A 72,089-nucleotide genomic window follows, 5' to 3' on the forward strand; every position below is an offset into this window, starting at 1 on the left:
CACTATGCAACACTTGTTAGTATTTATTAAGTTCAAGTAGGCTCAACACAAGACTTTCTAGCGAAGAGATTCACCAATTTACTATCGTGTTGTAGACATATGTATTTTCAAAATAAAAAATAAATTGTTATTATTTGATCCATAAAAATTTGTGGAGTAAATTTGAGGACACTTCCTAGTGCTCTATACCATGTCCATCTCAATCTCCATCTGAATGAATGATGTTTAGGAACTGCAGGCCAAACAATGCCATTAATTTCATCCGTACGAAATGTGAAAATGTTTGTGCACATGAATTAGGGCTTGGCTGGACTCGTGGTCTCAACATTCCCATCTAATTTATTGAAAAAGACGTGAATAAAAGAGTATTGTGTGAAGTGTGAACGTACAAAATCCAAACCTAGTGAAGCTAAAACAAAGTCGACAAATACAATGCTAAAAATATTTTATATATTTACATTGATGTCAACGCCTATGCAATGATGGCGTCGTTGGACATCCTTCCAAATAAGGTACTATTCGGAAATCTTTATGAGTATTAAATTAGGAAAATTAAAAAGGTTTCCTTATCAAAGTTAATTTAATAATGTTTATATAAACTAATCTACACCAATTGATGGGCCGGCTAGATAAGGACACTATATATTATTTTGAAAAGTGAATAAGATGTATGGGGGATTCAATGTGTAGGCTAGTGATGAATAATGCAATGCTATTTTTTTTTGGGGTTTGGTATTGAAAATTTGATATTTTGTTTGAAAATGTTTTTTCTAATAATTGTCAAGATTCTTTATGGAGATTGATCTCATAAATAATGAATTAAAAATAAAAGTAATTTGTAATGTATATACAAGTTTATTGATAGTGGATATATGTGACTTATTTTGTTTCAATAATGATTTTTCTTGATTATTAAGATTAGCAATATTAAAAGTTACATTGGATATATTGTTGTATAGAAGGACCAATTTTTAAAAGGCGACTCTCTTGGTTAGACTAATTTTACTTTTGAAGAAATTAGTTCAACAAATTTTGTATAAAATTATTTACCACTTTCTAATTATTAAGATCTCACGAGAGTAGTCAGAGCATATAGTGAGTAAATATGATTATGCAATGCTTTTTGAATGCCAAGATCTTGTGGGGGGTAATGTGAGAATATGAAATAAATGAACAATGGTATAATCTTATTCAAATAATGAACAATGTTGAACATGTAGCAATATATTGCAGAAATAATGCAAATATGTTGAGTAACAAATAAATTAGTTGATAAAATATTATCAAATAAACAACATGAGTATGTGTGTGGTTACAATATGCCAATGCTTCAAAAAATACTTGGAAAAATTAAAAATAAAGAAGTTTTCAACATAAATACAATAATTGAATGAATGAGATCACTATGAAGAAATTGAAAGGGTCCTATCCTTCAACATTTAAATATAAAGATTTTTTATATAGGAATATCAAGGTTCGTAAACAATCCCACAACACCATGAATAGTTGAAAGTTATATTCTTAATTTTTTTGGTTTCCTTTGACACATTTATAATTTGTTTGGTTGCTTATTTTAATCATAAACTTACTTCATCAAGGATGTAAAATAAAGATTTATGTGTTATTCATACACTTTAGTCTTGTGATGATGTTAAGTAATACTTTTCAAACTTATAAAAGCTTGTCTTGTATATTACATACGTTTGTTTCCTACTCTTAAAAGCTAAAGAAGACTCTAGGTGTTTTTTTGAAGTAACACAATGGACAAGAATTATAAGACAAGGTATTTTTTGTATTAGTGTTTCAACTCATATCTATTATGGAAATTCAATAATTATCATTACTTGATGCAACATAATCTATTTAAAATATTTCATTTTTCTAACTTAACTATTTGCTTTCAAGAGAGAACTAGGTAGAGTATGAAGAAAAAGGTTACTGAGGCCCTTGAGGCTCTTGGTTTTGCCATGGTCGATATTATCCAGAGTACTGCAGAGGTAGGCAAGGAGGTAGTGAAGATCATTAAAGAGCTACTGTAGGTGTTGGTTGAGGTCGCTAGTGTGCTGGTTTTGGCTGGTTTTTAATTTTTAATTTTTTATTTCCAATTTTTTTTTAAAACTTTAGGTTCGAAGTCCTTGTAAAACTTGGGCTTGTTTCTATTTGGTTTACTCTTGAGGTTTTAGGTCCTTGTAAAACTTGGTGTTTTGATATTTTTTTGGTAAGCTTTAGGTTTTAGGTCCTTGTAAAACCTGATGGTGCTTAATGCTGATCTTTAGCTTTTGTTAAAGGATTTCGGGCCCCTTCAAAACCTATTTTTGCCTTAATATAAAACTATTTTCTTTCATTTTTTTTGAAGAATCATAAAAGTATGAGAAAAATAAAATAAGGCCTATAAGACCATTCCAAATGATAGTGCAAAATATAAACAAAGAGCATTTCCCCAACCTTTCTTCTTCCCACATTTTTTTCGTCAAAGTAAAACTAAAAGTATCTTAATTATCATCCAAAGTAAAAGTATTTATTTGTAACATGCACAAAGTAGCAACTGACCTACACATCACCTTCAAGGGAAAAAGGGAAACATCATATAGTCACTTCTTCAAATCCTCCAGGTTTGTTAGCTTACGAACTGTTGAGATAATGGGTGTTGCACACATTGCATAATATTGTTATTTTATTATTTTATTTTATTATCTAATGTTCCACCTAGATGGACGTGCAACATGTAAAGATTCCCATGGAATATTCTTGATGAGTTGTATTGTAACATTGTAAAAATATTTTATGTAATTATTTAATATTGGAGAAAATAATTAAATGCCCAATATTAAATGTGGGGTCAGTGGGTTAGGTAGCACATGGTTTTAGCACATGGTTTATGTAATACCACTTGGTGGTTTTGTGGGACTTGCTACTATATAAGTAGCCACAAGGGTAGTTGTTGTATAGAGAGAGAGTGACAAGGAGAAGACAAAAGGCAAGAGTTGAGCGGGACAAGGCTTGACAGGTTAGCCAAGGGAGCATTTGTGAAGGTTGAAAGCATGGCATGGGATGTGTGGATTCATGCTTGTTCACATAGTTTTCTCGGTTGTGGCTATGGCCATGAAGGCTTCCATGGTTGTATGGCAATGGTATTTTTTGCTGAATAATACATGGTGATGGATGCTTTTGGAGTCTGGGTTTTTCCCTCAATGAGGGTTTCCCAGGGTATATCTTGTGTCACATTTTGTGGGTATGTTGTCTTTTCTCTTGCATGTGGATTTTAATTCCGTATTTATTTTAGATCTATTATGGGTTATGTGGAAACGGTTATATTCTTTGTTGCCAAGTTTCCTTACACGAACCTCCTAGAAAGAATCATATTTACAACATTCCCCCTCCATAGGAGCCTTGACCTTTTTACTAACTATGGGCATGACCTTAACCTCCTCCACTAAGCATGGATGAGATTACTAGAATTAGATTTAACACTTTTAGAAACATGAAAGGAGCTTCTAGCAAACTAAAAAACAGTTTCTTATCTTTTCCTTGGACTTATTATAACTTCCTTCCCAATCCACATAGTTAGAGGTCTCTTTGATAGTTTGATATTTTTCTAGTTTAACAACTAGCCTAGTGGATTTGCATGGTGCACTAATTTCCTTAATAATTTCTACGTTTGATTCATTTTGGTGTATTAAACTTATCATTATTTAAGGATTTATAATTTTTTTTAAGGGGAGGGGAATTTATTTTATTAACCTTATTCTCTTCTAGAGACTTAGAGTTAAAGAGAGGTGTCTAGGAGCATACCTTTCAAAGACAATTTTTTAATACATTTCTTTTTGCTATTGCCTAGAGTGTTTATGATACTAGACAAAAGTGGGGTTGAGGAGGTAGGGACGTCTTTTCCAACAATAGAGCAAGAGGGAAATGGATAAATGAAAATGATAAAGCCTAAACATAATCCATTAGGTAGGATAGTGAAATTTGTTCCTAGATTTGTTGCTTTAATAACATCTTTAATTGTACTTTCTAGAGAATGTAATAGAAATGGTGGTATGCTTTATAAAATGATTGAGGAAATTGATATGGTAATAAAAATACATACCAAAAAACCATTCCAAAGTAAAATATTTCATTACAACTAAAGATACTTTATCACAAGGTTCTATTACCCACTCTTGGTTGTAGCCCCTATGAAGCTTAATAGGTTTCTCATTGCCTCAAAGGAATTTAAGAAGGACCACCATATCTAATTTTTTTTTTTTTTTTTTCCATTTCTTCCAATTTGATGGAAGGACAATGGCTTGTTCTATAACCTCCTCATTGACTTCAAAGGAAATGATCCCCATTGTTACCCTTCTTATTGCCTATGAGATGATGAACTGTGTGGATGTGATTTCACCATGAGGTCCTTCATACATTCAATGAATTAGTTAATCCCACATTTTATAAAAATATATGTGAAAATATTTTTTTTATTTTTCTGATCTATTAATTGGAAAGGTTAAGTACTTGGTGGGGGGGTGGGTGGTGAACCAATACTTTTGAACTTTGATAATTTTTACTGCTATTGTTATTTTTTAATAATTATCTCAATATTATCGATAACTAAAAAATCCAAATGTATAAAGTAAATAACATGAAAGAATAAACATTTAAACATTGATAACACACAAATTTTGGTATTGCAGAAAACCCTTGGTTAGAGGGAAAAACTGCGATGGGGATGACACACAACTTCTTCATCGTAATTGAAAAACATTGTCAATTAGGGTTACAACTTTTTCATCTTCTATGTGAATCACTTAGTAAAGAGTGACTAATACAATGTTAGTTGTATCTTTAGCCTATCAAGACTACTTTGTTAAGAGATTTCATCTTGCTTACTTGGAATTCACCCACTAGTTGTTACAAATATTTTTGTGGATGCCATCATTTTTGGAGGGAATGATGAGTCGAGTGTCATATTTACAGATGATATGAAGGAGTTTGAGATGTCAATGATTGGGTAAATTTATTTATTTATTGGATTGCAAGTATCACAACTCAAAGATGAAATATATATCATCTAGTTTAAGGACATGAGAGAGATCTTGAAAATATTTGGCTTAGAGGACTCATAATTGGTTAGCACACCTATGTTAACTAGTTGCAAACTTTCTAAGGAAGATGATTAAAAGGATGTGGATGAGACATCATACAAATCTATACTTGGAAAACTATAATATGTTGCACATAATAGACTGGATATAAAACATGTAGTTGGACTATAGTTTAGATTATCTGCTAACCATAAAGAATCTCACTTGATATAAGTGAAAAGGATATTTAGGTACTTGAAGGGAATTGGAGACTATGGTGTTTGTGATGCTCATAAGCATGATTTCCCTTTGAGTGTATTTACTAGTGACGATTGGGCATGAAATATGTATGAAATGAAGAGAACAAGTGGTGGTGCATTTTTCCTTAGCGATAGGTTTGTATCTTGGACAATCAAAAAGAAAAATTGCATATCTCACTCCATAGCTGAAGTTGAATATATTGCTATTGTTATTAACCATACACAAATGGTGTGGATCAAGAAAATATTATTGGAAACTACAATTGGAACAATTGTTATATTTCCATTGATGTCAAACCTTAATGGTAAGACAAATTTCTATCTAATTTAAGTGCCATAGCTAGATGATTGATGAAGATAATTTGAGAAGTTAGACATAACAATAACACCTAGAAGAAAGGTTGAGTTATGAGAGGAAACCACAATGAAAATTTGATTAGTTAGACTTTGACAAGAAAAAGTGATTGTTTAATCATGCTAAAAGTGGTGAAGATAATTGTACAAAAGCTTTGAAGAGGTGACCAAAGATTGACCAAATATATAGGCTTGATTGAGAAATAGAGTAGATGATTAAGGAACTTGATTTGTATGCCAAGTGATGCTAGCATCGACCAAATTCCAATATGTGCCGAACATAAGTATTGTTGATCGAGCATCAATATTGGTCGAGTGTTAGTATATGTGCTGAACGTAAAAGTTGGTAGCGACCAAGTAACCCAGTGATGACCAAGTGTCAAAACACAGTGTTGCCAAAGGGAAAAATTTTGACATTTTATGAGAAAGTCATGATTTCCAGTTGAGAGAGTTGATGAAAACCCTAGTAAAACTGTATGAATCCCTCCACTTCAAATAAGGTATTTCTCATAAATTATTTATTTAATATGAATGTGGAAGAAGGTGGATATTTTGTAGATCATTTATATGAGTTTAATACTATTACTAGTCAATTATCTTCTATGAATGCGAATTTTGATGAAGAAATTAGGGCTCTCTTAATTTTGTGTTCTTTGCCAGAAAGCTAAAATAACTTGGTAATGGATATGAGTAATTCTATTTATGGATCTAATATCCTAAAATTTGATGATGTGATTGGTGTTATTCTATGTGAGGACACTCATAGGAAAACCTTAGGTGGATCTACATTAGGAAGTTCTTTAAATGCACAAAGCAGAGACAAAATGATTGAGAGAGGAAACAATTTTGGAACTCATGGGGAATCAAGAGGAAAGTCAAAGGGGAAGAGGTATCAATCTAGAGGACCAAGAGATTGCTAGTACCATGGAAAACTAGGGCATTAGAAGAAAGATTGCTGGACTCGAAAGATCAATGAAGGAGATAAACAAGATGGAAACAAGGAGGCAATGTGGTAAGTAACAAATCTAAAGAGGATGCTTTGCTTCTTTCTTTAGAATGATGTGGATGCACCCTCTTCCTCTACACAAAAGAGACCTCCATATGAGGTATAATCATCTCATCATGCACCCAAGAAGCATAAGATTGGAGAAGTTACTATTCCTGAGGTTTAGATGTATACACCATCTCAATCACCTCTTTACCTAGGAAATGAGTAGCTCACAGCTAAATAATTGGAGCAATTGGGAAGTTAGGGTGATGTTTTTGTTACTTCAGTTGAATTGGAGGAAGGGACATTTAAGGATCCTCCAATGCCAAGCATGGAGTTAACTATTGGTGATTTCAAAGGTAGGAAATTGGATCTTGTTATTGAGAAAGCTAGTCACAAATTTTTGTTAGATGATAGTTTTGTGAAGTCTAGGGTTTTTTTCCAATTTGTATGGAGGTTAAATATTTCTGAATTTTAGGAAAGATGTTAGAAAAAGTAAGAAGAGAAACCTAATAAAGAGGACTCTATTTTCAAATATGAAATAAAAGAGGAAATGGTGCAAGAACTCTATAAAATAACTCCAAATGAAGGAAGAGCAATGATAGGGATGGCTGGAGCACAACTTCTTCCTATTTTGGATATTGTAGATGCTATGGTGTTTGTTACAATGAGAAAAGAGGTGAATACCATATATAGAAGTGAAGAAGAGGCTAGAAGAGTAATAAAAGGTGTAAAATATAGTGAAGATCATGCTGCACTAGTCATCTAGTCATTGCAAAAGAGATATAGGTCTCATTCTTCTAAACCTTATGACCCAAATCTAATCAAGAGCTTAATTGTAAAAAGAGTTAAAGATACCTCTAATGAAAAATTTTCCACCATGAATGCTGAAACAACAAATTTTACATTAGCTACAACAAGGAGAGAAAAGAAAATCATGGATGAATTGCATATGAAGAGATTAGGAGAAGGTTGAAAGTTGAAAATGAGCTTGCTTGATATAAGGGACAACATATTTAACTATCAGAGGTAGGGGAATCTTCCCAAGGAATGATTGCATCCTCACATGCTCCCCCACCACCTAGCATTCCCATAGTTACAATCCTTTATACTCCATTGCATCAAGAAGATCTTTCTAAAGAAGATATAGAAAAGTAAAAAACCAGACTCATGGCTATATAAGTAGAAGTATGGCAGAGATATAAAGAAAGGATAAAAAACATAATGTTGCATTTTTTCTTTGAGATTGAAACTAGACTTCTATATCATATGATAACAAAAGTGATTTCTATGACAAAATCTTCTAGTGATGATGATGATAGGTTGAGAGGAATCTTTAATTAATGGATTGGAAGAGAGGAGACAATAACACAAATGTGTTTCCATATGGTTGATAAGATAAATGATGAATATCATATTAAAAAGACATATGATCAATAATTGGTCTGCTGGACTATGATGTAAATAAGGAATTGCTACAGAGACAGATGAGATGTTGCATCTCAAAGTGTGAGAACAAATAGCATGCCTTTTTTCCTTCATTATTTACAAATGATCATGAGATGAAGACACTCACATACTGGGATAATGATGTTCTTGCTACGCTGAATGATAAAGTCAGTATGATAATCAACAAAGATGACAATGGCTTATTCATAGAAGCTATGGAAAAATTGATGGAGGCAAGGAGATTTTATAAGTCTTTTATTTTTGAGGCCAAGAAATTAAAAGAAAGTGGAAAAATATCTCTTGTAAAGAGAAAGAGATCCTCAATTTTGACTAGCCTGATGATTTAGTTTATAATGAATGGATGGTTAAATATATTTCAATTCAAGAATCATCACATATGAAAATAGAGCATAAACCACAGGGCATGGAAATAGAAGATGAAAAGAAACAATTAGTTGAGGAAAGTTTGCAAGATGAGGGGAGGAACATTCAATTGGAAACAAAAGAAACTAAAGGACAAGATCAAATTGAAAAGGAGGATGAAACAATAGCCCCATAACTTGTAGATGAGATAAACAATAAAAAATAACATGAGGTAGTTACAGAGGTAGATAAAGATAAAATTGAAGAGGCCCCTGTCCCACCAGAGAACACCGATAGTTAGCATGTCTAGCAGTAAATACTTATAAAAAAGGAAGAAACTAATAATTGTAATAGGATACCATACCTTTGTGGTTCACCCAAAGTGGGTATACCTATGTAAAAAATCATTGAAATTAATTTCAAATTATTTACATTACCCCACATGCACATATTTCAACTATCTCATGGGTTTTGTTTTTTGTCTCTTATGTAACTATGTTTTGTTCAGGACAACTATCCTTTTTCATCTATGCTTGAAGCTTGTTGCAATTCATCCTATAAAAATGAGTTCCAAAGGCTAGAGGATGGTCTGAGTTTTCAATTAATGAATGAACATACACTTTCATATTTTGAGTGAGTCAAGAGATGTATAATTGTTTTGTTTCCAGAAATGCCATTAATGAAAAAAAAAAGTTAGATGGCTGAGTCTATTTTGAGTTTGTCTCATTGAAATTGACATTGAGTTGTATAGTTTTAAAGAAGATAATACAAAAGTATTTATAGTCTTGTTACCCAATCTAGATCTTGTCTCTTCTTTTGTTGCTTTTGATCTTCTAGAATTTGATGATAAAGTCTACTAAATTTTAGTTATAATTCACTTCAAATTATATCTTATTTCATGTTTTGTTGATAATCTGATGGATTATGTAAATGCTTGATATGAATTAGAGAGAATTAAAAGTTGTGTAAAGAAGATCATTTTAAGAATGAGAGTTTAGATTCAGTGTTGTTTACCTTTTCACAAAGTGATAGGATAGATTTGGTTCTTTGTGTCAAAATTATTTGATTATCAACCCAATTGACAAGGCACTGATCATATGTTGAAATTGGTAAAGTCTAGATAGACTATATAGTATAAAATTAATCAATCAAAATATTTTAAATTTGTTGCTATAAGCTTGAAAATATAACCTGCACTTATTTTATGGAGCATTGGGGTTTGAGGAGTTTTCCATCTTCCATCCCTTTTGCATCCCTTAAAATAGAAGAATCACACGCATTCATCTGTTATTAAGAAATTTATTGTAAGAAAGGATAAATATGTTGTAGACTCATGAATTTCTAGGTATACCCACCTGAATCTTTCAGAGTTCTAAAGGAAGAAGACTGAAGCAGTCTTAATAATTGTCCCTATTGATTTGCTTTCGGAATACCCATTATGGTTTTTTGTTGCTTCCTAGGTATCCTTTGCATTTACAATAGGTATTTAAAAGTCTTGTCAAATCAAGAGCCAACACATTCTAACAATTTTTTGAAGGAATTCAAGAAAAGGTAATTGAACTATTAGTTATATACTATGATAATGCAAGTGCTATTAACATATCCAAGATCTTGATGCTGCACTATAAAACAAATAATTTCTATCTTTTATCATTTTAATTGAGAATGTGTACATGAGAAAGATGTCAATTGGAATATGTATTGATTAAGCACCACATAGTAGATATATTCACAAATCCATTAACTAAGGATAAATTTGAGTATCTAAGAGGTAGGTAAGGGGTTATTCCCTACCTAAATTGAACTAGAAGAAGATGTTGGTACATTAGTCCATTTTATTCATTGAATATCTTATACATGGATTGGATTTTTTAGAATACTCCTTAGGGGGAGAAGTTTGTATAGAGGGTCAGTCTAGTAAAGTAGTTTAGGGTGTAGACACCTAAATCTAATTACACCATTAGGTAATCTTATTTAGTCATCTTCTAGGATATTGCTGATTGAATGTTTATTATTTAATTAATTAATTGTCATCCCCTAGTTAATTAATTAATTAAATTAACTATAGGCCAATTGATGAAATCAAAAGATAACCCAAAATTAATTTATCAATAAAATCCCTATTCATCTATTAAATCAAATAAATGTCAAAACCTATTTGATTTAATTTCTAAATCATTTAATAAATCATCCTAAACCCCTAAACCATCCCTAAAACCTATCTTTACCCATAATCCAACCCATCCACCCATACTAACCTCACTTATCCAACTAACTAGCCCATCCCATCAAAGCTAAGCCACTTACCTCCTAACCCTCTTTCTAAGCTAACCTTAATCCCCTCCTAAACATGTGCACAACTTTAAGCAAGGGTAAAGATCTGCTAACCCAAGCCAAAGTCAATGGTCTCCTGTGTCCTCTCGCATCTCTATCCAAGAGCATTAATGGCTCTTACATGCCATTAATGCCTCTTACATTCCTCTTACACACTCTTTCTCCCTCATTACTCCCCTCGACCCTCCATTTTGACCACCCAATACCCTTGTGATACTTGTCACAAGGCTAGAGCCTTGAAGAATCACAATCCATGTGCTCTCCTCTTATTGCATCCTAACCCTTCCTTACCTTCTCTCCATCCTTACATCCTAACCCTCCATCTCACTACCCCTTAGCCTATAAATTGAGCCCTTCCCCTCTCACAATCCATCATCTACCAATGCAAATTTATAATGCCCCACTAACCACTACAATATAGCCATTTTACACTACTTCCATGTCAAAACCCACCTACACATCCATTGTTGAATCCCCCACTCATCTCCATGCTTGATAACAACCCAACACTTGAAGCTTGAGTACAATTGAGAACACATCCCCTACCTATTTGGACACATCTACGTCATCACAGGTCACACCCAAGGACATTACCATTTTTGGTTTTCCTTCCTTCAAGGTGTTCACCTCATCTTATCATAAGTGTTGCTATTATTCAATATTGTAAACGTTAATTGTTTTATTAATATTTGTAGCATGCTAGGCTTTTAGCATTACATTTTAGCATGTTGATGGGACCCCGCATTTAGGTCGTTCTAATCATGTCTTTTTTCTTATTTTGTTAACTAACTAAACCAATGTATTGCACCTACTTGTTTAGGTATTTGGTTTCTTAACATTGTTTGTAGGTACCAAACTCCCCAACTAGGAAGCACACTCTTGACCATCCAATAGAATCCTTGTTCAAGTACCTTGCAAACACCCTTTATTTGCAAACTTGCAGTTATGAATTAATGATCTGATACCGATGAGATTGTGAACCTACGAAGATGGGATCATGTTTAGCTTAAACCCCCTTCAGCACATGGCATCAAAATGTCCCATTAACATTCCTACAAACCACTCATCCCATGGGAATGCAAGCTTTTATCAGTGGGATCACTATTAAAACTTCTGACAATGCTCAACCAAAATAACTAAACCCTATAATCCCACTTTTTCTCTTGTCGTCAAACATATAGATACACCTATCAACAAGAATTTCACTCCATAAACCTAGATTGTGGTGACTGATCAGGAAAGTACTATACATATTTCATAAATTCTTTAAATTTTTTTTGGGGTGTGGTTGACATTGTAGCCGACATATGGCCAACATGTTGTAACCCTAAAATGGCATAAAATACTTATATAAAAGGGCTTAGGGTTAGGTTTTTTTCATTAAGTTGTGATGTGAAATTAGTTCTTATGGCGGTATTAAGCTATAAGGGATTATGGATTGTAATCAGGTTGTATTCACTGGATCGTAATAATATCAAACTTGCTTTTTGGTGGATGTAGCCCAGGGATTGGGTGAACCATGTTAAATCTTGGTGTCTTATGTTCTTTTCTATGTGATCTATTATTTTTTGTTATTAGTTATGTTTGCATGTAATTGTTATTTCTATCTATGGTTTAATCATAACAAGTGGTATCAGAGAAAGGTTATTTTTTCAGTTATCCTCTACATGAAAGTCTCATGATTGAGTGGGAGTCTCATGGTTGAGTGGGAGTAATGGTAGATGAGGGTAAGATGAGGCTTGATAGGTTTAATGGGCAAAACTTCCAGTTATGGAAGATGCAAATGGAAGACTATCTTTATTAGAATGATTTATGGAAGCCGTTGGAAGGCAAAGCAAAGAATTAGGGATCTATGTCAAATGATGGATGGGATCTTTTGGACAGAAAGGCACTTGGAAGCATTTGATTATGCTTGGCACTAGCGGTGGCATTTAATATTACAAAAGCAAAGACAACAAAAGAGTTGATAAAAACCCTAGTGACACTGTATGAAAAGCCCTTTGCTTCAAAAAAGGTATTTATCATGAAGCATTTATTTAATATGAAAATGGTAGAAGGTGGATCTGTTGCAGATCATTTAAATGAGTTTAATACTATTACTAGTTAGTTATTTTTTGTGGGTATCAATTTTGATGAAGAAATTAGGGCTCTCTTGATTTTGTGTTCTTTCCTTGAAAGTTGGAATGACTTGGTAATGGCTGTGAGCAATTCTATTCCTTGATCTAGTACCCTAAAATGTGAAGATGCGATCGGTGTTGTTTTGAGTGAGGAAACTCGTAGGAAAACCTTAGGTGGATCTACATCAAGAAGTGCTTTGAATTCACAAAGTAGGGGTAGAATGACTGAGAGATGAAGTAACTCTAGAAATCATGGAAAATCAAGAGGAAAGTCAAAGGGGAGGAGATCTTAATCAAGAGGACCAAACGACTACTGGTACTATGAGAAACTAGGTCATAAGAAGAAAGATTGCTAGAATTGAAAGAAAAATGAAGGAGATAAACTATATGGAGACAAGGAGGCAAATGTGGTAAGTAAAAAATCTAAATAGGATGCTTTGCTTCTATCTTTAGAAAGTGTTGATGATTCATGGGTTTTAGATTCTGGTGCTTCATTGCATACTACACCTCATAGAGGTTATTTCATTGATTATGTCCAAGGGGATTTTGGGCTTGTTTATTTGGGGGATAATGAATCTTGTCAGATTGTTAGAAAGGAAAAAATTAAGACTAAGAGTCACAATGGGAATCATTGGCTACTACATGAGGTAAGACATGTTCTAAGGTTGAGTAGAAATTTAATTTCAGCAGGGCAACTTGGTGATGAGGGTTGTGTAGTTACTTTTAATGATAAAAATTGGAAGGTTTCAAAAGGTTCCCTTGTAGTAGAAAAATGTGTGAAAGTAGGCACCTTATATCTTTATACAGGTCATATTTTTCTTCTACTTTAATTGTTTCAGAGAAAAATGAATGTTCAGGAACAATTGTTGCAGTTGAGTAGGGAAAATAAATAGCTACTGTAGATTCTAATACAAAATTGTGGCACAACAGAATTGGGCACATGAGTGAGAAAGGTATGAAAGTACTTCATTCAAAGAAAGTTTTACCAAGTCTAAAATGTGTTAAGATGGATTTATGTGAAAGTTGTGTGTATGAAAAACAAAAGAGAGTGACTTTTGTAAAGACTGGGAAGGAAAACAAAAAAAAGAAGTTAGAGCTTGTGCATACAAATGTATGGGGACCGGCTTAGGAATCTTCCCTTGGTGGCTCTAATTATTATGTTATATTTATTGATGACACAACAAGAAAAGTATGGGTTTATTTCCTTAGACAGAAATCTGATGTATTTCAAACTTTTAAGAAATGGAAATGCTTGGTTGAAAATGAGAATGGTAAGAAATTAAAATGTCTCAGATTTGATAATGGTGGTGAGTATTGTAGTTATGGATTTGAAGATTATTTCTCCACTAATGGTATTCATAAATAGAAAACTTTTCCAAGGTCTCCACAGGAAAATGAAGAGGTTGAACACATGAATAGGATTGTAATGGAACATTCAAGGAGCATGAGGTTGCATGTTGGGTTGCCCTTACACATGTGGGAAGAGGCTATCAATACTACTGTATATTTGATTAATAGATGTCCCTCTACTCCTTTAGAGGAAGCATGGATTGGTAAGAAGGTGAGTTATTCTTTTCTCAAAACCTTCAGCTATGAAGCATTTGCTCACATAGATTCTGAAAATAGAACCAAGTTGGAAGCTAAGTCAAAGAAATGTGTATTTTTTGGATATGGAATTAATGAATTTGGTTATAGGCTTTGGGATTTTAAAAATCATAAAATTTTAAGAAGCAGGGATGTCATATTCAATGAGAAAGTGTTGTACAAAGATCTATTGCAACAACATGAGAAGAAAGAAGATGATTATATAGTGCTAGATGATTCTCCAAAAGCTGATGTTCCAACCATTCCTCATGATGTACAACAACTACAACAACAAATACCACACACATCGGTGAATGTTAGACAATCAACAAGGCACATTAGACCTCTAGAAATATTCTCTCCCTCTTTGTATTCTATTTTACTTACTGATGCTGGTGAACCTAAATGTTATGATGAAGCTGTGTAGGTGGATACTAAGATTTAGTGGTAGTCTACAATCAAAGATGAAATGGACTCTTTGCTGAAGAATAAGACATGGGATTTGTGCAAGTTGCCTGCAGGTAAAAGAGCTTTATAGAATAAGTGGGTTTATAGGTTGAAAGAAGAGGAAGGGGGTAAGAAAATATTTAAATCCAGGTTAGTTGTAAAAGTATTTGCATAGAAAAAGGGAATTGATTTTGATGAGATATTTTCTCCTATTTTTAAAATGACTTCTATCCATACTGTTTTAAGTCTTGTGGCTACTGAAGATTTGCATTTAGAGTAGTTGAATTTTAAAACAAGCTTCTTTCATGGCAATTTGGATGAAGAAATATATATGGATCAACTACATGGATTTGTGGTCAAAGGTTTGGAGAACTTAGTGTGCAAATTGAAGAAAAATTTATATGGCTTGAAGCAAGCACCTCAGCAATGGTATATGAAATTTGATAGTTCTATGCATGAGCATGGTTATAGTAGGTGTCATTAAAATCATTGTGTATATTTTAAGAGGTTGGATGATGATAACTACATTATTTTATGTTTATATGTTGATGATATGGTTGTCGTTAGGTCCAACATGCATTTACTATTAAGTATTTAGGGGCAACAAAACAAATCCTTGGTATGAAGATTTGTAGAGATAGGAAGAATAGAACTTGATTATGTGGAGAAGGTGTTGTAACATTTCTCTATGGAGAATTCTAAAGCTATTAGAACACCTTTATTTGGTCATTTGAAGTTGACTAAGGAGATGTGTCCTAAGACACAAGAAGAGGAGGATAAGATGTCCACGGTACCCTATGCTTTAGCTTTAGGAAGCTTGATGTATGCTATGGTGTGCACTAGGCTAGATATTGCACATGTAGTGGGAGTCATTAGTAGGTATATGAGTCATCTAGGAATTGAGCATTGGAATGCCATCAAATGGATTCTCAGATATTTAAGAGGAACATCTAATAAGTGTTTACAGTTTGGGGGCTCTACTATTGATTTACAGGGCTATGTTGACTCAAATTTGCCAAGGGATATTGATACTAGGTGGAGCGCTACATGTTATGTATTTACTATTGGTGGGGAAGTTGTGAGCTGGTTTTCTAGGTTATAGAAGGTTAATTCTTTATCCACTATAGAGGCAGAGTATGTAGCTATTACAAAGGTAGCCAAGGAGATGATATGGCTTCAGTTCTTCTTGAAAGAATTGGGACACCCTCAGAGGGATAATTATTTTTTTACAGATAGTCAATGTGCCATTCATCTTTCAAAGAAGTTAGCTCTGCATTCTAAGACCAAACACATATAGTTGCAATACCATTTCATTCAGTCAATTTTGGAGGATGGACAATTAAAGCTGGAGAAGATACATACAAATGACAATCCAATAGATATGTTGACAAAGGTAGTAACAAGGGAGAAGCTAAAGTCCTCTTTAGCTTGAGTTGGTCTTCTAGACTGAATGTGAATAAAAGAACAGTAGAATCTAGGGTGGTTTGATCCAGTGGGAGCCCTATGTGGTAGTGGTATTGCTATAGGATTAGTCTCCAAGTGGGAGATTGTTGTTTAATGTGGAGCCTGATTAGTCCCCAAGTGGGAGATTGTTAGATTGTGGTGACTAATTAGGAAAGTACTATACATACTTCATAAATTTTTTGGGGTTCGGGGTAGCACTCCCAAATTTTTTTTTGGGCCATGGCTAACATTGTAGCTGACATATGGCTGACATGTTGTAACCCTAAAATGGCATAAAATACTTATATAAAAGGGCTTAAGGTTAGGTATTTTTCATTAAGTTGTGATTTCAAAATTAGTTCTTGCGGTGGTATTGAGCTGTAAGGGATTACAGATTGTAATTAAGTTGTATTCAATGGATTGTAATAACATCAAACTTGCAATTTGGTGGATGTAGCCCAAGGATTGGGTGAACCACATTAAATCTTGGTCCCTTGTGTTATTTTCTGTGTGGTCTATTATTTTTTGTTATTGGTTATATTTGCATGTAATTGTTATTTCTATCTATGGTTTAATACTAACAAAATTATGGGATAGCATTGTCGTGGGACCACTCTATGATTTTTTTACGATGACCCACTTTTTCCTAAAGTTTCACCAATTTTATGTATCATGATCTAGCATATTTTAAACTACTTTCCCACAATGCATGATTGTAGGTCAACATCCCCAGGTTTATTGGTTTGACTGACCAGCTCTTACCTTTGACTATTTTATGTTGCAGGGACATCTCACTAGAATCCTAACATTTACTTTTTGCAAGTTTTCTTAGTATAATCATCAGAAAATTACTCTTGAATGCTTAAAGAAACACTTATATTTTTTCTTGATGGAATGCATATTTATGCATTAAAACATTTTTTATTGGAATGCTTAATTAGATAATTACAAAACCAAATCTCAAGTGCTGAGCTTTATGAACCAATGTAATGAACATTTAGTTTAAGTTGAAAACGAACATTATGTGAAAACACTTTAGCTTTTGGGGCTTAAAAGGAATTCATTCAATCTCGAATGCTCTAAAAACAAACTCATCTTATTTCCCTCCTTTTCAAAGCTTTTGTGCTCAATTTCTTTTGTTGACACGATTTATTTTGTTGGCCATCACTATAAGTTGGAAATGAACATTGTATGTTAAAATCACATGTTTTTTCAAAATTAGCTATTAAGATACACTATGTGTCCAAAAAAAAAAATGAACCAAGTGCCTTGTGTGTGTTGAGATTGTGCCCTTTAGCACATATTTGTCTTCTCTATTTTTGCAAATTAAAAACTTAAATTACATGACGCATGTACCGAAAGTTGTTAGGAGGATCATTTGCAACAACCTAGGAGTGCTTCTAGCGAGTTCATCCACCTTTGGGAAGTGCATCCCCTTTGGTGAGAAACTCAAATTGGTAAAAATTTAGCCAGTATATAAATGAGGGGAAAGGTAAAATTTCTCACTCTATTAGGCAAGTTTGAGTAGTGTGTTTCTGGGGGTAGCCTAAGGTGGGAAGATTTTCCCATGATTTCAGCATGTCCAGAATAGATCCTTAAGTGGATCACATACATAACAACCAATTGGATGAATCCACAAACCTATTTACAACCCAATTTAGTTGTCATGGTTTTATCCTTGGTATGTTAATTTACATTGCAAGGGAGACAATTTCCCTCAAGATTACTCACCATCGTGCTCCCCTAGCAGAGGCATAAGGCTACTTGGGTTTCATCTCCAACAGTTGTTCTCCTTGCAAAAGGGGGACTTCTATTTGCCATGCCTTGAAGATGCTTTGATGTGTATCATTTGTTGATCAACTCTTGTATTGACTCACCTCTTCGATTAGAGGGATATATTGCATTAGAATCAAGAGACATCAAGTTGTGGGCCGATGAATGACATATTGCAACCAAATTTGAACTTAGGGATAAAGAGTGTGTTTGAATTATCTTATTTGAGCAAAAGACTCATGAATTTTTTTTCTAAAACATACACATTTCTATAGTTATTATCAAATCCTTTTGCTAAAGAGATCACTTTTTTGTCTCTCTCAAAGTTGCTTTGTCATTTGAGAGACCATTTGCTCATAATCCATCATGTCCAAAAGAGTCTTATCCTTGTTATCTCAAAAAAAATTGTTAGCAAGTCTATTCACAATAAATTTATTCTCGTTGGTTCAACTTTACCCTTTTCAAATTATCCTTGTTATCTCAAAAATAGTTGTTAGCAAGTCTATTCACAACACTTTATTCTTGTTGGTTGAACTTTACCTTTTTCAAACTATCCTTGTTATCTCAAAAAAAATTGTTAGCAAACCCATTCACAACAAGCTCAATTTTTGGCCACTTTACTTCAACTATTTTCCTTGTTGAAAACTTTTTTTGTGAGCACTCACCAAACATTTATCTTCAAACCAAGTTTGTCCTCACCATTTTCAAAGGATTGTTAGCAATTCTATTTGCAACAGTCCTATGCCTAGTTTATCCCACTTTGCTACTTCTAACTTAACCCAAACCACTTTTTTCTTTCTAAATAAAGCACCATTTCTTGAGAACTAGTTACTACCCAACTGATTTATGTTTTCCAACCTAAGGTAAAAAGGTATACTTAGCATAGTTACTACCTTAAAACCCATAGTTGTAATAAACCTTGTAAAGTTATCTCATGTTAGACCTACCCAAGAACAAGTTCAAAAAGGCTAAACTTCCACAAATACTAGCTTACAAATAAATACAAACAAAATACAAGAGGCATACCCCTCACCCAAGGATTTCTAAACCAGATCAAATTGAGAAAGACAGTGCTGATGTATCACTACAAACTAAGTGGGATTACAAAATTCAGAGCTTGACTCTCAGACACGGTGTCAACCAAAGCCTTATCAACAACTCTAGTGTTACTTATTTTAAGGTCCTTTTTTCACACATACTTATGCACTTATCCCCTCATAGGCTTAGTCTTTCATAGAGATCCTCATCCTATCCAAGCATTTTATAGACTCACCACCCTTGCACTCCCCCCCACCATTTTGTCACCAATCTGAGGTTTTTGAAATCATCCAAAATAAGCATCATAGATCCAAACATCCACCATTATTTAGTATTCACTTAAGCATTTTTTATTACATCATCGAGAATTTTTTACCCTAGAAACCTCCATCCAATGCACTTTCATAAGTATCCTTGAACTAAGCATTATTTAGGATAAAGCTGTCATTCTCATTTTTGTCCCTGATCACCTTGAGAAAAAGGTTTGGCTACACACTTGATCATCATTTGTCTTCCTAAAGATCACAAGGCTACCTTAGGGTTGATATAACTGTCACATTTCAAGTTCACACATAAAGGAAACATACTCTCTTTTACTTAGCACCATATCATTTAGGTTCCCTAGACACAAGATGAAGGATTGAGTTATTGTTGCAATTATACTATTTCTATCACAATGAAGGACCTACATGGGTTAGGGACTTCATCAAATTGCACAATTAGGTAGTGGAGAATGAAGGAGATTAGAGGATGATGCCTATGGAAGTAGGTCTTTTTTTGACAATCTTTGATTCTCAAGGCCCTCCACTGTAGGACATTATGCCATGTGATCCAGATTGGAGTGTAGAACATGTAGTGATGAGAACCCTGCATGCATGGTCACCCTCAAACAATAGAGAATAACAAAAAAAAGAAGTCAACTTTGACTATTTAACACTTATAGCCTAGGAATCAATTTTGATAAATAGGAGATAATTTCTATCGTAAGTTAGATTGTGACAATAAAATTTTATTAAGATTGCCAACAATCTGTTGATATGGAAATCAACAACAAATCTTCTTTGAAGTGCAGTGAGTTCACCAAACTTGATGAAATAAACTCTGGTGATCTCATGATTTGATTGATAAATAGTACCCAAATCCAAATCTCTCGAGAGCCTTACACTATTTATTTATCTTGGAAAGTCCCTCCACCCTAGTCATATCTAGACAAATCACCTCCTCACATATACTTGCCACCTTTTTTTTTGCACTCCATTCTTAGGGAAGTCATCATTTCATGCCACCTACCACATGTCTTGGTAAGAATAAATAAGGAAATAAGGACATGGATCCTAGTCTTAGTAGTAGTATAGCTCAGGCATAGCCATACCCTATAGTCTCTATAGCACCACTAGATACACCACTACAAATTATGGAAGAATTAGATTCTACACTAGCCATTGAGGCTTTCATGAACCAACTTGGTCATATAACCATTGTTAATGCCATCATAGATTGAAATAGGGAGACCATCATGGAAAACTTCTTAAGGGATAATGTCGGTACCTTTGATTTTGGAAGACCACCACCTACCAATATTATAGATCTTGTGGATCCTTTGTTTGGATGGCAACCACCATCCATAGGGTGATCTACCCATCATGATCCCTTCTTTTTATCAATCAACATAAACATAACTAACAAACTCAAATATCCCTTCAACCCAAGTCAATGATCCTATTCCACAAAGCAATCAACCTCTCATCACTTAAGCTTTAGTCCATACCACATCCAAACCAACTACAAGTATACCATTTGAATTTTCTTCTACCACCCTTATCCCCATTTCACAATATACTCCTTTTTCACCTAGCAACACTGCATTTTCCCTTCCATTACAAATCACATCCAATCCATTCACTAGTGCCCCAAATGTCCAATCCACATCCCAATACAGTACAAAAATGCCTCCATTAGGGTTGAGCACTTCATCTTCCATCTCACCTAGCATCATTGTTAATCTATTCGTCACTAGCCAAAGTACATCTGCCTCATTTCCACTAGGACCTTGGAGTTTTGGTTAACCACAATGGTCTACCACTAATGTTCCCTTTAGTATTGCATCCATGCCTATGTCTCAATCACATCCATCCCTTCCACCTCAACTCTATTTATTACCACCCATTATCAACCACTTTTCTATGCCACCCATAGGCAATAGCCAAGTCATCCCTCCATTGCAAAACCTAGCTGTAAACACCATTCCCCACATCACTTACTTAGCACCCGTTAACACTTTGTTGCATTCTCAAGAAGGAGCACAACCAACCTATCTTGGGCAAGTTGTACATCTCAAAGCATGGCCCATGTCCTATCCATGCTACCACCTTTTCAGATGCAATACTCACACCACTAGTATGTATAGGCACCTATGCAGAGTTATCTACCCAAGCATAAACCCCATACCTATATCTCCCAACCGTAATTCTCCCATTAATAGTCTACCTAGTAGGTACAATAGTATGCCCAAACCCCTTTCCAACACTAAATAACATCTATCCAAACAGTTTCACAACCCATATTTCAACCACCACCATGTGGTAGCCAATGTTTTCTATATCAACCTACATCATCCACTACATACCTCACACTGGGGGCACTAGGATTGGGGGCACTTGTTATCCCATCTATAAAATCTGAATGTGAAGAGATACAAAATGCCCTCAAAGCCCTAAAAGATGGAACAAAATCTGAAACTTTCAAGTTTGAAAGTGATTTTCCAAACCCATTTGATAAGACCATTACAATGATGAATTTTCCTAAACACTTTGAAATCCAAAAATTTAATAAATTTAGGGGGAAAGGTGATCCTGTCACACATGTTAAAGAGTTGTATATGCATTGTCAAGAAGTAGCCTATAATGAAAATTTTCTCATGCAACTTTTTCCAAAAAGTCTAGGAAGCCCTGCCCTTGAATGGTTCTGTCGTATACCCTAGGGCACAATTAAAACTTTTTCTGATCTCTCTAGAGCCTTTGTGGCTTAGTATGCTCATTTGATTGAGATCAAGTTATCTATAGTAGACCTAGTCCATGCCAAATAGAAGGGAGGAGAGAACCTCGTAGAATACTTACAATGATGACAAAATCTCACAACCCAAATATCATGCACCATCCTTGAATGCCACCTTGTTAAGATGTTTATTAAAAATGTGCATCCTAGTCTTTCTTATCACATGGTTATGAATTTCTTGCAAACATACAAAGACATTAAGAAAAAAGGGATGTGACTCGAGCAAGGGCTCATTAAAGATGGTTCCATCAAGATTTACAAAGAAAACACCCAAGATCACAGTTCAAGCAATGAAAAGCCATGGTACTGGAAGAAAAATAAGAACATAGATACTAATGGAGTCACTAACACTTGACATGTTCATGTCTTTGGAGCATCATCTAACATCCCCACCACATTTTGTCAACAAAAACCTTATTAGCAACAACTACCAATCTATCAACAATCATCTGTACAAAACAATCAACATAATGTCCAAGTACCCAACCATCAAAATTAGACTAATGCTATCACACTTTTAGCTAGACCCAAACCACACATTCATAGGAAACCTTGTGTATACACCCCGTTGGGTGAACCCCTTGATGCAATTTTTGAGAAACTTGCCAAGGATAACCTTATTTGACATCCAAAAATACAACCCTTAGAACATAATCAGTCTACGACATCTTGGTATAAGGATAATGAATTTTTCAAATTCCATCATGTCAAGGGGCATACCACCCTTAAATGCATGTGACTCAAGGACTATGTCCAAGACCTTATTGATCAAAAAGAGATCATAGCGGGGGGCACAAACCTCACCCAATGTAGGGTTATTGATATACCAAAATACTTTCCCTCCACATAACATAAATATAGGTAAAGCACTTACAAACACTCAGGTCAAAAAAAAAAACCTAATAATGATCAAAACAAACAAGGTGATAATTGAAACAAGTCTCAGAATTATACCTCAACCTACTTGTACTATGGAAACCTCACCAGGTGCATATTACAAGTTGAGCCTTATATAAATGTTATAAATATCAAAGGCCTAGAAGCCCAATGTACAACCACCACTCAACGATCTCAAACCAACATAGATGGCCCATTTTTATTTACACCAATGGGACCACCTTCATCAAGACCACCCCCATTAGGACCACAATATAACATCTTGGAATACCTTGGAAATATGCCAACTTAGATTTTTATTTTAGATCTCTTGGACACAAGCCCACTTTATCAAGAGATCCTTGACAATACTCTCCATGAGTCACATGTCCCTACCACCATCAATTCCACTAAGTTCCACAACTTGGTCAACCACCTATATACATCATGTGCTTTGTCCTTCAAAACTTGCAACATCCTAGTAGTCAATCCCAATCATATACTTCTACTTTGCATAGCTGTCATGGTTTTTGACTTTGCTATCAAATGGGTCATGATAGATAATGGATGGGCTTTGAATCTATGTATTTTTACATTCATCAAACATGCAGGATACATTGAGGAAGATATCCTTAATAAGGCCATCACCAAAAAAGTTTATGACAACTTAGAGCACACCACTAAAGGAACCATCTTGATACCTCTCAGAGTTGGCCTAACCACTCAAGAAATAGTTTGTCACGTAGTTGATGTTAACCTTACACACAAAATCCTCCTTAGTCAACCATGGATTCATGCCATTAAGGAAATTCCATCCACATATCATCAGTACCTCAAGTTTCCACATAATGGCATTGAGATAACCATCCATGTAGATCCCAAACCCTTTGCTTATTACAATGTGGTAGAAGCTTCATACACCAAACATTGTCCTAGAATCAAAATTGGAAACACTATGGCTAGCTCCTCTAGAACCTGCCATGATTTGGATATCATTTTAGCCTCCATCCTTTCCACAATTAAGACCAATTACAAAGGTTGTGGAGAATATAGAATTTTAGATGCTTTTTCTATTGGTGCTTTACCACTTGATCCACATACTTAAGGGCACTCAAAATATTAGGGGAAAAAAGGTAGATATGACCCCTCAACTCAGATAACTTGGACCTACCACATTTTTTACCAAAGGTATCTTCAAAAGAGAGGAAACAACTCTTGACATTAGTACATGGCTATACAAAGAGCCACCTCCAAAAAGTGAAGAACTTCTTGATCACTTCAAACAAAAATACGCATGGTCACAATGCCTTGCTACCGAGAAATGAGATTATCAAGGAGGTGGCCTAGGCCATCAAGAGTTAGGCATTAGGTAGCCTATGGAAGCATACAAAGAAAATAAAAAGAAAGGATTAGGTTACAAACTCTCCACAACTGGGGGCACCATGAAAGAGGGCCATGCCTTCATAAACATCCAAAATAGTCTTGTTGAGGTCAAAGACATTCTTGAGGAAGTAGAAAAGAAATACTATGATGATATCTTTCTTGATAAAATTATCCTAGGATGGAAATTTCATCCTTCCCTCATAGGATCATAGGATCGCAACATCATTCATCTTGACCAAAGAAACCAGACTAGTCAATATTAGTCTAATAGACATACCAAAGATCACATACATTGTGACATCTCTACCATTTGACTAGGAAAAAATTCTCATCGAAGTCCTTCATGAAAATGTTGGTTACTTTGCGTGGTCCTATCAAGAAATTCTAGGGTTGGACCCCAAGTTAGTGGTACACCATTTGGCCATGGATCTAAAGGCTAAGTTCGTCAAGAAAAAACTCTGTATGATGCATCCCAAAGTTTCTTTATTGGTTAAAGTGAAGCTAGAAAAACTATTTTCCCAATTGACTATTCAGAATGGATCTCCAACATGGTACCTATTATGAAGCCTTCTGGTGATATTAGGATTTGCACAGAATTTAGAGATCTCAACAACGCTTTCCCAAAGGATGATTTCCTATTGCTAAACATAGACATTATTGTTGATCTCACCATAGGCCATGAGCTCCTATCAATCATGGATGGTTTCTTAGGATACAATTAGATTCAGATAGTAGAGGTAGATCAGCATAAGACAACATTCACCACCCATTGGGGTCATTTTGGTATAACAATGTGCCATTCAGATTAAAGAACACCAAGGCAACATATTAGCATGCTATGATGGTCATCTTCGATGACCTAATTCACAAAAATATTGAGGATTATGTGGATGATATTATAGTGAAATCTCTTAATTCCCTTGATCACTTATTTCATCTCAAGGAAGTGTTTGATTGGATGGCTAAATACCATCTCATGCTTAACGCCAAGAAATGTGTTCTATGTTGCATTTGGAAAACTCCTAGGGTTCATTGTATTACAGTGTGGTATTGAGATTGACCCTAAAAAAGTCAAAGACATCATGGATATGGCTCCTCCTAAGACACTTAGACAACTTCACTCTCTCTAAGGAAAACTATAATCAATTAGAAAATTCATTTCCTAGCTTGCTAATAAGTGTCAACCATTTATACATTTACTTAAAAAGGTTCAAAAGTTTAGGTGGGATCCTATTTGCCAACAATAAACTTTGAACTGATCAAGCAATACTTGGCTAATCCTCCTATCTTGGTTCCTCTAGTTGTAAGATGCCCACTCATATTATACATCACAACTACCCCAAGAACACTAGATGCTCTTCTAGTACAACTTCATGATGCAAGAAAAGATAGGGCTATTTACTACATCAGTCAGTACAATCTCAATTACACACCAATGGAAAAAGCTTTCTTAGCTGTTGTCTTTGCCACTCAAAAGCTACATCATTATATGTCACGCCACATTATGCAACTAACATCCAAAATTCATCCATTAAAATATATGTTGTCATGCACAGTACTCATAGGGAATCTAGCTTAAGTGGGTCATGCTTCATAGTGAATTTAACATCCAACATATCAACCAAAAAGCTATCAAAGGTGAAGCTATAGTAGATCACTTGGTTGATGCACATTTGGTTGCTGATTGCCCCCTCATTATGGAGTTACTAGATGAACACCTCTGCCTAATCAAGGCACAACCATCCTAGAAGTTATAATTTGATGGATCTTACATATCCCATGGCTTTGGAGCCAACATATTCTTGGTCACCGCTCAAGGTGATTACATTCCTAAGTCTTTTAAACTCTAGTTCCAGTGTACCAACAACATATTAGAGCATGGAGCCCTTGTTTTAGGGATCAAAATAGTAGTTGAATGGAACACTATAGAGCTACAAGTCTTCAAAGATTCATATCTTATTATCAAGGAGTTTCTAGATGAATATCAAACTAAAGATGATAAGCTGCAACCTTATAAAGAATCGATCGATTAGTTGAAGCAACACTTTACTTAGATTCAACTCACACAAACACCTAGATTACAAAACAAGGCTACAAAAGCCATGGCTATTATTGGTTCACTTTTGGAGATCCCTCAAGAGGCTACATAGTATGAATTCTTAGTTGAGTAGCTATATGAGCTTGCATATGAGAATGACAAATCAATGCAAGTATGCGTCTTGGTTGGTTCCCAATTCCCACGATACCACAAAATTCATGCTTACCTACTAAATGGTATCATATCTCCCCATATCACAAAAACCCAATGCCAAAACCTTATTCAAAGAGCATCTCATTATACTATCATGGCTAACACCCTATATCATCATGGTTATCATGAAACTCTCTCTTGGTGTTTAGACCAAAATGAGGTTGTAATAGCTCTCAAAGAGGTATACGTTGGACTTTGTGGTGCTCACATGAGTGGAATAGTTCTAGCTAAGAAGATACTTTAGGTTGGATATTATTGGCCTACTCTCAAGCATGATGCATGTGACTTTGTCAAAAGGTGTCTACCCTACCAATAACATGCCAATCTAATCCAAGCCCCAACACAATATCTTTAACCTATTGCATCGCCATGACCATTTGCATGTTGGGGGTTTGACCTTGTTGGTGTTATAGCACCTCTCTCTTTAGAAGGACACAAGTGGATAATCACTGCAATGGATTACTTCACTAAGTGGGTGGAGGTGATCCCACTTATCACCACCATGGGAGTTTAAGTCTCCAAGTTTATCCTCTATCATATCATATGTCACTTTGGCATCTTGGCTATCATTTTCACTAACCATGGAGGTAACTTTGAAAACCTTAACATGAAAGAATTGTGCACCTCCCTTTATATCCATCACCATTTTTCTAGCCCATACTTCCCACAAGGTAATGGTTAGGCAAAGGAAACTAATAAAACCCGACTCAAAATCGTAAAGAAAGCTGTCAATGATTTCTATCATGATTGGAATTTACAAATCAATCTTGCCCTATAGGCCTACCACACCTCATTCTATACATCCACATGCATAACCCCATACTCCCTAGTCTATGGTGCTAAATAAATATTACCTATTGAGGTAAAAATCCCATCCCTACACATTTATTTGCAAGGCTAGATATTAGATGAGGATTACAGAGTAGCTAAACTCACATAGCTAGATCTACTTGATGAAAAAAGGTAGCAGGCCTATGACCATATCATGGTTTATTAGAATCTCCTCAAATACAAATTCAATAGGAAGGTCCATCCATGCCAATTTTAGGAAGGAGACATGGTCCTCAAAGAAAACATGAAGGTCTAGGTAGACTGAGAAAAGAAAGGCAAGTTCTAACCCACATGGCTTGGTCCTTACATGGTCACAACATCTTTTGGCTTGGGGGCCTATTTTCTATCAACACTTGAAGGTGAAGTATTGAATAATCCCACCAACATCATTCACCTCAAGAAATTCTATGTCAAAGATCCTCAGTGTATCTTTCTACCTAAGAGAAAAATAGTAAAGAAAAATAAGGGTCAAATGGTGAAAACTTGGCAATTCAAGCACCTTGGATAGGTACCCTATGAAAACCTAGAAAATAGGTTCCATGCATACTTAGCCTATTCATTATCTATCAATGACCTACATCTCCCCCATCACCCCTCCACATCTCATCAGCCATCTTTCCATTTTCCAAAGGTGTTCCAAGAGGTCCATCCCTATGCTCCCACAACTCATTATCATTATCCCTTAGCTTGGAAAACCCATCAAGATAGTGTATGCTACTCTAGTTCACACATCTATCCTACCCTTATACCTTACTAAATGTATCATATTAGTCGTAATTTATCCTATTTTTTAGTGTGGAGCTTGATCAGTCCCCAAGTGGGAGATTGTTAGATTGTGGTGAGTTATCAGGGAGGTATTGTACATACTCCATAATTCTTCAACAGGGTTTGGGGCTAGGTTGGGCCTTGAGTGGGGGTTTAGGGGCGGTAGCCTCCAATACAGCCGAGGCTGCTAGGTGATGACTATTTGGGGGTTTAGGGGTGAAGCCCCCAAAAATTTTTTTGGGCCCTATTTTATCAAGATTTTGGGCTGACATGTAATTATTAATTATAACCCTAAAGTAGTAAAAATACTTGTATAAAAGGGCTTAGGGTTAGGGATTGTTTCAATGTGGTGATGAGAAAATTGTTTCTTGTGATAGTATTGAGATTTAAGGGATTATAGATTATAATCAAGTTGTAATCATTGGATCATAATAATATTAGACTTTCTATTTGGTGGACGTAGCCTAGGGATTGGGTGAACCATGTTAAATCTTGGAGTCTCATGTTCTTTTCTGTGTGATCTATTATTTTTTGATATTGTTTATATTTGCATGTAAGTGTTATTTCTGTCTATGGTTTAATCTTAACAAGTGGTATCAGAGTGAGGTTATTTTTTTAGTTATCCTCTATAAGAAAGTCTCATAGTTGAGTGGGAGTGATGGAAGATGAGGGTAAGCTGAGGGTTGACACATTTAATGGGCAGAACTTTCAGTTATGGAAGATGCAAATGGAAGACTATCTTTACCAGAAGGATTTATAGAAGCTGTTGGAAGGAAAAACCAAGAATCAGGGATCTATGTCAAATGATGATTGGGATCTTCTAGATAGAAAGGAACTTAGAAGAATTCAATTATGCTTGGCACCATTAGTGACATTTCATATTACAAAAGTGAAGATGACAAAAGAGTTGATGCAAACCCTAGAAAAATGTATGAAAAGCCTTCCACTTCAAACAAGGTATTTCTTAGGAAGCATTTATTTAATATGAAAATGATAGAAGGTGGATCTATTGCAGATCATTTAAATGAGTTAAATTCTATTACTAGTTAGTTATCTTCTATGGGTATCAATTTTGATGAAGTAATTAGGGCTCTCTTGATTTTGTGTTCTTTGCCTAAAAGTTGGAATAGCTTGGTAATGGCTGTGAGTAATTCTCTTCTTCGATCTAGTACCCTAAAATATGATGATGTGATCAGTGCTATTTTGAGTGAGGAAACTTGTAGGAAATCCTCAAGTAGATCTACATCTAGAAGTGCTTTGAATTCACAAAGTTGAGGCAAAATGATTGAGAGAGGAAGAAATTCTTGAAATTGTGGGAAATCAAGAGGAAAGTCAAAGGGGAGGAGGTCTCAATTGAGAGGACCAAACGGCTGCTAGTACTTTGGGAAACCAGGGCATAAAAAGAAAGATTGTTGGACTAAAAAGAAAAATGAAGGAGATAAAATAGATGGAGACAAGGAGGCAAATATGGTAAGTAACAAATCTGAAGGGGATTCTTTATTTCTATCTTTAGAAAGTGTTGATGATTCATGGGTTTTAGATTCTGGTGCTTCATTTCATGCTACAACTGATTACATCCAAGGGGATTTTGGACTTGTTTATTTGGGGGATAATGAACCCTATTAGATTGTTGGAAAGGGAAAAGTTAAGATTAAGTTGCAGAATAGGAATGATTGGCTACTACATGAGGTAAGACATGTTCCAAGGCTAAGTAGGAATTTAATTTCAGTAGGGCAACTCAATGATGAGGGTTGTCTAGTTACTTTTAATGATAAAAATTAGAAGGTTTCAAAAGGTTTCCTTGTAGTAGCAAAAGGTGTGAAAGTAGGCACCTTATATCTTTGTATAGGTCATATTGTTCCTTCTACTTTAATTGTTACATAGAAAAATGAATGTTCAAGAATAGTTGCTACACTTGAGCAGGGAGAACAAATAGCTACTGTGCATTCTGATACAGTGTTGTGGCACAACAGACTTGGGCACAAGTGAGAAAGGTATGAAAGTACTCCATTAAAAGAAATTTTTACTAGGTTTGAAATGTGTTAATATAGATTTTTGTGGAAGTTGTGTGTATGAAAAATAAAAGAGAGTGAGTTTTATGAAGACTAGGAAGGAAAATAAAAGGGAAAAATTAGAGCTTGTACATACAGATGCATGGGGATCAGATCAGGTATTTTCCATTGGTGGTTCTCATTATTATATTACATTTATTGATGATGCAATTGGAAAGGTATGGTTTTATTTCCTTAGATAGAAATTTGATGTATTTCAAACTTTTAAGAAATGGAAATGCTTGGTTGAAAATGAGACTGGTAAGAAATTAAAATGTCTCACATTTGATAATGGTGGTGAGTATTGCAGTCATGAATTTGAATATTATTGCTCCACTAATGGTATTCATAGAAAAAAAACTATTCCAAGGACTCCATAGGAAAATGGAGTGGCTGAACACATGAACAAGACTATAAGGGAGCATGCAAGGAGCATGAGGTTGCATGATGGGTTGCCCTTACACATGTGGGCAGAGACTGTCAATACTATTGTATATTTGATTAATAGAGGTTCCTCTACTCATTTGGATTATGGTATTCCAAAGGAAGCATGGACTGGTAAGAAGGTGAGTTATTCTTTTTTCAAAACCTTTAGTTGTGAAGCATTTTCTCATATAGATTTTGAAAATAGAACCAAACTGAAAGCTAAGTTAAAGAAATGTGTATTTTTTGGATATGACATTAATGAATTTGGTTATAGGCTTTGGAATTTTGAAAATTATAAAATTGTAAGAAGCAAGGATGTCATATTCAATGAGAAAGTGTTGTACAAAGATCTGTTGTAGCAACATGAGAAGAAAGAATATGAATATGTAGAGCTAGATGATACTCCAAAAGATGATGTTTCAGTATTCCTCATGATGTGCAACAACTGCAACAACAAATACCACACACACTAGTGAATGTTAGATGGTTGGCAAGGATGAGTAGACCTCTACAAAATTTTTCTCCCTCTTTGTATCCTATTTTACTTACTAATGCTGGTGAACCTAAATATTATGATGAAGCTGTGCAGGTGGATACTAATATTCAATTGGAGTTGCAATGAAAGAAGAAATGGACTCTTTGCTAAAAAATAAGACATGGGATTTATGCAAGTTGCCTACAAGTAAAAGGGCTTTATAGAATAAGTGGGTTTATAGGTTAAAAGAAGAGGATGGAGATAATAAAAGATTTAAAGCCAAGTTAGTTGTAAAAGGATTTGCATAAAAAAAAGGAATTGATTTTTGATGAGATATTCTCTCGTATTGTTAAAATGACTTCTATCTGTACCGTTTTAGGTATTGTGGCTACTAAAGATTTGCATTTATAGCAACTTGATGTTAAAACAACCTTTCTTCATGGTGATTTGGATGAAGAGATATATATGGCACAACCACAGGGATTTGAGATCAAAGGTAAGGAGAACTTAGTGTACAAATTGAAGAAAAATTTATATGGCTTGAAGTAAGCACCTCAGCAATGGTATCTGAAATTTGACAATTTTATGAATGAGCATGGATATAGTAGGTGCTATTTAGATCATTGTGTTTATTTTAAGAGGTTGGATATTGATAGTTACATTAGTTTATGTTTATATGTTAATGATATGCTTGTAGCTAGGTCTAACATGGATCACATTAAGGGGCTAAAATGCCATTTAGCACATGCATTTGCTATGAAGGATTTGGGGGCAGTAAAAAAAATCCTTGGTATGAAGATTTGTGGAGATAGGAAGAATAGGAAATTGATGCTATCTCAGGCTATTTATGTCGAGAAGGTGTTGCAACATTTCTCTATGGAGTGTGATAAAGCTATCATCACATATTTACCTAGCCATTTGAAGTTGACTAAGGAGATGTGTCCTAAGACACAAGAAGAGGAGGTTAAGATGTCAAAGGTACCCTATGCTTTAGCTGTAGGAAGCTTGATGTATGCTATGGTATTTACTAGGCCAGATATTGTACATGTAGTGGGAGTCATTAGTAGGTATATGAGTCATCCATGAATTGAGCATTGGAATGTAGCCAAATGGATTCTCAAATGTTTGAGAGGAAAATCTAATAAATGTTTACACTTTAAGGGATCTACTAATTTATAGGGATATGTTGACTCATATTTGGTAGGAGATATTGATACCAGGTGGAGTACTACAAGTTATGTCTTTAATGTTGGCGGGGCAGCTGTGAGTTGGGTTTCTAGGTTACAAAAGGTTAATGCTTTATCCACTACAAAGGCAGAGTATGTTGCTACTATAGAGGTAGCTAAGGAAATGATATGGCTTTAGTTCTTCTTGGAAGAATTGGGAAACCCTTAGAAGGATATTTTTTTTATACAGATAGTCAGAGTGCCATTCATCTTGTAAAGAATTCAGCTCTACATTCAAAGATCAAACACATGCAGTTGCGATACAATTTCATTCATTTAGTTTTGGATGATGGACATGATACATATAGATGATAATCCAACAGATGTGTTTACAAAGGTACTAACAAGGGAGAAGTTGAACTCCTCTTCAACTTTGGTTGGTCTTCTAAACTAAACATGAATAAAAGAATAGTAGAGTTCAAGATAGATTGATCCAGTGGGAGCCTCATGGAGTAGCAACATAGCTATAGGATTAGTCTCCAAGTTGGAGATTGTTTAGTGTGGAGCTTGATCAGTCCCCAAGTGGGAGATTGTTTTTTAGTGTGGAGCCTGATCAGTCCCCAAGTGAGAGATTTTTAGATTGTGGTGACTGATTAGGGAAGTATTGTACATACTCCATAATTCCATGGTGGGGTTTGTGGCCAAGCTGAGCCTCGAGTGCAGGTTTGGGATTTTTGGCTGACATTTAATTATTCATTATAACCCTAAAATAGTAAAAAAACTTGTATAAAAGGGCTTAGGGTTAGGGATTTTTTTAGTGTGGTGATGCAAAAATTGGTTCTTGCAGCGGCATTGAGCTGTAAGGGATTATGGATTATAATTAGGTTGTAATCACTGGATTGTAATAATATCAGAATTGTTGTTTAGTGGATGTAGCCCAAGGATTGGGTGAATCGCATTAAATCTTGGTGTCTCATGTTCCTTTCTCTATGACCTATTATTTTTTGATATTGTTTATATTTACATGTAAGTGTTATTTCTTTCTATGGTTTAATCCTAACATATCCTTTGTACCATATCCATGTATCATACCCTTGGAAAAATAAGAGTACTATATGTATCATGTTACCTCCTCATCCTGAGCTTTTCCCTATTATATGAAACATACTACCATATTTTACCATAGTTTTCAAACCACCCACATGTTGTATAGTCACACTTGTACATTTTAAACTCCTATAGTGAGACCCTGCATCACCAACATATTGTATATACAAAGTTATAGTTTCCAATTGTGTCATAGTCCCAAATATTATTGTTAGGTTCTTATAGGATGCATCCTTCCTCATACCTAACATTGGCTTGTTAGTATAGAGTTGTATTGATCTCTTTGGAAAAGGGTTACATTTTCATGGATTTATTCTTTCTTCTAATGTTGGATTTTTTGTGGTTTCTTCAAATGGACTTTTCCCAAGTAATTTAGTTGCTCCCTCCTCATGGTCACCATGATCTTTTATATCATGGTGTGCTTTGATTGGGATAATTCAAAAGCTAGGTTTTGATCAAGGTCTTTTTCTTCTTGTAGGTCAGTCAAATATGACCCTTGCATATTCCAAATATGTTTTCATTTGTGATCAAATGATGTAGTTGGGAAATATCATTTGCTTGTGGATCACCCAACATCATTTCCATGCTGATTTCTCTAGGACTCATGTGTGATGCTAGGGAAATCCTTGTATGGTTGTTTGAGTTAGTCCTATGTAATATTGGGGAAAAGGCCTTGATCTTCTTAGCAACCTCAACATATCTCTAATACTCCTATATCAAATAAAGTACTCACACTTCATGGTGGTACTTCTTTACGAACTAGCCCACCCTCAAGTTTCAAGTGTATCCCATCACCCTTTCCATTTTGTCCCATATGGACAACTACTTATTCAGATTCCTTTTCATCCATCTATACTATCCACATCCTATACGTTCTTCTCCTATCCTACACATTTATCCCATCGATGCATCCATTCCTTCACAAACTCCATTCTACCACATTATCACCTCTTCATTTCATCCTGATCTCCTACCTATTTTTATCTCCCCAAGTCTCCTACAAATATTGTGTTTAAAGTTGTGCATACTATTTCCGCCTCCATACCAAGGTTATGGTCAATCAGTGATATGCTACACCAGCTTCCTACAAACTATTAACCAAAATGCGTTCCCGCCAAAAAAATGAATTTAAATGCCAAAGCCCACCCAATGGTCACTTCCACATTTGAATATTAAATGCCAATGGGAATATGAAATAACCAAACAAAAATCCTTATTTTATTTCCATATGAATCTAAGTTTATTTATGTGGGGCTGCAACTTTCCCTACCATTAGATCTTCCCAAATCTATGACCGTCACTTTATCACTTTATGAAGTCACAAGGGTTTAATGGAATGTGACAAAGCAACATTGTTATGCATGTACCTTATGATGTCATTCCCCTTGGTGGACCACAAAAGTAAAGACTTATAAGGCTAGGTGAATCAGTGTCAAACAATTGGCAAAAGGGAGTATTCTCATTGCTAAAGTTCTGACATGAATTAGGGCATTTTTTGGTACTCTCATATGAATTATAATCATGTGGTTGTTGCTTTGTCACTAATGGAAGTTGCACCAAGGATACCCATAGTGACATAGTAAGGTTTTGACACATGTCCATGCTAGTGAAGGAGTCACAGATATTATGATATAGACTATATTCGTGAGATTATAGGAGGGAAGAAATTAAGTTGTTGATGTTATGATATCCTACTATAGTAACAATGGATGATCATGAAAAGGTTAAGAAATGGATGCAATCTTACAATAATAGTGTCATATGATTGTAGGCAATGTTAAAGGGTCCTCTAAAGCTATGAAGAAGGAGTTTGTCATCATGACAAGGGGATAGCTAATCATGATTGTAGTGTTGCTTTTGCCGATGATACTCCAGACTATGATTGTAAGATTGTAAGGTCAAGAAAATGTGCCCCTAACATTGTAAAGGAAAATTTATTGATCTATGACCCCATACCATAGTATTGTGGTGAGATTGTATAGTTAGGGGATCATAAGGCAAGATAGATGCTGATGCTACAAATATGGTGTGTCAAAGGATCGTAGGAATTGAGTTGACCATGACGGTATTCCACTTATTCAAGTTGGAAAATAAAGGGATCTTTGACCAATGAAATTATAGTAAAGGTACAAGATGAAGGTTGAATATTTTTGACTTACTGATATATCTTATTTGGTGAGCATGGAGAATAGTAAAGAGGGCTCTTAATGGTCATCTGGATCTTTTTGATCATTTGCAACTACCTTTTTCTTTCTCTAGGCCTGGTGAATGAATTTTCTATCTTCTTATGGTTGTGGGTTATCCATCTACCCAAGCTTTAGTTATGGCTTCCATTTTTGTCCCTTCCAAAGTTGAATATGTATATGGAAATCAGATTTTTGCATATTGGCACACACCTAAGAAAAACCTTTTGTATTAGCATTAATGTCTCTTTGCAGCTTGATAATAGTAGTTGATTTCCTGGCTTCCAGTAGAAGTTTCTTAGTTATACTTGAACTATAAAAGCAAATTTTTTATCCTTTAAAAGGGTTTATCTTTCTTTGATTCTCTAGTATTGCTTCCCATGCATACTACTATAATTTTTTTGTACCTCTGAGCCATTGTAATTCTCTACTATATCTCTTTCAACCATTACCACACTGTGAAAAATTTCTTTGCCTCTAGTTGATGTTCTTGTGTATATTTTTCAATTTACATGATTGTATCTATTTTTGGTATTTGAATGATATTAAGTGAGGTTCTTCCTACATAATTCTTTTTTTGTCTAATCTACATATGGTTGTTATATTAATCAAGGCCTAAATCTATATTCTTTGAGGTTATAACTGGTTAACTATGCTTACAGGTAGAGATAAGATCAAACACTCTATTTTGGTGCATCACCTCCTTAGAATAGATTAGGTAGTTTTCTTCTATGGATTCCTTCTCCCTTTTCCTCTCCAAGAGTAGTTAGGTGCATCTTGATAGTAAAGGAAGTCGGCCTCCTCTAGAGACTCAACCTCATAGTTTGAGTCCCATAGCTTAGAGGTTATTTCTATGTTTCACAAGCTTGTCCTTAGGTAAAAAAATTGGACAAGGGTGCAAAATTTTGTGACAATAGTTTTTGGCACCCCTGGTGGGACTAATATTTAGAAGATTCCAAAGCCTACTAGTGTTAAAAGAGAAGAACTTCAAGATGATGCTGAGAAGATAGTGTTTCTCTCAGTATTCTAGGCCTTCAAGAGGCTCATTTCCACAAAGAACTTGGTGACTCTACATCATTCACATCTAGTTTCATACCATATTTGCTATGATTTATGCCCAAAACTGAAACAAGGGCATCTTCTAGAGGTAAGTTTCATTACCAAGAGTGTTCATTTTCTAATCCTAGAAGAAGAAAGACTAGAGTATCTTTATCAGTAGTTAGGAGTACAGAGGAAACACGTACCCCTGCAAGATCTATTTCCAATCCTCCTATTGTGAGATCTTAACCTAGAATACTCTCTACTCATATCAATAGGTCACTTTCTTATATGGATAGAGCTCATGATTTTTCCACCTTTAATGGTGGAAGTCATCTTTTGTTAGCCCAAAGACATGACATACCAGTAAGTATACCTGAATTTATCGGTGAAACTTCCATCTCTCCCTTAGAACACATTCAAGAGGTTTCAAATGTCTATAATATCCATGGTATTATAGAAGATGATGTGGCCGTTAGACTCCTAACTTCATATTTAAAAGGGAAAACCCTACAATGGTACATGGGTCTACCACATGGTTCTATAATGGATTGGGATGGGTTAGGAGCAGGACTATGGAAACATTTTGAGGATAGAAGTGAGTACTTGTCACTTTTAGAACAAAAAACTACTATAAAAAAAAGTCCCCCATGAATGTATGACTTATTTCAATTATAGATTTCAAAAGACATGGGATATAATACCTACTCTAGTGAAGCCTACCCCTTGTAATGCCCTCTTATGTTACCTTAGAGCTTTTAATAGTGATATTGCCACTACAATCCAAACCATGGGAGGAGATAATTTACCTAATGCTTATGAAATATCAATAAGGATAGAAAACATATTAATACAAGGAGGAAAGTTAGATCCAAGGCCTCCTATGCCTTACTTCCTTGATATCCAAAATCATTAACAAATAATAGCCCCTATTCCTAAATCTTCCATATCACAACCCCTTGCTCTAGCCCCTCAAGCTTCCACCTCTTCAAATACAATGGATGAAATCAAGGAGATGATGTAGTCTATGATGTTGAACATAGATAAAAGATTGCAAGGTTAAGAGAAGAAGTTGGAAGATGGCTTCTCTATGGTGCAGAAAGTGAGCAACAAGGTGGTAACTTTGGAAAGACAACAGGCTCAAGGTAATAAGGATCCTCAACTGTAATATCAAACACCAAACAATGGTAGGCTTACAAATAATAATCATAGGAATAATTCTTTTGATCTAAGTAGGTACAAAAATCATGCCTCTACTTCAAGTGCAAATCAAAGTAGGACCATAGTCCCTCAAAATAATATGGTTAAAGATCAAGATTTTTTCCCCCTTCTGAAAATACTCCTATGACTATTGCATGTGTCAAAAGGATGAATCTTATTTGGTTTTGACCACTCAAGAGGTTGGAGTAGGATAGTCATATAATGAGAGCCAACCCGAAGATGCCTCACATATGATAAGATAGGGTGATTACTCCTCCATGAATCATTAGGTGGAGGAACAATGTAATGTAAACTAGAACTCCATTGCTCACATACTAGGAGAAAGAGAAGAGCTGTTGAAGATGTTACCCCTCCTCCTCCTAATCAAGCTTCAACGTCAAATGTAGTACCTCATATACAAGAAAAAAATGATCAATCCAATGCTCCTCAACAACAAAGACAAAATAATAGCAAAGGAGATGTGAATGACCCCCAAGTCATTCCATCTCAATTTCCTACATAGTTAGCTCCCAAGGATTCTACCAAAACACCTAACTTCTCATTCAATGTGGTAGAGAAGGTGAAGAAGATAAATGTGTATATTTCCATGTGGGATGCTATTGATACTATACCTATGTAGAAGAGGCTACTACAATAAGAACTTGAGAGCATTGAACCAAAGGCTCAACTGCCTATCATGGAGAGTAACACAAGTCTTGTACAACCATCAAAGGAAAGAGAAATGAGTAAAAAGGTTAGACCTCCCCCATTTTATGTTTCTCTAATTATAGGGGACAAAATAGTCCACAATTACATGATTGATTCAAGGACTAGTAGTCCAGTGATGCCTAAGTGTGTTGTTGATGCTTTAGAAATAAAATATGAGTCCATTGTTAGGAATGTATTGTAGTTGGATGGTAGTACTTTCAAGATTATAGGGATCCTTTGAAATGTTTTAATGGGCCTACATGAATTATTTGGTTGTACTAACTCAAGATATTTTAGTTGCTAAGTTCAAGCCACATTTTGCCATTTGTCTTTCAAGAGACTTCACTGCCCAAATAGATGGCTACATATCTTTTGATTGGTCATATATGTTTTTTAGAATAAGATATGGGACCAAGGCTTCAATAAAAGGAAAGCCTCTAGCCCTCCATCATATTTAGCCCTTTATCCCTAATCTCATTAATATGAATTACACTATCCCAGAGATAGATGAGAATCACATAGTAAATGAATTTGCTACTTCACTAGCAGAGACACATGATTTTCTCTTAGATGAATGGGCTAATGCATACCGGTTTGATCCTATATCAAAAATCTTGGAGATAGGCCTTGGTACATATTGTGTATCAGAAAAGGATGCTCTTGTTCCTAACCTTGCAAAGACATAAGAGGACACCAATGGCCTATGGAGCATGTACTTTGATGGATCAAGAAATAAAAATGGATCAAGGGCTTGTGTGATGTTGGTTTCTCCTACACTAGAAAGGTATTATTTCTCATTTCGGCTTCAATTCAGTTGTACCAATAATTTGACTGAGTATGAGGCATTAATTCAGGGTCTCCTACTTTCTCAAAAAAGAGGAATTCAAGTCTTAAATGTATATGGAGTCAGTGAGTTGGTGATTAATCAAGTGAGAAATCAAAATGTCACTAAGAATGGTTTGCTCAAGTCCTATAAACATAGAGTGTGGAATTTGCTTGAAAGTTTCAATGCATTTAATATTCAAAGCATCCCTAGGAGAGAGAATAGACATCTTGATAGACTTGTAGTAGTGGGTGCATCTCATGATGTGCCAAAGAGACTTGAAACTAAAAATAAGTAGAAAATTAAAGTGGTAGTTAGGCCTACTATTCCTAACAACAACACCAATTGGGAAATGTTTGAATCTGATGCACAAATTGTAAGTTTCTTGCAGAATGAAGCAAAATTCTTAGTCAGAAATTAGTCAAGGTTGCATGACTAGTATGGGGATCAGATCATTAACCTTGGTTGTAACAAATTTCCTAAGGGTCTCATTACCTTATAGGGTGTCTTCAATCCTGATGACCAAGCAAGAGATAGAGGTATGAACCTAGCTACTGACAAAGATGATAATACACTAGTTGTGGTTGCGAATAGAAAGACCTTAAAAATGGGGAATGTATGTACTAAAACTAAGCAAGAGAATTTCATTCATCTATATTGAGAAGTTAATGATGTATTTGCTTGGACATATGATGATTTGAGTGGTTTTGACCCAAGTTTGTTTCAATATACCATAGATTTAATTGATAATGTCAAACCTATAAGGTAGAAGTACAGGTTAGTGACTCCCAAGATTGAGCCATTAATGAGAAAAGAGATATCCAAGCTAATTAAGGGTAATATAATTTCCCATATCAAGCACCCATTATGGGTGGCAAACCTTTTTCCTTGTTAGGAAGAAGAATGGGGAAGTTAGATTGTGTGTGGACTTTAGGGCCCTTAACATGGACTCTCTTAAAGATCACCACCCCCTCCCTTCCATGGAACAAATATTGTCTAAGGTTAGTAGTTCTGAGAGGTTCTCTTTTTTAAATGGGTTTTCAAGTTATATCCAAGTGCTACTCAAAGAGGCTAACAAATATAAGACTACATTCACAATGAAGTGGGGCACCTATGCTTATAGTAAAATGCCTTTTGGGTTAACAAATGCAGGTGTCACATTTCAAAAGGTGATGAAGATGGCCTTTAAAAACATGATTGAAAGGTCTATGTTGGTATACCTTGATGATATCACGGTGTATTCAAAGAATGTAGTAGATTATTTAGGCCATCTTAGGAAATTATTCATAAGATGTAGAGAGTTTGGATTGTCATTGAATCCAAGAAAGTGTGTCTTTGCTACTGATCAAGGAAAATTGTTAGGACACATCGTAGCTAAAGAGGATCTAACCATTGATGTAGAAACAACAAGGCAATACTTTCTCTCTCCCTTCCTAGCCATAAGAAAGGGCTATAAAGTTTTCTTGGTAGGATAAATTTTGTGAGGAGATTTATTCCTGATGTAGCTACCATGGTGAAACCTCTTATAGCTACGCTTAAGAAGAATATGCTCTTTACATGGACCAAGGAAGGGAAAGAAAGTTTTGAAGAAATCAAGGCATCCATATCTTTAGTTCCTACTCTCATCAATCCAAATTTTGAGAAGGATTTCATTCTTTATACCTTAGGTGGTGAGTCAAGCATTTATGCTATCTTGATTCAAGACAATGATGAGAATGAAGAACAACCCATAGCCTTCTTTAGTGAAGGGCTTAAGGAATATGAAGAAAAGTACATATATGCAGAGAAGTAAGCCCTCATAGTTATAAGGTCTTTTAAGAAGTTCAAGCACCTTCTATCACACAAAAAAATCCATTTACTAGTGCCACATGCCAATGTGAAGGACATTATTTTGAGCAAAGATATTAGTGAGAAAAGAGCTAGCTATGTCACTAAGGTGATGGAGTATAATGTTGACATTTATATTATCAAGCTAGTAAGGGGGAAAAGATTGTGCAAATAGGTGATCTCGTCTCAAGAATTAGATGAGGAAGTTGTTATGGTATTGATAGAGAAACAAGAAGTGAGAAATGATAATCTAGGGAGTTGGATAGATGATATGATGACCTTCTTAGTAGAAAATGAATACCCTCAAGGGTTGGATAAGGCTAAAAGGAGATATTTTAGATTGCAATCAATCGCTTATGCCATAATTGATGGTATTCTATTTAGGAGGCACTTCAATGGAGTTTTACTTAGATGTATTGATACAGATCAAGCTAAAAGAATGATCAGAGAGCTTCATAATGGTCCTGATGGTGGCCACTTTTTGGCAAGGAAAACTATAATGAAAATTATGAGGGCTGATTATTACTAGCCATCCTTATTCCACAATTTTCATAGACATGTGAGAAAGTGTTCTTTCTTTTTTGGTAAGAAAAAACTTGCAGCGATTCCATAGGCCCTATCAATCTACCTTCCCACTCTAGTCACAAATGGATTCTAGCTGCTATAGACTACTTTACCACATGGACATAGACAATTACCTTAAAGGATGCCACAAATTCTTTAGTTGTTAAATTCCTTGATTGAATTGTAACCAAGTTTGGTGCCCCTTCAACTATTATTTCAAATAATGGTTTGTGCATGGGAAGTTGATCATAATATCTACCTAAGCACATCCTCAAACTAATATCCTTAGAGAAATGGATTAGCCGAGTCATCTAACAAGAACCTAAATAGGATTATGAAAAGGACTATAGAGGATAACCAGAGGTGATGACATCAAAGGTTGAAAACAACATTGTGGGCTAATCGAATAACACCTAAGAGAGCCATAAGAATTCTCCTTTAATTTTGGTATATGGTAGGCAAGCTAGACTTCCTATTTCATTAGAGTTTCCTACTCTTGAGATGACTCATCAGTTGGAGCTAATTAAAAATGATGTTGTCTATAACAATGGTAGAACTTATGGAGCTGGAAGAGAAAAGAAATTAGGCCATACAAACCCTAGAAGCACATAAAAAACAAGTCAAGCAGTACATTGATAGGAAGGCTAAGGTTAGAATTTTCAAAGAGGGTTATCTTGTATTAAAATGAGATGCAAACAAGGAAAAACTAGGGAGGCACTCAAAATTTAATACATTATGGAGTGGTCCCTATATGGTTATCGGTTGCAAACAGGCCAATGCTTTCCAGTTAAGCAAGCCTGATGGTGAAATTCTACCTATTCCAGTTAATGGAACATATCTTAAGCCTTTTTTTTGACAAATTTTAGGGTTTTTTGTGAATATAGTTAGAATACTTTGCTTTCTATTTGTTCCTATTTTCCAAGAAGTGCCGAGTGCATGTATTTTTTGCAAAGGTTGTAGAGGATTTTGGTTATTGTTTTACAAGTGAAGAGGGTAGTTTTGAGGTTTTTTTTTTGGGTGGATCTTTATGATTTCTAAGAATTATTTTCATAATGTATCTTTAGTGGCTACTGGTCCTATGCATAGTAGGCTAGCGTCCCCTCTGAGTTGCCAAAATTGTTAACCAAAATGCCTTCCCGCCAAAAAATTGAATTTAAATGCCAAAGCCCACCCAACGGTCACTTCCACTTTTGAATATTAAGTGCCAATGGAAATAAAAAATAGCAAAAAAAAAACCTTATTTTATTTCCATATGAATCTAAGTTTATTTCCATAGGCCCACAACTTTCCCTGCAGTGAGATCTTCCCAGATATATGGCTGTCACTTTGTCGCTTTATGAAGTTTCAAGGGGTTTATGGAAAGTGACAAAGTGACATTGCAACATGTGGACCTTGTGACATCATTCTTCTTGGTGGGCCACAAAATTAAAGACTTTTCAAGACAAGTAAATTAGTGTTAGACAATTGGCAAAAGGCAACATTCTCATTGGTGAAGTTTTGACATGTTTTAGTGCATTTTTTGGGACAACTAGATGAATTATAATCATGTGGTTGTTGCTTTGTCACTAATGAAAGTTGCATGAAGGATACCTATAGTAAAATAGAAAGGTTTCAAAATGTGCCTAGGCTGGTGAAGGAGTCACACAATTTATAATATAGACTATGTTCATGAGATCGTAGGAGGGAAGGATTAAGTTACCAATGTTATGATATCTAGCTATCATAACATTGTAACAAAAGGTTAAGAAAAGGATGTGATCTTATGATAACCATGTTTTAAGATCATAGGTGGTGTTAAAGGGTCCTTTGAAACTACAAAAAAGGATTTTGTCATCATGACAAGGGGATAGCTAACCACAATTGTAAGATTGTAGGCTAAGTATTGCTACTACCAATGATATGCCAAACAATGATTGTAAGATCGTAAGGTCAAGAAAACATGCCTGTAACATGATAAAGGAAAACTGATTGATTTGAAACCCTACGCCATAGTGTTGTCATGAGATCATTGAGTTAGGTGATCATAAGGTAAGATAGATGCCAGATGATAAAAATATGGTGTGTTAAAGGATCATAGGAATTTAGTTGACCACGAGGGTGTTTCTCTTGTCCAAGATGGAAAATAGAGGGATCTTTGACCAATAAAATAATAGGAAAGGTATAGGATGGAGGTTGAATATTTTTGACTTACTGATATATCTGATTTGGTGAGCATTTGAAAACACTAAAGAGGGCTCTTAATGATCATATCGATCTTTTTGATCATCTATAACTACCTTTTTCTTTCTCTAGGCTTGGTGAGTGAATTTTCTATCTTCTTGTAGCTATGGGTTATCCATCTACCCAAGCCTCAATTATGGACACCATTTTTGTCCCTTCTAGAGTTGAATATTCATATGGAATTCATATTTTTTGGATTTGGGTGCACAACTAAGTAAAACCTTTTGTATCAACATTAATTTCTCTTTGCAACTTGATAATAATGGTTGATTTCTTGGCTTCTAGTAGAAAATTCTTAGTTATGCTTGAACTATAAAAGCAAGTTTTTTACCCTTTAAAAGGGTTGATCTTCTCTGATTCTCTAGTATTGCTTCCCATACATACTACCATAATTTCTTGTACCTTTGAGGCATTGTAATTCTTTGCTATATCTCTTTCATCCATTAACATAGTGTGCAAGATTTCTTTGCCTCTAGTTAATGTTCTTGTCTATTTTCTATAATTTACATGATTGTATCTATTTTTGGCATTTGAATGATATTGAGTGAAGTTCTTCCTATAACATTGTTTTGTTGTTTGATCTACATGTGGTTGTTGGATTAATCAAGGTCTGAATCTATATTCTTTGAGATTATAATTGGTTAACTATGCATGTATGGGTAGAGATAAGATCAAACACTCTATTTTGGTGCATCACCTCCTTAGAATAGATTAGGTAGTTTTCTTCTATGAATTCCTTCTCCCTTTTCCTCTCCAAGAGTAGTTAGGTGTTAGAAATAGCGATTACTAGGGGGGGTGTGAATTAGTAATCTACAAACTTTAGTTGTCAACTAGATATTATTACTTACTTTAAACCATGCATAATAAAGAAATAAAGTAATGCTAAATATCAATAGTAAAAATTTACAAAGATAACTCATAACACCATATTTTGTTAACTAGGGAAATCTTAGCCAAGGGAAAACCTCGATGGGGATGATACCCACTAGATAATATACTAATATATATGTTCCTTTTTAGAGGATGGACCCTGTTAGGAGTCAATGAGGAAATTTAGTATAACTATTACCTATTGGGAGACTTTGAATCCATGTTAGGAGATTCCAACCCTATTAGGAGCTATGGAAACCTTATTAGGAGTTGTGGTAATGTATGCAAGATGAGCCCACTACCCAAACATGCAATTTCAACTACAAGAAGAGCTCATTGTTCAAACAAGTAATCTACTATTATTTTCCTTCCTTGTTTGATCTTTGATCTTCAACTCAATCTTAGATCACTAGATAGTTCATACAAACCTTCACATATATTGCTTTCACAAAAGTTTGCTCACTTCACAATTCACAATTACATAAGTAGAAGTACAGACAATCTTCTTATCAAAAGAAGTCCTTTTCATAAATACCACACCTTTACATAAAATACTACTAGGTTGGCTAAGACCACAATTCACTTTACAAGTTAGACTAAACATCTAGGATGTTGGCCCTAATTGGACAAGTAATTGTTTTGCAACCAAAACAATTCTTTCCTACTGTTTCACTATCTTGCTTCAATAAAAGCATGATTAAATTTGTTTTGTATAGTTTGTACAAAATTCTAAGGTTATACACATCATCATCAAAATGTATACTATCTCCATGTAACTTTTCTTTCCATAATATGACATCTGCAACATGTTATAAACAAAACAATACACTACTATAAACCAGATTCTATACTTAAGACAATTTTTTGATAACCAAACACTAAGTGTCTTTATTTCCAAGGTTTCTTGTCAACATGTACATCATGTGTTGCAATTAATGACAAGAATTACATATCACAATTAGCCAATTGTCAACAATCTCCCCCTTTGGTATTGATGGCAACACAATATGGAAAATTGGCTAAGTGACAAAAACAAACTATCAAAAATAAATATTACTTATCTATTACAACTTTACAAATTCACATATATGCTCCCCCTTACAATATACTTCATACTACACATGTATTTCTCCCAATAATCTTCTTCCCAATTTTCTCTACTATTACTCCCCCTTTGACATCAATGACAAGGGTCACATAATGTCAAGATTCTATCCAAAACTATCAAAACTGCTATTCTTGCATTTACGCTGAAATAATATTCATACAATCATTAAAAATAGTTTTCAAACTATTCATTCCTTTTGTCCATGTTTCTTTTTTAGACTCTACTAATGAGAGAATTGCACATAATTCATATGATGCGATCTCAACTACATTGATATCTAAATACAAAAAGTTCATATATGTGTCCTTGGTCTTGACACATTCTTCTAGCTACTTCTCAACAAATGATAACTTTAGAGCAACGAATTCTCTAAAATCATATATTCTCCTTAATATCTTCTCTCTTTAAAGTTCTAGTTTACTAATCTCATTGTGAACATTGGCAACCTGACTCTCAATATCATCAACTTTACTTGATGGGTGTTGGATCTGGTTGGATAAATCCTCTAGCTCACTCATCTTTGCCTCTAGCTCTAATACTAATTGTTAGAAATAGGGATTACTGAGATGGAGAGGGTGAATTAGAAATCTACAAACTTTAGTTGCCAATTGGATGTTATTACTTACTTGAAACCATGCATACTAAAGCAATAAAGTAGTACTGAATAGTAATAGTAACAATGCACAAAGACAACTTATAACACCATATTTTTTTAACTAGGGAAACTCTGGCCAAGGGAAAACCCCATTGGGGATGATACCCAGAAGATAATATATTGATATATATATGTTCCTTGTTAGAGGATGGACCTTGTTAGGAGTCAATGAGAAAATTCAGTATAACCAATCCCTTTTAGGAGACTTTGAATCCCTGTTAGGAGATTCCAACCTTGTTAGGAGTTGTGGTAATGCATGCAAGATGAGCCCATTGCCCAAACATGAAATTTCAATTACAAGAAGAACTCACTACTCAAACAAGTAATCTACTATTATTTGCCTTCCTTGTTTGATCTCTGATCTTCAACTCAATCTTGGATCACTAGATAGATCATAGAAAATTTTTCATATATCTCTTTCACAATTCAAAATTACATAAGTATTGTAGACACCTAAATCCTTTAGAAAATAAAGTATTTTTATTTTCTGAAAAAATTCCTGATGACATCATCATTTATTAATTAATTAATTTATTTTTATGCCATTAAATCCCTCTATCTTAATTAAAAATATTTAATTAAGGAATCCCTCCCAAAAATGTTTAAAATCTTATTTAAACATTATTTCCTTATTTATTAATTATTTAATTAATAAATTGACCAGAAAACCCAAAATAAATAAAAAATTTATTTTTTGCCCAAAACTTGGCCAATTTCCTTAAGACCACTAACCTCTTCCAAAATCTTCTAATCCTTCTTTAATTTTGATTAAAGGCTAATCCCATCATTTCCTACCCCTAATCCCAACTCAAAATATTTAATTAGGATTAAATATTAATCCTCATGTTTATTAAAAAAGTTTTAATAAATATCTCCTCAACCCAAACCCTTGAAATAAATAAAACTTTATTTATTTCCTAAAAATCTAATTTATCCTAAGAAGTTCTAGACTCTTCTAGAAAGTCTTCATCCTCATCCTAGGAAGTTCTAGACTATTCTAGAAAGTCTTTATCCTCATCCAAAGTCTAGACTCTTCTAGAAGATGTCTTTAAACCTAATCCTAATACCCTCCTAACCTTGTCACATTCCCTAAACATGGGTTAAGACTTACTAACCCAAGCCAAAGTTAACAAATATCTCCTCCTTCACCCACCCTCATTAAATGCCATCCACTTGCCTATCCCTAAGCTAATCCTAAACCATCCTAATCCATCCTCTAATCATTTGCACAATCCTAAGCAAGCTTAAAACCTTCCTAATCAAGCCCAAGTCGAAATTCCTCTCATCTCCCTCAAAAAATCCCAACCATAAACTTTATGAAGCCCACTAGGCCATAAATGACTCTTCAAAGCCCTTTCAAGCCATTATGAGGGTCTTTATGAAGATTTTATCCCTTGAGCCTCCTTTATTGACTCATCCTTCCCCTTTCCTCCATCCTCTCACCCTGTGACATGTGTCACTCCTTGGTTGGCTATAAAGAAGCACAATCCATGTGCTCTCCTCTCATGCAATCTGAGCCCTCCATGAGTTTTTCCCCATCCTTGCATCTTAGCCCTCAATCCCTCAAGCCTCTTGCCTATAAATTGGATCCTTACCCTTTGCAAAACAACACAATTCATGAAGTAAAGTCATAATGCCAATTTAAGAAGTCATTTTACATCAAAACCATACACTCACACCCAAATTCCAACTCCATTTAAAGCCCTTTTTGAAGCATAAGCTTGAGCATACATCCTATCTATTTATACAAATACGCTCAACAAGAGAGCTTCTCATTGAGAGAGCCCATTAATGGCTCATATTCTCAATTGAGAGCTCATCTTAGTCTATCTTGAAGTTTATGATTTTTTTTAAGTTTGTAGAAGCTTTATTTAAATTTGGTTTCTATTAGCATACTAACATTGCTCATTTACAAGTAGAAGCCACACACTCTTCTTATTACAAGAAGTCCTTTGCATAAATACCATGCCTTTACATAAAATACTACTAGGTTGGCTAAGACAACAATTCACTTTTCCAAGTTAGAGTAAACATCTAGGATGTTGGCCATAATTGGACAAGTAATTTTTTTGCAACCAAAATAATTCTTTCCTACTATTTTGCTATCTTGCCTCAAAAAAACACAAGTAACTTTGTTCTATATAGTCTATAAAAAGTTTTGAGGTTATACATGTCATCATTAACATGTATACTATCTCCATGTAACTTCTCTTGCCATAATATGATGTCTGTAGCATGTTATAAACAAAACAATACACTGTTGTAAACCAAATTTTATACTTGACAAGTTTTTGATAACCAAACACTAAGCATCTTTATTTTTGAGGTTTCTTGTCAACATGTACATCATGTGGTGTCATTAATGACAATAATTACATATCACATTTAGCTAATTTTCAACATTAGGTGCATCTTGATAGTAAAGAAAGCCGACCTATTATGGAGACTTAACCTCATAGTTCGAGTCCCATAGGTTGGAGGTTGTTTCCATATTTCATAGGGTTGTCCTTAGGTAAAAATTTTGGATAAGGGTGTAAAATTTTGTGAAGAAATTGTTTAAAAAAATCAATTGCTAAGAATTCCACATTTTCATCCTTATAGAGTTACATGGTTGAATAAAGGCCATAATCTTTTAGTAAATGAGTGAGTTTGGGTAGACTTTTCCATAGGAGGGTACCAAGAAAAAATATGTCGTGATGTGTTACTCATGGATTCTTGTCATCTACTTCTTGGTAGGCCATGGCAATATGATAAGGAGGCTATTTATAATGCGAGGAAGAATTTATATACATTCAAAAAGGATGGAGTGACCTATAAGATTCAGTCACTTTTTGAAGAAGGCATAGATATAACAATAGATCAAAACCTCCTACTTATGAGTGGGAAAGATTTTTTGAGTGATTTCAAAGAGGAACTAGAGGTTGGGTTTGCAATTATGCTAAAAGCTAAGGAGGAAGAGATAAAGAAATAAACCACCTTAAAGGAGGTGCAAGCATTGTTAGATCAATTCAAGGATATCAACAATGATGGTACACCTTCTACACTTCCTCCACAAAGGGTAGTTAGTCATAAAATAGATTTTGTGCCAAGGGTTTCACTACCAAACAAGGCTACTTACAAGATGAATCCAAAACATAAAAAGGAGATTGCTAGGAAAGTTTAGGAGTTGTTAGATTAGGGTTTGATTAACAAGAGCATTAGCCTATGTATTGTTCTTGTAGTGTTGACACCTTAAAAAGGAGGTAAATGGAGGTTATGTAAAAATTTGAGAGCCATTAATTGGATAACAATAAGGTATAGGTTTCCTATCCCTTTAATAGAAGACTTGATGGATTGTCTATTGGAGGATAAATATTTTTCCAAGATTGATCTTAAGAGTGATTACCACCAAGTTAGAATCAAGGAAGGTGATGAGTGGAAGACAACCTTCAAAACCACTGAAGGACTATATGAATGGTTGGTCTTTTTATTTGGCCTCACCAATGCACCTAGTACATTCATGAGACTTATGAATGACATGCTAAGGAATTACATAGGTAACTTAGTAGTGGTATATATAGATGATATATTGATCTATAATAATGATAAAGTGGAACATTTGAAATACTTGTAAATTGTTTTGAGGAGATTTCAAGAACAATTAAAAATCAATCTAGAGAAGAGTGACTTTTAAAAGAAATAATTAGTTTACCTTGGATTTGTTATCTCACAAGGTAACTTGAAGATAGATGAGGATAAATTTGAATAAATACTCAAATGGCCTACACCAATGATAGGTACAACTATGAGGATTTTTCATTATTTGGAAAAGTTTTACAGGAAGTTCATAAGGATTTTTAGTGAGCTATGTGCTCCAGTCTTGGATACTATCAAATGTGGATTGAAAACTAAGTTTATATGGAAGAAAGAGGAAAATGAGGGATTTTAATGGTTGAAGAAAGAGGATTTTAATTAATAATTTGTCCTCTTATTAGATTTTATAACCCGACTCTTTGATACCCAATGTTTTGGAGAGACAAAAGGATGTTTACCAACAAATGGGTCAGTGTGAGTATTCTATCACTACCCTCTGAATTATTAGGTGCAACTTGAAATGATTTGCAATGATATGCAATGAATATGTTTTTATGAGATCAAAAGTTTTGACATTATAAGCTCTTAACTTGAGAGCAGTAAAGGATAGCCAAATTGTCTATAGGCACAAACAATTCATGCAAGATGGATTTGAATAACCTATCACACCCAATGGAATGAATGTGGTAAGTTATCTTGAGATCTTTGACCTTACTTCTATTCTAAATGCAAATTAACCATCTAAATGCTTAAGATGAATGGAGAAGATATGCATATCAAGAAAAATGGAATTGTTTTCACTATCAGCCTTAAATGAAATGAAATCCATTAATAATTAATAGATCCATACGCATTTATGTTTAATTTCCCAATAAAAGTATCTAATATGATATGAAATTAACATGAGAGAAAACATAAACATATATGAAGAAATTAAATGGAATGACCTTTACTGTAGTTATCAAAATGAAATGGAATCCATATGATTATCATAGAATCACATATGATTGTCTTTCAACTCTTAATGCAGAATTAATCTATGCATGGGAAACAAAACATGACTAGCAAATAGGGTAAATGGAATTATAGACCAATTTACCATCAAATTTTCTGAGCTTTACATTATCAAATGAGGTTACATTTATAATTTTTTGTCATCCCTCAGTTCAATAGCGCAATAGTCACAAAATAAGAAGGAAATAAAATATGAAATTATCAAGTCATATGAACATGTGGCATCTTTTGCATTAATGATTCTGAATCCATGGTGCTTTTGAATACATGTGATGAGTATTAAGATTCCTGAAATCTTCATAAAATCCTATAGAAAATTAGTGTTTTCTTCATCTTCTACTATTTCATGCCAAGCCTGTGTATTTCATATTCCAACAGTCACTACATTTTTGAATTGTAACCATCGACCTTAAAATAATGATCATGATTAGAACATTATAACCCTTCCTTTATAACTTCTACCATAGGTCCCTCTATACATGTGTTGAACTATCATTACATCACCATGAATAATAGTCAAGCAACTTTACATAGCAACATAGCGATGAATGTAGATCTTTTTTTGATCTGACGGTGGCAATAATATGATGTTAACCATTTACTTTGCAATGCAAGTCCACTTTCCATCTATGCACACTATGAAAAATAGGGGGCATAATTCCATTTCCTGAAGAATCTAACATTGACCTTCCTTTCTTTTTTGCACTTCATAGCTAGATACTCATTGTGTTTCATGGAATGTGATGGGTCTAGAAGAACATATGTCATTTTGTCACTACATCACTATGATTAAAACATTCCCATCTTTTTATAATGACAAAGTGACAACCATGGATGTGTCTTGAGATCAACAATCCTTGTTGATGTTTCCTAATTATTGCACACGACTAAAAGAAGGTTTCACCTATTGGGTCCCATAGACAGGTGTTGTCTTATCGCTATCTCACCATGACTATTCCTCATGCAACTTTTTATAGTGACATAGTGACAAGCGTAGATCTATTTTTGATCTAACATTTGACAAGATGCATCATTGAATACTTATATTCCCATCATTAAAACATCACTTGTTGATTTGGTCTTCATCAATGATCTAGATTTAGTCTTCTAAAACATTTGACTTGTCAACTTCATGACGTAGTGCATAGATTAAATATCAACCATCGATTTCATTTCAAAAAGAGTCATAACACTTTTGACCAAGTTCTTTCACCATTTCTAATGATTTATTTTCTTCTCTTGCATTCTATCTTGATTATTTGTAATATCTTCCATGAAAAAGTATTAAAAAACATGAATCTTTGTCTTCAACATGATTAGGAATAAAGAAATATGAATCAATATAATATTTAGAACTTTCTTCTCATCAGGGAAATGCATAAAAAACCCTTTAAAACCTAATCACCTAACCATTGGACTGGTGCATGGCTCATATGATATCCTGCATCAGATTAGCTCAAAGTAATGATGAGAAGAAACCCATCCTATGGGCAATCTAGACTTAGACTCAAGACATTGACACTTGACTTGACTCAAAACCCTAAAGAAAAAAGATATGAATTGAAACTTGGGAAATAACTAGCTCTATCTAGGGATTTAAGCATGATAATGGTTGAAAGATCTCTGGTTCTGCACAAAAGGTGACAACTTGGAAACAAAAAAGAAAAGAAAAAGAGACTAAAATAGGAAAACAACAACCAACTACTTACGAAAGAAAGCAACTAAACTAAAGAAAATTGCATGAAAGGTAAACCTACCTATCTAACTACTATGTAGGGGTTACTTGCTTTCAATTTTGCATCTGATATAACTTCAAATCTTACCCATTATAAGAATGTGGAAGCGTTTCTCCAGTGGGATATGCCAACTTGAAAGAATTATTTTGATTTACTTGTATAATATGAAATGGCTCTTTCCACAAAGATTGAAACTTAGAGTGCATTCCTCTTGATTCATGTCTCTTATCCCATAGGAACACCTTGCCTTCCATAATTTTTTTAGGCATTTCTTTTCTATCAAGAAATTTCGTTACCCTTCCTTGGTTCTCAATGATTTTATCAACCATCTCTTCCCTCTCTTCTTGCAATTTGGTAAGATACAAGATCCTCTTTTCCAATCCATTTTTGAAAACATCCTCTTCAATCATAGTCTTTAGTTTACATGCAACAAGCTCTAAAGGCAATGGAAAATTAGCATCCACTTCATAGACCAATTCAAAAGGTGAGATACCAATAGCTCTTTTAGGTGTGGCTCCATTAGCCTATAAAGAATCATGTATCTTCATATGCATTCTTCTGATTATCTGAGACCAATTTCTTCAAAATATTAATTAGATTCTTATTACTAGACTCAACCTACCCATTTCCTTGAGGGAAATAATCAGAGGAATGCCCAACTTGAATACCATTATTAGAGAAAAAATTAATAATTTATGAAGAAGAAAAATAAGATGCATAATTGATTATCAACTTTACAAGAACTCCAAACCTGACCAAAATATGTTCTTTGAGAAACTCACGTACCACTTCTGAGGAAGTCTTCTTCATTGGCTTTGCTTCAACCCATTCACTAAAATAATATGTGGTACTTAATATATATGAATGTCCTTGAATAGAAGGAGGATTAATTGGACCTATAAAATCCAAACCCCATTGATGGAAAGGAGCTTCAATTACCACTGGCCTAAGAGGTAGGGCAGCAAGCTAAGGTTTGCTAGTAAACATCTTGCATTTCTCACAATTAGCAACCCACTTATATGCATCTTTAAACATGCTAGGTCAATAATAGCATTGCCTCAAAATTTTAAATGTAGTGAAAGTACAAGAGAAGTGTCCTCCACATGCCTCATTATGAAAAGATGTCAACAAATTTACCTATTGCTTCTTATTCACACATCTCATAAATGTTCCATCAATTGCTCTCTTGTACAAGACATCATTATTAATCACATACTTCAAGGATTTTTCTTTTAGATCTCTTCTTTTCTTAGTAGTCAATCCACTAGGGCATTCACGATATGTCAAAAAAAAGCAATGTTTGAGAACCAAGGATCTTGAAGACTTACTTAAAGCACTTTTGGAGTATCCTGTTCTTTGAAATGTTGATCTTTTGCTAAGGCTTTACAGAGTGCATCACCTCTTACAAGTCTAGTTGGCTTAATTTATATATCATATTCTTGGACTTTTTCTATCCAAACTCCTCTATTATTACAACCAACCTCTTATGTCAAAATACTTTTCACTGCAAGATCTGACATATATATCACTAAATGAGAATGTAAAACATAAAACCTGAAATTTTTAAGGGATCTCACAACTACATATGCATGTCTTTCCATATATAAGTATCTCAATTCTTGATTCTTTAATGGTATACTCATAAAATAAATTGGATCTTATATTCTTGCATCAATATAGTTGACATAATATGTTAGGATAAACCACAGACAGAAATAAAAACTAAATATAACCAATAATAGAAAATAATAGATCACACAGAAATGAACACAAGGCACCAAGATTTAATGTGGTTCACCCAATCCCTAGGCTACATCCACCAAACAACAAGTCTAATCTTATTACAATCCAGTGATTACAACCTGATTACAATCTGTAATCCCTTACAACTCAATATCACTGCAAGAACCAATTTCGCATCACGACATAATGAAAAAATACCCAACCCTAAACCCTTTTATACAAGTATTAAACCACTTTAGGGTTATAACATGTTGGTCATAATTAGCCATAACTTTAGTGCCAAATCTATGAATGGTGAATAGTACCAAAAAAATTTCTATGAATGGGAAATAGTACCAATTTTTTTTATTCAGGGTGATGCCCCAAACCCCACTAATTATGAAGTATGTACAATACTTTCCTGATTAGTCACCACAATCTAACAATATCCCACTTGGGGACTGATCAAGCTCCACACTAAACAATAATCTCCCACTTGGAGACTAATCTTGTAGCAATACCACTACCACGTGGGGCTCCCACTAGATCAAACCACCCTAGACTCTGCAATTCTTTTATTCATGTTTAGTCTAAAAGACCAACTAAAGCTGAATAGGAGTTCAGATTCTCGTGTGTTACAACCTTTGTCAACATATCTACTAGATTGTCACTGATATGTATCTTCTCAAGCTTTAACTATCCATCCTCCAAAACTGACCGAATGAAATGGTATTGCAACTGTATGTGTTTGGTCTTAGAATGTAGAGCTGAATTCTTTGCAAGATGAATGGCACTCTGACTATCTATGAACAAATAATTATCCTTCTGAGGATGTCCCAATTCTTCCAAGAAGAAGTGAAGCCATATCATCTCCTTGGCTGCCTTTGTAGCAGCAACATACTTTGCCTCTATAGTGGATAGAACATTAATCTTTTGTAACCTAGAAACCCAGCTCACAGCTGCCCCACCAATAGTAAAGACATAACCTGTAGTGCTCCACCTAGTATCAGTATCCCTTGCCAAATATGAGTCAACATAGCCCTATAAATCAGTAGTAAAGCCCCTAAAGTGTAAACACTTATTGGATGTTCCTCTCAAATATCTGAGAATCCACTTGACAACATTCCAATGCTCAAATCTTGGATGACTCATATACCTACTAACAATTCCCACTGCATGGGAAATATCTGGCCTAGTGCATACCATAGCATAAATCAAGCTTCCTAAAACTGAAGCATAGGGTACCTTGGACATCTTATCCTCCTCTTCCTGTGTCTTAGGACACATCTCCTTAGTCAATTTCAAATGACCAGGTAAAGGTGTGCTAATAGCTTTAGTATTCTCCATAGAGAAACATTGCAACACCTTCTCAACATAATCAGCTTGAGATAGCATCAATGTTCTGTTCTTCCTATCTCCACAAATCTTCATACCAAGGATTTTTTTGGCTGCCCCAAATCCTTCATAGCGAATGCATGTGCTAACTGGCATTTCAACCCCTTAATATGATCCACGTTAGACCCATCTAGAAGCATATCATCAACATATAAACATAAAATAATGTAGCTATCATCATCCAACCTCTTAAAATAAACATAATAAGCTGAATGACACCTGTTATAGCCATGCTCATGCATAAACCTGTCAAATTTTAGATACCATTGCCGAGGTGCTTGCTTCAAGCCATATAAACTTTTCTTCACTTTGCACACTAAGGTCTCCTTACCTTTGACCTTAAATCCCTATGGCTGAGCCATATAGATTTCTTCATCTAAATCACCATGAAGGAAGGCTATTTTAACGTCTAGCTACTCTAAATTCAAATCTTTAGTAGCCACAAGACTTAAAATAGTACGGATAGAAGTCATTTTAACAACAAGAGAAAATATCTCATCAAAGTCAATTCCCTTTTTCTGTGCAAATCCTTTTACAACTAACCTGGCCTTACATCTTTTCTTACCTCCTTCCTCTTCTTTCAACCTGTAAACCCACTTATTCTGTAAAGCCTTTTTACCTACAAGAAACTTGCACAAATCCCTTGTCTTATTCTTTAGCAAAGAGTCCATTTCATCTTTCATTGCAGACTCCCACTGAATCTTAGTATGCACCTGCACAACTTCATCGTAACTTTCAAGTTCACCAGCATTAGTAAGTAAAATAGAATACAAAGAGGGAGAAAATCTTTTTGGAGGTCTAATTTTCCTTGTTGACCATCTAACATTCACTGATGTGTGTGGTATTTTTTGTTGCAGTTGTTGCACATCATGAGGAATGGCTGGAACAATAGCTTTTGGAGTATCATCCAGCACTACATAATCATCTTCTTTCTTCTCATGTTGCTGCAATAGATCTTTGTACAACACTTTCTCATTGAATATGACATCCTGACTTCTAAAATTTTTATGATTTTCAAAATCCCAAAGCCTATAACCAAATTCATTAATGCCATATCCAACAAAGACACATTTCTTTGATTTTTCTTCTAGCTTGGTTCTATTTTCAGAGTCTATATGATTAAAAGCTTCACAACCGAAGGTCTTGAGAAAAGAATAACTCACCTTCTTACCAATCCATGCCTCCTCTGGAATACCATAGCCCAAAGGAGTAGAGGGACCTCTATTAATCAAATATACTGTAGTATTGATAGCCTCTTCCCACATGTGTAAGGGCAATCCAGCATGCAACCTCATGCTCCTTGCACACTCCATTATAATCCTGTTCATGAATTCAGCCACTCCATTTTCCTGTGAAGTCCTTGGAACAATTTTCTATCTAGGAATACCATTAGAGGATCAATAATCTTCAAATTCATGACTGTAATACTCACCACCATTATCAGATCTGAGACATTTTAATTTCTTACTAGTCTCATTTTCAACCAAGCATTTCAATTTCTTAAAAGTTTGAAATACATCAGATTTTTATCTAAGGAAATAAACCCATACTTTTCTAGTTACATCATCAATAAATATAACATAATAATGAGAGCCACCAAGGGAAGATACCTGAGCTAGTCCCCATACATCTGTATGCACAAGCTCTAATTTCTCCTTTTTGTTTTCCTTCCCAGTCTTTAGAAAACTCACTCTCTTCTATTTTCCATACACACAACTTTCACAAAAATCCATATTAACACATTTCAGACCTGGTAAAACTTTCTTTGAATGAATTAATTTCATACCTTTCTCACTCATGTGCCCAAGTCTGTTGTGCCACAGTGCTGTATTATAATCTACAACAGCTATTTGTTCTCCCTGCTCAACTGCAGCAATTGTTCTTGAACATTCATTTTTCTCTGAAACAATCAAAGTAGAAGGAACAATATGACCTGTACAAAGATATAAGGTGCCTACTTTCATACCTTTTGCTACTACAAGGGAACCTTTTGAAACCTTCCAATTTTTATCATTAAAAGTAACTACACAACCCTCATCACTAGTTGCCCTGCTGAAATTAAATTCCTACTTAGCCTTGGAACATGTCTTACCTCATGTAGTAGCCAATGATTCCCATTCTACAACTTAATCTTAATTTTTCCCTTTCCAACAATTTGACAGGGTTCATTATCCCTCAAATAAACAAGCCCAAAATCCCCTTGGACATAATCAATGAAATAACCTCTATGAGGTGTAGCATGAAATGAAGCACCAGAATCTAAAACCCATGAATCATCTACACTTTCTAAAGACAGAAGAAAAGCATCATCTTCGAATTTTCTACTTACCACATTTTCCTCCTTGTCTCCATCTGATTTATCTACTTCATTTTTCTTTCGATTCCAACAATCTTTCTTTTTGTGCCTTGGTTTCCCACAGTACTAGCAATCATTTGGTCCTCTTGATTGAGACCTCCTCCCTTTTGACTTTCCTCTTGATTTCCCATGATTTCCAGAGTTACTTCCTCTCTCAATCGTTCTTCCCCTGCTTTGTACATTCAAAGCACTTCCTGATGTAGATCCACTTGAGGATTTCCTACGAGTTCCTCACTCAAAACAACACCAATCACATCATCATATTTAAGGGTACTAGATCCAAGAAAAAAATTACTCACTGCCATTACCAAGCCATTCTAGCTTTCAGGCAAAGAACACAAAATCAAGAGAGCCCTAATTTCTTCATCAAAATTGATACCCATAGAAGATAACTAAATAGTAATAGTATTAAACTCATTTAAATGATTTGTAACAGATCCACCTTCTGCCATTTTCATATTAAATAAACGATTCATGAGAAATATCTTGTTTGAAGCGGAGGGCTTTTCATACAGTGTCGCTAGGGATTTCATCAAATCTTTTGTCATCTTTGCTTTTGTAATATTAAATGCCACTGATGGTGCCAAGCATAACCGAATGCTTTCGAGTGCCTTTCTATCCAAAAGATCCCATTCAGCCTCTAACAAAGTTCCCTAATTCTTGGCTTTTCCTTCTAACGGCTTCCATAAATCCTTCTGATATAGATAGTCTTCCATTTGCATCTTCTATAACTGTAAGTTCTTCCTATCAAACCTATTATCCCTCAGCTTAATCTCATCTTCCATTGCTCCCACTCAACTGTGAGACTCCCACTCAATTGTGAAACTTTCTTGCAGAGAATAATTGAAAAAACAACTAGGCTCTGATAACACTTGTTTGGATAAACCACAGATAGAAATAAAAACTACATGCAAATATAACCAATAATAGAAAATAATAGATCACATAGAAATTAGCACAAGGCACCAAGATTTAACTTGGTTCACCCAATCCCTAGGCTACGTCCACCAAATAGCAAGTCTGATCTTATTACAATCTAGTGATTACAACCTAATTACAATCCGTAATCCCTTACAGCTCAATACTGCCGCAAGAACCAATTTTGCATCACAACATAATGATAAAATACACAACCCTAAACCTTTTTTAACAAGTATTAAACCACTTTGGGGTTATAACATGTCAACCATAATTAGCCATAACTTTAGTGGCAAATCTATGAATGGGGAATAGTACCAAAAAAATTTCTACGAATGGCGAATAGTACCAAAATTTTTTTCTTCGGGGTGATGCCCTGAACCTCACTAATTATGAAGTATGTATAGTACTTTTCTAATCAGTCACCACAATCTAACATAATATGTCTTGATGCATAATAGTAAATGATGAACTCTTTAGTGTAATCAAGATGGACAAGCACAAGGGCTTTGGCAGTGGCACGTTTGATATCTTCAAAAACCTTTTTCCCAATATCACTCCATTTGAAGGTTTTATTACCTTTCATCATATGAACTATACATTTAATAATTTAAGATAAATTAGGCACAAATCTCCTTAGGAAGTTTACCTGGCCAAAGAAGGACTTTACTCTAGTTTTACTCAATGATAGACTTAATTGTTTGATGGCTTTAACTCTACATGGATCAATCTTCACTCCTTCTTGAGATACAATATGACCAAGCAATTTTCCTTTTGTCACACAAAATATTGCTTCTTTGGATTTAGTGAGACACCATGATCTTTACATATTTGTAACACTTTTTCTAGATCTCTGATACGATCTTTTCTCTTCTTGGAAAAGACTATCAAATCGTCAAGGTATATGACAATAATCCTATCTTTCAAATCTTCACAGGAAAAATTCATGCCACACTAGAAAGTTGCACCTGCATTAATTAGGTTAAAAGGCATTCTATTGTAGGCAAAAGTATGCCATGGTGTGGTAAATACATTTTTGAACTAGTCTGCTTCATTTACTTGAATCTGATTATATCCTAAAAATCCATCTAACATGGACATCATCTCTAATCCTACAACAATTTGTAAAAGATAATCCATATCAGGGAGAGAAAAATTATCTTTAAGTGAGGCTTGATTAAGATTTCTAAAATCTACACAAATCCTTATCTCTCCATTCTTCTTCCTCACTGGCACAATATTAGCAACCCAAGTGGAATGATGAATAGGGTATATAATCCTGGCCTATAATATTTTGTCAATTTCCATGAAGATTGCTCCTTTAATTAAATGGTAATAGTTTCTTTCTTTTTTCTTGTATGGTGTTGCTTTTGATTTAAGAGGGATTTCATGCTTGAACTTCCCACCCATGAAATTCTTTAGGTATTCATATCTCCAAGAAAATACATCTTGAAATTCAATGAGTAATTTCTCAATCTCTATCCTCTCCTCTGGTGTGCAACACTTGCCTATGTTTATCAACTTTGGACTAACTTCTATCCCTATATTGATTCCATTATATTCACCAAAGGTTTTTCCTTTCTTATCTCTTTCCCTCTTTATGCATGCATCATGCCTATCAAAAAGTTTTTCTAAAGAGATTAGATGAGGTAGAATTTGATTACCCTTCAATTGAATCATGTTAGGCTCTATTTTCCTTTTATCATCTACCATTGAATCATCACCATTTGCATTACTGATTCCTTCAAAATAAACACATTCAAAAGGATCTTCCCTTTTAATGTATTTTAGTATGTGTTTATCATCTTCAAACACCTACCATGAATCTTCATTATTAGGGACATTGGGCCTAAAAAGAACTACTTTATAGATTTGATCTTTGAAATTAGGGTATGGTAGGAGTAATTATGTAGAAACTGCCAAAGAATTAGCTCTTGAATTGAATTCTCTAAGTACTAATGTAATTTGAGAAAGCATTTAAACCCTCAATTTCATCCCACACCTTATTATGTGAGCTTTTGAATCTTGAGCTATTTACTACATATTGATTTTTGACTTGTCTCACCACCAACTCTACATCTCCTTGAGCTTTAAGTACCTTGACTCCCTTTTTTTTTGTTTCCATTATTCCAAGGAGAAGAACTTCATATTCTACAATATTATTAGTATTTTTGAAATTCATCTATAAGCCAAGCAAGTCATTTCCCCACTATATGATGTCAACACTTCTCTTGCACCTAAACCAACATTAACACAACTGCCATCAAATTCTAAAGTCCACAATTGATCACCTTTAGTTTGTTGTAATTCTTCTAAAATATTAGGGGTGTTAGAGAAAAACACATAATTACCAAACAATATTTCATGATACAATATTTGAGACCCAAGACCATTTGCTTTCAGGACAATGAATTTTGCCTCTACTTTTGGTTCTAGCTTCACCTTTTTATCTCCAACTTGGATAGTGGCATAAGAACAATCTAGTTTTATCTCTCCCCCCATGTCTTTGCAAAAAATTCTACTTAGGATTATGTCATAACTTGCAAGGATATTTTCCACTAGAATAGTGAGTTTTAGCTTTTTGTAAGGATAGGAAGCAAGGGAAACTTGAGCATCTTTTATCTATCCAAGCAAGGGCACTTAGTTTGCATCTGTTGAATAACATCTACCAAAATTTTTAGTCAATGGAAGTCCTAAAGCTTTTTCTACAGAAGAAGACATTTCATTATTAAAGGCTCCTAAATCTATGATGCAGTCACTCAATCTATTTCCATTGATAAACAAAGAAATGTAGAAGGGATCTGGTTTTTGATTTTGGTATGTGGTTAAGAAAACATGTTCTTTTTCTTTAAATAACTTAGGGAGTACAAAATCTTCATTAGTCAAAGAAGTTCCACTAGTGCTAGCTTTATTGTGATGATCAACATTAGCATTAATATTAACATGACCCTCATCCTTATTATTACAATTCTCAACTAATCTTTGTAATTGATCAAGATTAGACTTCAAGTAATCTAATGGAGATATCTAGATTCTTACCTCTTCATAGTATTGTATGATGTGAAAGGAATTAGCCAACTTACCTTTGTGCTCCTTTGTGTAGTTGAAGTTATTATGTCAATATCTTTATCAACTTTGTTTGATAGTGCATTATTTTTTATTAGAACTAAATTCTTGGACTGATTTCTATTCTTTTGACCTTTGGTCATTATTGTTAACTAAGGTCCTTCTATAGTTGCAAAATAATCACCTCTTGATTCTTAATTTGATTCGTATTCCAAGAAAAAGTTTTCGAAGTCATCACAAGGAGCATGATCATCGTCACTTTCAAGACATTCAATTGTTTGTTCCTTTTTATCAACCATCTACCTATATTTGATCATATCAACACCTGTATCTCCATCATGATCTGCCCTTAGATGAAAAGTGCACATATTTTATCTTTTTGGGACAACTTCAATTGCTAATCTCTATTTAATATGTAGTATTTATAATAATTTACCTCCATTTGGGTTTCTATAAGCCTCTTGATGAGATTTATGGAAAGAATGACTAGGCCTATTAATTTGTTTCTTCAAAGAAATGAGCTCATTAGATAGTTTTTCAAGCATAGCCTTTGTATTATTAGAAGTAGTAGTTGTATTACCCATGGTTCTAGATTGAAATTATTTTTTTCACTCACTGGAGGCTATCATGTCATCCTCCATCTCCATAGCTAGTGTTTGGGCAACTTGTAGGTTGGCTACATTTGCTCTTCTAATTTGGTATCCCAAATCAGGAGGCATATATCCAATGTAGAAAGTTTTCTTATTATCATTTGTAGGTGCACTTGCAATAGGTATTCTTTTGATGAGTTTGTTTAACTTTGCATTAAAATCTCTCATAGAAACTAATGGTTTTTTCTTTATCTATGCCAATTGCAACAACAATACTTGTGCATCCTCTATTCTTTTGTAACATTCTTCAAATATTTATTTCATAGTATCCCAATTCATGATGCATCCTGTAGGTAGGTCTTGAAACCAATCAGCAACAGTGTCTACAACTATATCAACAAACATTTTGATAGCCACATCCTCATATTAAAGATTTACCATACCACCAGCCTTATGGAAAGCATTTAAGTGTTGTTTTGTAGAAGTGGTACCATCACCATTTAATTTTGGAAATTTCTTCCTTGATGCTTTTGGAAAATATTATTAGTTGTAAGGGAAATAGGACCAATAACATTTCCTCATGGTTGTGCCATAGCTGTTGGTATAATATACTAGTTTATTTGGAAAGTAAGAGAAATTGGAAGTGTTGTATCAATAAAAAAAAGAGTATTAAAATTAGTAGGAATGGAAGTCCTAGCAACAAGAGGAGAAGAAGATTGACTTCTTTGTGTTTTATTAGGAGGAAAAACTATAGACAAAGGAGTATCTCAGAGTTGTTTAGTCACATATTCCCTTGAACATGTTCTTCCTCTTATACAAATATCTTCTAGAATAGGAAAATTAGTCTTCTTGAGCTCTTCATATATTGGGTCAATCTTTGTAATTTAGCAATCGTAGACCTATATAATGTTTGATTAACCTCACTTGAATCATCATTCTTTGACAACTTGTGTCTTGTCACCGTAGGTGTACTTACTAGTTTGCAATTCTCCAATCCAAAATTTTTCAATATTTCCATGACATACTTTGACTGAGTGATGTATATACCATATTTCATCTAATATACTTGCAAACCCACAAAAAAATTGATTTCACCAAACATAGACATCTCAAATTCTTGCTTCATCTAATTTTCAAAATCTTTACATAAAGCATCTTGACCTCCAAATATGATATCATCAACAAATATTTTAGATAAAAAAATACCTTTTCCTTTCTCTATGTTCATGTATAGATTGTTGTTATCATCAGTCCTTTCAAATCCAATCTTCAGAAGATAATTATGAAGTCTCTCATACCATGCACTTAGTGCTTTCTTTAAACCATAAAGAGCTTTGTGTAGTCTGCATACAATGTTTTTAATGTTAACATCAACAAAATCTTCTAGCTATTCTATGTAAAGTTATTCCTCTAATATGCTATTAATAAATGTAGATTTAACATCCATTTGATAAACTTTGAAACCTTTGTATGTAGAGTAAGCAAGTAGAGTTCTTACTCCTTCCAAACTTGTAGTAGGGGAAAATGTCTCTCCATAGTTAATTCCTTCTTCTTGTGCATAACCCTTGCAAACCAATCTTGCTTTGTTCCTTGTGACTTCACCATTTTCATCTAGCTTGCTTCTAAATACCCACTTAGTGTTAATCACATTTTTTTCTTCTAGTCTAGGAACTAGACTCTATGTTTTATTCTTCTCAATTTGTTCAATCTCTTCATCCATGGCTTTACTCTAGTCCACATCTTCTAATGCATCTCTTACTGATTTGGGTTCCTTTATGCTTAGCAAACATGTATCACTTCTCAATCTATTTCTTGTCATTGGTCTAGCACCTTTATCTCCAATGATTTGAGCTACAAGATGATGTCTTTTGACATATTTAGACAATCTTGGTTTAGCTCTTGTTTCTTCATTTTTTTTGTTAGCTTTAGAATTTCTGTGTACATTTCTGTGAGGTAACTCATCATCTTTTTCATGTATACTAATCTCAGAGTCAGAATGTGCATTTTCTTCATTTTGTAACTTGGCATCTGAATGTAGCTTAGTTCTTGAATGCAACTTGACATTCATAGGATGTGACTTGGTAGTCATTGAAACTTGTAATTAGTTTGTAGCTTGATTTACAACATCTTCTTCAGTAGGCATACCTTCATAAAAGTATACAAATGATTTGAATTCTTTTGGATCTTTCATAAATGCAGCCTCATGTACTTCTGTATATTCATCAAAATTTATATTTTCACTTTCCACAACTTTGTTAGTGTTAGTATTCAAACACTTATAAGCTTTACTTCTTGTGGAATAGCCTAGGAATATACCTTCTTCACTTTTTGTATCAAGTTTATCATTCCTCAAATCTTTAAGAGTGTAACACTTACTTCCAAATACCTTAAAATATTTTACATTGGGTGAGTGTCTATACCATAGTTGAAGAAGTGTTGAATGAGTGCCTTTCTTGACTTGCACATGATTCAAGGTATAGATAGCTATACTTACAACTTCTCTACAATATTTTAGAGCAACATTATTCTCCATCATGATTGTTCTAGCACAATCCATTATAGCCTATTTTTTCTTTCAAAAATCCAATTTTTTGGAGGGGTTCTAGGGGAAAATATTTGTATTTTGATTCCTCTATCATTACAGAACATCTCAAACTCATTTGATGTGAATTCTTCTCCTCTCTCAGATGTTAAACATTTTTAGACTCTTACCTATCTCCTTCTTAACTTTTACCAACTAACACTTAAACATTTGAAAAGTATCAGATTTCTATTTTAGAAACATGACTATCATCATCCTAGAATAGTCATCAACAAACAACATTAAGTACTTATCTCCTTTGTATCTTTTTACATTAATTGGTCCACACAAGTCAGTATGAACAATCTCTAGTATTTCTTTAGAGGCATAAGTTTTACTTTTAGAACTTGACTTTATCATTTTTCCTAATTGACATTGTTTGCACATTGTATTGTTATGTTTCTTCAACTTAGGAAAACCTCTAAATTTATTCATGTTACTGATACTAACCAAGTTATCAAAATTGACATGACATAACCTCTTCTGCCATAGCCATACATCATCAAATTTTACAACTAGACAAGTAACATTCTCTATATCAAGATAGAATAGATTACTCCTAGTCTAATCACCTTTTTTAATCAATTTCCAATTAGTGTCATATATCTTAGCAATCTTGTTTTCAAACTCAACCTTACAACCTAAATTATTCAATTGTGACACACTCAAAAGATTATAGTTTAGTCTCTCAACACAGTAAGCATTGTCACACAAAATCTTATTTGTAAGTTTGATAGAACCTTTTCATTTTATTAAACATGTTGCATCATTATCAAATCTTACACTATTTCCTTCATAACAATTTAAGGTAATGAACTTACTTTTTTATTTATTCAAATGATGTGAGCACCCACTATCAATGATCTATTTATTATTTTTGTGCAAACAAGTCACAAGTTCAGTTGCCTCATCTTCATCAGATTCATCCTTCATTGCAACATACACCACTTCATCATCATGTTCATTAGAATCATCATTTGTTTCCTCTTCTGCAATGTAGCATGACTTCTTGCCTTTTTCTTTGTAGTCCTTTCTCTCTTCATCTCTTCTACTCTTGTATTTGTCACCACCTCCTTGGTTCTTCTTCTCTGGACATCTAGCAACAATATGACTAACCTCATTGTAATTGAAAAAAATGATAGGTAATTTACCTTTGAACTTGCCTTTATCTTTGTGGAATATTCTTGCTAGTAGTGCTTTAAGCTATTCAACATCTTCCTCATCTATATCACTGTCACTAGACACAAATTTTATCTTTCTTTTCTTTTTTTGCTTCTTTTCATTAGAGCCTTTCAATAGCAATTTATCTTTGAATGAAGATTGAAGACTCTTAGGTTTGTAATTATCAAAATTAGATAGCTCAAAAGTATTGAGTCTACCTACCGAACCTTCAAGACTTAGGTTATTTCCTAGTATACATCTAAATTCTTGAAATGTAGAAACTCTAATGGCATAAATAGGTAGTAGTGTTCTTAAAACTTTACTTAGCATAGTGTTGTCTTCAATATGACTAGTAGCTCTTCTTAGTGCATTAAGAACTTCTTTATTCTTACAACATATTGAGCAATATTCTCACCTTCTTCCATTCTCATATCATGAAACTTACCTCTGAGACTCTTAGCTTTGGCTCTTTGTACATTTGCATCTCCTCCATAGATAGTGTTTAGGGCATCCCACATTTTTTTTGCACTATCAATACCTTTGATATCATCAAATTTGGCATAACTTAGGGTTGAGGCAATTTCCAAAATTTCCTAGTTATGTTCTTTCTTCTTCTTCATATCCTCAGTAGGTTGGGTTCCAGCAGAATCAATATGCTCCATTGAAATGGTAGATTGTGCATGATCTCCAATTCCTCCAAGGTGTAGCTTCATCATAATTTTCCATGTAGGAAAGTTATCTCTATTGATCTTGGGTACTTATTTTTTAGACATCTCAATCTTTTTGCTTCTAGTAATTTCAAACTAGTACTCTTAAGTAGATGGCTCTAATACCAATTGTTGGAATTCTTTAGAATAACTAAGAAGGGGTGGGTGGCGGGGTGAGTGAATTAGTTATCCAAGGTCTAGATGTATAAATAATTTTTTTCACAACTTAGTGAATCCATAAAACATTATATATCATGCATGCATCCATAAGATTGTGCAATCACTTAAAACTTGTAGATTACTGTCAAATCAACTTGCACAAATGTAAAGCATGAAACATAACAGATTCATCAACACATTTGACACAATGATTTATGTGGAACCCCAATTTGGGAAAAACCACCAGTAACATACTTCTCTTTTCACTCTTTTGAAGTGATGCCCTATGAAAGGCCAACCTTGTTAAAGGTTACAATACACATTGTTAAATGTGACCCTATTAAAGAATTTCAATCACCCTATTAGGAGTGAGCCTTGTTTGAGGACTTTAGATCATTCACTTGGAATGTCACCCAATTAAAGGATTTATAAATGACTATTAGGTCAACCTTAATCCAAAGGATTTATCCTAGACTAATACAATTGTTAGAGAGTAATAGTAAGGCTTTGATCTGATACAACTTACAACCTCATTTTTAGATTACAAATCTCTGTTCAATCCTTAATTCTTCTTGGCCTTCATACTTTGCAGCTCTGATAGCTTGTTCACCCGACTCTTCTCTTAAGTCACTTGATGAAGAAAAACCCTTTAACTAAGCTTTACTTGTCATCAACTGTCTTACTTGTTATCCACTATAATTTGCAATTACTCGGCTCCAACTAATTTTCTACTCAACTTGTACTAAATTTTCTTGGTACCCAATATCCATTTGGTCAAGTTTAGGAGAAAAAACTTTGTATAACTTGTTCTTCTAACCTTTCTTAGTGTAGCCAACATTTGTAACCTTAAGTAGATTATCAATACATCATGTTATCACTATCTTAACTAATTCTTGTACTTCATTACATAATCATAACTCAACCTTTCCTCTAGGTGCTATTGTTACATCTTTTGGTCAAATCCTCTTCATCAATCAAATAAGTGATAGTACTTAAATATTATAAGCAATTGTCTTACCAAAAAATAGTAGATTTAACATTAGTGACAAAGTAATGATTAAAATACATAGTCTTCTTCAACAATCTCCCTCAATAATGATCTTTTTCAATCAGATCTCAACAGTGGCATCTTCTCCATTAATGATTCTAAATCCATGGAGCTTCTAAAAACACAATATGACTATTTAGCTTCCTAAAATCTTCACAAAATCCTATAAAAAATTAGTGTTTTTTAATCTTCTATTGTTTTGTGGCAAGCCTGTGCATTTCATATTCCAATGGTCACTACATTTTTAAATTCTAGCCATGAATCTTAAGGTAATGGTCATGATTATAAAATTATAACCCTTCCTTTATAACTTCTTCCATGGGTACCTCTGTGTACATGTGTTGAATTGTCATTGAATCTCCATGAATAACGGTCAGGCAACATTACATAGTGATACAAAGATGAACGTAGATCTTTTTTTGATTTGACGGTGGTGATAATACGATGCTAACCCTTTACTTGTTGATTTGGGTCCACTTTCTAGCTATGCATATCATGGAAAATAGGAGGTACAATTTTATTTCTAAAGAATCTAACATTGACCTTCTTTGTTTGTTGCACTTCATGACTAGATTCTGGTTGTGTCTCATGGAATGTGACGGGCCCAACAGGACATGTGTCATTTTGTCGCTATGTTGCTATGATTAAAACATCCCCATCTTTTCATAATGATGAAGTGACAATCATGTATGTGTCTTCAGTTCAATGATCCTTGTTAATGTTTCCTAATTATTGTGTATGACTAAAATGATGTTTTAGCTATTGGGTCCCACAAATAGGTGTTAGCTTGTCACTATCTCGCAATGACTATTCTTCATGCAAATGTTTATACTAACATAGTGACAAGCATAGATAAATTTTTGATCTGATGGTGGATGAGATGTCTCATTGATAATTATATTTTCATCATTAAAACATCAAATGTTGATTTGGTCCTCATTGACAATTTGGATTTAGTCTTGTGAACCATTTGACTTGTCAACTTTTTGATGGAGCACACAGATTAAATATTAACGATTTCATTTCAAAAAGAGTCATACCATCTTTCATTGGGTTCTTTCACCATTTCTAATGATTTATTTTCTTCTGTTGCATTCTATTTTGATTATTTGCAATATCTTCCATGAAAAATTATTACACAACATGGATCTTTATCTTCAACATGATTAGGAATAAATAAATATGAATGAATAGAATATCTAGATCTTTCTTCTCATCAATGAAATGCATAAGAAAGCCTCAAAAACCTAATCACCTAGCCATTGGATTAGTGCATTGCTCATATGATTTCCCACATGAGATTAGCTCAAAGGAATGATGAGAAGAAAGCCATCCTAAGGGCAATCTAGACTCAGACTCAAGACATTGACACTTGACTTAACTCAAAACCCTAAAGTAAAAAGATATGAATTGAAACTTGGGCAACACTACAAAATCTATACTTGTGTTACCTTGTTTTGACAAGTTTTTTCTTGTGGAATGTGATGCAAACAATATTGTTTTGGGTAGTTTAGAGTTAAGAAGGGAGACAAATAGCCTTCTTTAGTGAGTGGTTAAATGATGGTAGGTCAAGGTACTCCTCTTATGAAATGGAATTGTATGCTTTAGTACAAGCATTCAGGAAATGGAGGCATTACCTTTTACTAAAGAAGTTTTTTGTAAATACAAATAACCAAGCATTGGGTTACATCAAATATCAAGAGAAGTTGAGTTTAAGGCACATCAAATGGGTGGAGTTTCTCCAATCATATACCCTTACCATTAAACACAAGAAAGGTCAAGAAAACAAAGTTGTTGATGCCTTAAGTAGGAGGCTACTCACCATCCAAGAAATCTAATTGGAAAGCATTGGGGTGGATAGTTTTATGGACCTTTATGCTAAGGATGAAGACTTTTCAGAGATCTACAAGGTATGCCTAGAATATAATAATCATTTTCATAACTAATATTCTGATTTTGCTTTGAAAAATAGATTATAATTTAGGTCTAATGAACTGTGTCTATCTAGAGGGTCCATGAGAGAAAATATGATTCAAGAGAAGCATAATGGAAGCCTTAGTGGACATTTTAGTGTAAATAAGACATAGAGATAATGGAGAGATTCTACTATTTTCGAAGAACACAAAATGATGTTAAGAAGTATATTGATTAGTGTATGTATGTTAAAAAGCCATGGGTACTTTTAAAAATGCAAGATTGTATACACCCTTACCCTTACCAAACAGACCATGGGAGTGCATTAGTATGGATTTTATACTTGGTTTTCCAAGGACAAAATTAGGTTGGGATAGTACTTTTGTTTTTGTTTATAGGCTTAGTAAAATGACCCACTGCATTCCTTGCAAAACTAAACATGATTCTAGTTACATAGCCCATCTCTTTTTCAAGGAGATTGTGAGAATATATGGGTTTGTTGGCATTAAATCATTTTTGTTGTTAGTGACAATAGTTATTGAGATTCTATATGGTTACCGAGCTCTCCAATGTTTTTTGAGCATTTCAGTGGTTACCAAGTTTCACAGTTCATACCAAGCATTCTAGTAGTTATCGAGTGAATTTAGGCAGTGTAAAGTCTAGTAGTTCAGATGAAGTAGTTCAGTGGTTACCAAGCTTCGCAGTGTCTACTAAGTCATCAATTCTTGTGATGTGAAGCAAGTGTTAACTGAGTAATGAGAAGTTAGTGTTTACCAAGTGTAAGGATGGTAAACATGGAATTCAGCTTCTATCAAGTGACACTATATCTACCAAGTCTCCAATGTTCACCCAGTTTGAAACTACATTGAGTGATTAGTATGGACCGAGCCTCTACTTCTACCAAGTGCATGATGATTTTGAGTAATGTAGTGGACACCGAGTATCAGAAATTCACCAAGTTAGCTTTCAAAACCCAAGTTTCTAGAGTTGGGCTAACTCAATAATATTTATGTTATCTTGTGTTTTGGCCAACCTTGTAATTATGAGAATTGGGTTGGTATATATATAATGTATTGTATATTACCCAACAATGGAATAGTAATGTTTTGAGAAGAGTGAAAGTGAATGTGATGATGAGAATGCAAATGTGAATCAACAGTAGTGTATAGCAAGGTCAAATCAAGAGTAGTTAAGTTACATTTATAACAAAGAGGTGATCAGTACTTCAAGATCTAAATCAATAATTTAGTTGTAAGTCAGATCTACTATTTCATCCTAACAAGTGAATCAACTTCAAATCCTTTAACATGATAGACATAATAGTCTTTTATTAAATCTCTTTACCGAGTGCA

The sequence above is a fragment of the Cupressus sempervirens genome, chromosome 3 (assembly GCF_028749045.1).
Source record: "Cupressus sempervirens isolate cs-2001-9-10 chromosome 3, ASM2874904v1, whole genome shotgun sequence".
Taxonomy (NCBI): Eukaryota; Viridiplantae; Streptophyta; class Pinopsida; order Cupressales; family Cupressaceae; genus Cupressus; species Cupressus sempervirens.